The sequence below is a fragment of the Camellia sinensis genome, chromosome 11 (assembly GCF_055761805.1).
Source record: "Camellia sinensis isolate YWXY chromosome 11, ASM5576180v1, whole genome shotgun sequence".
NCBI classification, from domain to species: Eukaryota; Viridiplantae; Streptophyta; class Magnoliopsida; order Ericales; family Theaceae; genus Camellia; species Camellia sinensis.
The window spans coordinates 13,558,175-13,630,263 of record NC_138971.1 but is presented as its reverse complement, the minus strand read 5'-3'; the positions used below and the strand labels follow the sequence as shown (position 1 = coordinate 13,630,263).

At 36.3% G+C, this 72,089-nt stretch overlaps 3 protein-coding genes across 3 annotated transcripts; 2 read left to right on the top strand and 1 right to left on the bottom strand.

Moving 5' to 3' along the window:
* Window positions 1-41,327: 41,327 nt before the first annotated feature.
* On the bottom strand, window positions 41,328-64,124 carry LOC114258380 (uncharacterized). Its single transcript, XM_082893611.1, has 7 exons — window positions 63,880-64,124; window positions 49,934-49,964; window positions 48,200-48,218; window positions 47,594-47,691; window positions 46,722-46,820; window positions 41,836-42,008; window positions 41,328-41,681 (listed from the first exon to the last, which is right to left on the bottom strand). Exons 1-7 carry the CDS (start codon window positions 64,042-64,044, stop codon window positions 41,595-41,597), a joined length of 672 nt encoding a protein of 223 aa, XP_082749737.1. The 5' UTR covers window positions 64,045-64,124; the 3' UTR covers window positions 41,328-41,594.
* A 507-nt stretch (window positions 64,125-64,631) lies between these two features.
* Window positions 64,632-66,534, top strand: LOC114305105 (uncharacterized). The gene is made up of 2 exons (XM_028250222.2): window positions 64,632-64,679; window positions 66,124-66,534. Exons 1-2 carry the CDS (start codon window positions 64,632-64,634, stop codon window positions 66,532-66,534), a joined length of 459 nt encoding a protein of 152 aa, XP_028106023.2.
* A 155-nt stretch (window positions 66,535-66,689) lies between these two features.
* Window positions 66,690-67,667, top strand: LOC114305104 (uncharacterized). The gene is made up of 4 exons (XM_028250221.2): window positions 66,690-66,755; window positions 66,874-67,213; window positions 67,259-67,295; window positions 67,385-67,667. Exons 1-4 carry the CDS (start codon window positions 66,690-66,692, stop codon window positions 67,665-67,667), a joined length of 726 nt encoding a protein of 241 aa, XP_028106022.2.
* Window positions 67,668-72,089: the final 4,422 nt, after the last annotated feature.

Below are 72,089 nucleotides of genomic sequence, written 5' to 3'. Positions count from 1 at the left end.
CAATATGTCAAGTTTCTCCCATAACGCCTGTAGGTGTGATACCGTTGTACCAGCTTCCCGACGAGGAGTCCATCGATACACGTGAGGCAATTGTACAGTATATTCCATGTTTTGGTGAGGTCTAAATGACTAGAAATGCTCATAAATCCATGCCTCCAACAATGTCATGTAACCATCCATCTGTCGAACAGTTAATCTCATGGAAATCTCAACTGTCGGTATAAATATGCCAATGCAGTTGCACCCCAAGCATATGTATGAATATCAGTCAAATCGATCAACAATAACAAGTACACAACAGGAACTCTCGTTCCACTCTTGTCGCTGAACAGTGTACATCCCAATAAAAATAGCAAATACGCTTTGGCGGCACAAGCTATGGACTCCTCGGTGTCTGAATCTTTGCAACCACTGAATTTGCTTTGTAACCACTCCAGTTTTACTGATTATTCCCTAGCAGATAATAACTTCTCAGTTGCTTCGTAACCACAACTGCATGTGTCTATTAATCTGTCAAAGTTACAGTACTAACTAATCTACCTGTGATAGGGATCCCCAAGATGGTACCCACATCATCTAATGTCATTGTTATCTCACCAACTGTCAAATGGAAAGTATTTGTCTCTGGTTGCCATCGCTCAACAAATACAGATATGACAATCTTATTCACGAACCGATATGTACAATGGACCAAAAAGATAGGCCTGACTGTTGCACAATGTCTCTAAACCTTCTATTGTCGGTTCTTGACCACCACCGCCACTCAAGAATCTTGGACGCATGAGTATAACACCTTAATGGATTCCTCTTCTATAACGTAAGTAATAATTAACATAAATAATTTGGTTCAATAAATACTTAAATGAATGAAACATAGAAAAAATTATATATTACCTTTTGCTCCCATAAAGCTGCTGCAATATGTGCCTCGAAGCTCTTCAGTACTGATGGATCTGATGGCCTCCCAGGAAACAGACCAGTGAGTACCTCCTCGCCAACCTGATCAACATCAGCAGCATCATCATCATCTCCTGAACCATTATCAATCACATCATTTTGCAAGATTTGAGGTGCTTCCTCCAACACAATATCATCACCCCGACCCCACCCTCGACCTCAGCCACGAGCAGGATTTGTTAATGCACGACATCTTCTCTCTGAGGCAGTGAGTGGAATACGCGAAGGGTCATCCATTTTTGAAAATGAAACAGAAAACAATAAAGTTAACAGAAGTTAACAGTAGTGTATATATATATATATATACAAGATCAAAGATGCATAGGTATGTTAGAAACTTGCAATAATATATATCTTTTGGTGTTATTTTTTTATTTTATATATTGTTGTACAATACCAAACAATAAATGAAGCCAACTGTCATGAGATGAGTTGTTCAGAAAATCCATGTCATTCTTAAACGAATTTCTCAAATACGAGTTGTTAAAACTTATTTATCAATCTTGGGTCCAAAAAACAACCTATAAAATTTTTTGAAGTTGTTTTTTTACAAAACACGACTTCAAATCCTAGGGTCTAAAAAATTACACTGAGAACATATGTTTCAAAATAATACGGGTTTTGTAAAAAAATTAAACGCTAAATGAAGGTTGATGGCATAATGCACGTCTAGCTTGGTGCTAAGCTTGCTCTTCCAAACAATTTCAATGTGGAGAACCAAATTGATCCAACAGGTTTCTTTTCTTTTCTGGCATTTTCAAATTGATGATGACTCTGTGTGTGTGTGTGTGTGTGTAGAAACTGCTGCTTAACTTCTAGAATTATTAAATTCTATGATTTCCCTATTTTGACAAAATCATATTATGAATTTAGGTTGTCTCTCTACAACTTCTAAAAAAATAAATTTCTACATTCTTTGCCCAAAATATTGGATGATGCTTGCCTACCTACCATGAACTTCAAAGACACAATATTGACTCAACTAAGAATATCACCGAGTGAACTTAGAGTTTAACTCAAACTTAGATCATAAGTTGGGATAAATCATTTTTTATTGTCCCAAAATGGCTTTAAAAGATATACATATAGACATCTTGCCAGTGAAAGTAAATAATAATAACAACAGAATAGGTATGAAACAAAACAGATTTGAAACATTGCACTTTATCCCAGGACTATTATGTGTGTATCCTTATTTCTCGGGAATGTAATTTGTTTTTCTTTTGTTCAAAAATTTATGTCAAAATTGTGTAAGGAAAAGATGGAATAGACAGACACCTTTTAAGGAGCCATGAATCCTTCAAATCTTTCTTTTTTTTTCCTTTTTTTCTACCAGTTCAAACAAGTTCAACAAAACATATTCAGTTGGTAATTTAATCAAATAGTTGGCGTGCATAAACATGGAGAGAAATAAATCACAACAACAACACACACACCATTGATCTTGCAAATGTTCGACAATCTAGATCCGATATGTTAAGCTAGGTTCGACAATAAGATGTCGAACAAATGGTTAATGCTCGACATATAAAGTGTGGATAAATGGTTAATGTTCGATAGAAACTATCTGAACAAATAATTAAAGTTCAATCAAAACAGTCCGAACAAGTGATTAATGTTCGACAGAAACATTTCGAACAGATAATCAAGGTTTGAATGTCCAGTGTTGAACGGTTCACAAACTCAATCACTCAAATACGAATCTCATAGCAATGGAAAAAAAGTATATAAAATCCTAAAATCTAAGCCAAATGAGAATTCTCACCTATTATATCTACAATGTGGAGTTATTTCTAACTGTGACGGCAACGAGCACCACCGGCATCTTGAGGAGTCTTCACTGATGGTTTTGTTCACCACTAGTTTTGATGCAACACACTGGGACGACAATCAAACAGAGAATGGAGGGTGAGTAAGTGAGTGAGTGAGTCTTCACCAATGGTTTTGTTCACTACTGGTTTTGATGTAACACGCTAAAACGAAAATTAAACAGAGAATGGAGGGTGTGTGAGTGAGCAACTGAAGGTAAAGATGGAAGATTGTGGGGTGTCTGAGTAAGGGTAAAGACGGAAAGTTGTGGTGTGTATTGAGCAAATTGTTTATTTATCAATTTATTAAAGGTGTGCCTTGAATAGTGGTGTGCCTTGAGATGAAAAGTGGTGTGTAAATAGAGGCATCCAAGTGTTTGGGTTTGAAAGTTGAATCACTATTCTCTCTTTTCTCTCTCTCCTTGCCTCCTTACTTGCTGGGCCATTGAACCCACTTTTGGGCCCAATTTTAATGATCCGAACCGTTTACATTTTAAAATTTGTTAAGCATATCATACTTGTAAAAATCAAGTTGATCGAATATCAGAAACTACGTGTTCGGATTATCGAACTAAAAACCATTTTTTTAAAAAAAATTAATAAACAATTTTTCAAACACATACTTTCTGATATCTGATCAACTTAATTTTTTTACAGGTATGATACACTTAAAAAAAATTTAAATGTGAACGGTTTGGATCATCGAAATTGGGCCCAAAAGTTGACTCAATGGCCCAACAAGTAGGAAGGCAAGAAAAGAGAGTAAGGAGAGAATCCTGATTCTTGAAAGTCGGATACATATACACGTGGGTGCATAACTCATTGTAAATATATATATATATATATATGTATGTTATTTTATAAAATTATATAATTGTTTACAAATAGTGTTTGGGGTTGTTGCTATATGAGTGTTTGGAAAGTTTCTATTTTAGTAGGTTATTTTAGTTTTTGGCTATTTTAGTAGGTTAAAATTTTTGTGTTTGGGAAGATAATTGGATTTTTTATAGTTGGATATGATATTTGTGAGAGAAAAAGTGAAATGATTATGGATTTAATGTGACATTTTGTCTTATTGGCTATTTTAACCTATTTTGTCATTATGTGGATTTTAACCCAAAAAGTCAAAAAAAGCCTTTACCATATTGTGGGGACGTAATTTTTGAATGACGACACGTGGCCGAGGTGTCACCGAAGTGCCAATCAAGGTGCCACGTGTCATGGTCATGATGCGAGGTAATCTCGACTAGGCTGAGGTTATCTGTGAGAATACCAGAATCCGGGGTAAACAGATAAAAGACAAAAGTCCTAGATTGAGAGAGGACTTCAGTTTGGGTAAGGATAAGACTCTTAGAGAGTTTATGTCAATCCTACTGGGAGTCCAAGATTAGCAGTAATCCTAAGTCCATTGAAGCTAGGCTTCTATTGGAATTAGATAAGTGTTGGCTATAAAAGAGAGGCACCCACATGGGTCTAAGGTATGCTTTTTATGCTTTGAATAGTGAGTTAAGCCCTTTTGCTATCTTTGAGAGATAACTGACTTGATCGTCGGAGTGCCCCCGGGTGGACGAACCACCGCCGGAATCTCTTCTTTTTATGACAGGTCATTCGGGCTTAATCTATTTTGCCAGTGTTCTCTAGCTGAGTGCTTGATTGGCAGTGTGGTCAGAAATTGACACACACAATTTGGCGTCGTCTGTAGGAAAGAAAGGAGAATAGATGGCCAACGACGGACATAAAGAGAAAGTTGGGGACAACACCCCTACTGAGAGTGGGAAACATATTGACCTTTGACGTCGAAGAAGACAACTGCAACGAAGAGACTCGTGATAAGAATCACGAGGGAAAGGACGTCGGCTAGGAGGGCGGTGTACCGAAGAAATCGGACCGGAGCAGGTATTATAATGAGGACGACCTCAAAGTATGGAAAGATAGATGCCTGCGAAGGGATGACGAGATGAAGGGAATGGCGGACAAATTGGCGAACCTGCAAGCGGTCTTCAATTTCATGATGCAGAACAACGTCATGCAGTCACCGTTCCTGCTACAAGATACGTCGATTCTAGCAGCCAAGAAAGGTGCCCAGAAAGGGGGGCAGAAAACGGTTCCTATAGTTCCTCAGCATAGCGGGACCATGGGACATTCTCACTGACCTTCGCGAGAGGTCGGGCATGGAGAATCCCAGAAGACACGTCGAACAAAAGAAACCTGCACCAAAGAACATCGGGATGTTCAGGGGAAGGAACTCTGTTTCGACACGACTAATGGAATGAGGTCCAAAAGGACTTACAATGACACTGGAAGTAGTGCACCAAAGAGGCTGAAATTCGGAGATAGCCGAGCTCCTGGATGAACCAAAGAGGATTTGAGGAATTACCTCCAAAGAAAGCGACAAGATGCCGAGGTGACCTCTCCGGTCAAGCCGAGGACACCGTTCTTGATAGAGTTTGACAAATTTGAGGCCCCAAAAAGGTTCCACATGCCAAGATTCCAGATATACGATGGTAAGTCGGACCCGAACTTTCACGTTGGCTTGTACCTGAACTCGATGGCATTATACATCGGGAACGAGCCGTTGCTCTGCAAGGTGTTCCCCTCGTCCTTTGGGGAAATTGCATCAGACTGGTTTCACAAGTTGCTGAAAAGAACTGTGAAAACCTGGGAAGGCCTAGCCGAGATGTTCATGGCCAAGTTTGTGACAAACAAACTACAGCCATTAAGGGTGGACTCCCTAATGGCCCTGAGAATCAGTGAGAATAAAAGCCTTAGGGCTTATGCCAAGAGGTATTACGAGGTGTTCAACTGAATACCAGGATGCAACCAAGATGTGGCGGTCGTGTCCTTTAAGAACGGCCTGAAAGATGACTGTCCACTACAAAAATCACTGGCAAAGACACTGCCAAAGAGTATGGTGAAACTTATGGCCAGAATAGAGAAGTATACAAGGGCCGAGAAAGACACGCAAGGGACAAAGGCGTCAACACAAGAAAAGAGAAACGACTCGTTGAAGTGAGGCCAGGGTAACACTGGATATAGCAAGCAAGAGACAGGATTAAGGGCTGCACAGGTAGTCACAACTGATCCCTCCAACCTGAGTGAGCAGATCTAAGATTCCAAAAGACAAGATCTCAGCCTAGATGATTAGGTCCGAGAAGAGAAGAGCTTAACCTAAAGTGAGCAGATCCCAGATTCCAAAAGACAAGATCTCGGCCTAGATGATTAAGTCCGAGAAGAGAAAAACTCAGCCTAAGTTAAAGACTTTTTATATAAGGTCCACAAAGGAGTAGGTGGAAGCCATGCAGGGGGCAGATCCCTTGCCCATAGAGCAATATCGTAGGGATTCTTTTGGCCTTACATACAAAAGGAAACTGAAGCCTATGTAAAAAAACGTGAAAATGTTGTTGAAATCCACCTGCAACGTGCGAGAGAACAACAATTCGGCTGGGGGCATACCAGCAATAACTTGTTAGGGCCTACAACAAGAAGGTCAGCCCAAGAGAATTTAAGGTTAGGGACCTCATCCTGAGAAAGGTTGTCGGCAATAAGAAGGATAATAGGGAGGCCAAACTTGGCCCAAATAGAATCATCTCAGTTGTCGGCAATGGGGCATATCGGATGAAGTAATAATAAAGTGCTAGTTTGATTTTTGTGAATTTGAAATATGTGTGATAGGACCGACCAGTTCTATGACGATGTTTTTGATTGAAACATGATGAATAACTTAGACTTATTATATGGCAGAGTTCCTACTTGCATATAATAGAGTTGAACTAAGTTGGCGATGTTTCTGATTGAAACATGACGAATAACTTAGACTTATTATATGGCAGAGTTCCTACTTGCATATAATAGAGTTGAACTATGTTGGCGATGTTTCTGATTGAAACATGACGAATGACTTAGACCTATTATATGGCAGAGTTTTTACTTGTATATAATAGAGTTGAACTAAGTTGAATTAACCTAGACTTGCCATATCGGCAGAGTCAAACACAGATTGAAACTAAGTGCACTTAGGTAAGATTAACAGAAGAACCAAGGTTGAGAACATCGGCTAGTCTCTATTTAAATATAGACTTCGGTAGCGAGGTCAGAGCCACATGCTTAATGAAAACCCAAGTGGAACTTAAATTCACATTAGGGGGCAGAGGGTTGGAAAATGATGCTTGGGAGTTGGAATTTTCAAGCCAAGATCGGTTTAACACCTGTTGAAATTTAAGAAAAATTTACAAATTGAAGTTAAACGGAGGTCATGTTTAACACTTGTTGAAATTTTAAAGAAAAATTTACAAGTTGAAATTACATCGAGGTCATGTTTAACCCTTGTTGAAATTTTAAAGAAAGATTTACAAGTTGAAGTTAAACCGAGGTCATGTTTAACACTTGTTGAAATTTAAGAAAAAATTTACAAGTTGAAGTTAAACTGAGGTCATGTTTAACACTTGTTGAAATTTTATGAAAAATTTACAAGTTAAAGTGAATCCGAGGTTATGTTAAAGGAAGATTGGTTTAAACACTTATCGAAATTTTTAAGAAAAATTTACAAGTTAAGCCAAGGTTGTATTGAAAAGAAGTACCTATGTACTTGTCGAAATAAACCGATAGTGGTTTAACCGAGGTATTTCACCCCGAGGAGGTTGCACAGTTAAGGTGTACATTGAAGACATGCAAATTATTCTAAGTATAGAATCATGCAAAAGTAAAAAGAAGACAAACATTCAAAGCACTTGAAAGGGAAAAAAGTTGTATATGCATTCAGATAAGGAAAGAAGGCACCTCGGCCTGACATTGAAGAATGATTGTTCAGATTACAAAAATGGCACGTTGGCCAAATTAAAGCTTACATTGTTTCCAAAAGTAAGAAAAAAGTACAAGGTACAAAGAAAAACATAGACTGATAAAGGAGGAAATAGTGACTCACTAAAGAAAAATGAACCCGGTGTTGAGTACGCTGGAGTCAGATGATGGCAGCAAATGGAAAGGATCAGCAAAAAAACCTCGCCAGAGGAGGTGAACGGCGGTGATTGTAGACAGCTTTAGAGCTTGAAGCAATAGGATGATTAGAGAAAGTTAGAGAGAGAAAGCTTGCACGAAGACGAAGATGCAAAAGTGAAAAGACGGAGAGAAATAAGTAATTCTGACCAAACACACGAAATGGCAGCAAAATTACAATCAATGTGCCTAGGGCAACGTGCTTGTCAGACGACGCATGCACGAGTGATGCGACTTGATAGTGCGTGTCAGGTACAGTCTAGTAGGGGAAAGACGCGTGGCAAAAATGGTTGGGTTGCTGTGCGTGACAGCTCATACGTGTGAAGAAACTCTTAGAGTTCTTGATTTAATAAAGCAGGACCTCGGCTTGGAGGATGATCTCGGCTAAGAAAGTTGAACGAACTTAGTTAATGGTTCTAAAAGTATTGCTGAAAACAGATTATTTGTGGTCACATTGAGCCGACGAGTGATGACCTCGATAGTGACAGTCGAAACAAGTTTAGCCGACGTACTAAATAGAAGAAATGATATAGGTTCCATCACCTCAGGATGCTGAGATAATAGAACCTAGGGGGCAGTTGTGGGGATGTAATTTTTGAATGATGACACGTGGCCGAGGTGTCACCGGAGTGCCAGTCAAGGTGCCACGTGTCATGGTCATGATGCCGAGGTAATCTCGGCTAGGCCGAGGTTATCTACGAGAATACCGGAATCCAGGGTAAACGGACAAGAGACAAGAGTCCTAAATTGGGAGAGGATTTCAGTTTAGATAATGATAAGACTCTTAGAGAGTTTATCCCAATCCTACTGGGAGTCCAAGATTAGCAGTAATCCTAAGTCCATTGAAGTTAGGCTTCTATTGAGATTAGGTAAGTGTTGGCTATAAAAGAGAAGCAACCCCATGCGTCTAAGGTATGCTTTTTATGCTCTGAATAGTGAGTTAAGCACTTTTGCTATCTTTGAGAGATAACTGACTTGATCGTTGGAGTGCCCCCGAGTGGACGAACCATCGCCGGAATCTCTTTTTTTGGTGAAAGGTTGTTCGGGCTTAATCTATTCTTCCAGTGTTCTCCAGCTAAGTGCTTGATTGACAGTGTGGTCGGAAATTGACACACACACACATATCATCCGTAGCAATAACTGTTGTGATTTTATTGAGTCCATTTTAAGGTTTAATTTGATAATTTGAACGGTTCATATTTTAGAAGATATCGAGTAGAATATATTTGTAAAAAAATCACATCGATCAAAAATTGTTGTCTTTTTTATCAAATCATATTCACCTTGCTTGGTTTTCAGTTTTTCAAAACACTTTTCAGAAAATTCTACTTTCTTATTTTCTGTATTTTTTTATTTTTACTGAATTTTTTTAATATTTTAAGCAATTTTTTTACTTTTTAGACACACCTAACATAAATACACCTAAAAAGTAAAAAAATTGTAAAGTACAAAAAAAAACAAGAATTCAGTACATTTTTTGTATTTTTATGTATTTATTAATTTTTTAAAATATTTTTTCACAAATTTTTTACTTTTTAGATATATCTAAGTAAGGTGCATCTAAAAAAGTAAAAAAAAAATGTTTAAAATTTAAAAAATATTCACTAAAAACAAAAAAACACAAAAATCAAAAAAGTCAATTTTCAAAAAACTTAATCCAGAAAACTCAAACCAAACACAATGATTTATATTTAAAAATAATAATAATAAATGTAATTTGAAATATAAAACTCAATACAAATGTGATTTGATGAAAAAGATTACGATATTTGATCGACATGATTTTTTGTAAGTATGGTTTACTCAATATTTTTTAGGAAAATTTGGCTATAAACCCCCTTTACCTTCCTTTCATTATTAGAAAGACTAAGAAAAAAATTATACTTTCTAAACCCCCTCATAATTATAAAATCTTGCATAAAGGACAAATTTATTATTTAAATATTTTATCAGACTATTATACCATTACATATACACAATCCAGATACAAAATTTATCTTCTCTCTCATCTCTCACTTCTAACCCTAGCTTCCTCCATGGCCGGAGCTGTGTCATTCCTAAGCTCCGACGATCTCTCTCTGCATCTTCTCAACTCTCCTTTAACTGTTCATCTTCTATCTCGTCTCTCTCTTCCAATCTTAGCTTCCTCTATGGCCGGAACTGTGGAGAACTTGCAAATCGCGCTGATACATATATATGTGTGTGTGTGTGTGTGTGTGTGTGTGTGTTTTGAGATTTGAATTCGAATATATATGTGTTTTGAGATTTGAATTCGAATATACATATATCTACATATTCTGATCTGTAATATATATATATATATATATATATATGTGTGTGTGTGTGTGTGTGTGTTTGTGTGTTTTGAGATTTGAATTCGAATATATAGATTTTTGAAAGCTCAAAGTTTTAAAAATCTGTAAAATCTGAAAAATCTGAAGAACCGGGGTATGAAAAATTGAGATTTCTTTAAAATTTTCAGATTATAGGCCTGATTCAAAGATTATAGGCATGATTCAATATTTTTCAAAGTAAACATCGATTGATTCAAGGATTATAGGCCTGATTTAAAGCTCAAAGCTCAAAGCTCAAAGTTCCAAGTTCCATCGATTTTTCAGAGTAAACATCAAATTTCATTTGATAGAACCAGAGTAAAATTTTACTCTGGTTCTATTGCTCTGTTTTTTTCATTTAACAGAACCAGAGTAAAATTTTACTTTTAGCTTCAGAGTCTTACAGTTTACTTATTTTTCAGAGTAAAATTTTACTTTTATACAGAGTAAAATTTTACTTTAGTTTCAGAGTGTAAAATTTTACTCTCATTCAGAGTAAAATTTTACTTTCATACAGAGTAAAATTTTACTTTCATACAGAGTAAAATTTTACTTTTAGTTTCAGAGTGTAAAATTTTACTCTCATTCAGAGTAAAATTTTACTCTGAAATACATAGTGAAAATGTCTTAATAGGAGAGCTGATAGATATGAGGGTAATATAGTAAAAGAAACAAGTTTTAAAATATCAAGGGGTTTTGAAAGTACTTATATAATTCTTATCCTTTTGAAAGAGAAATTAGATAGTGAGGGGGCTATGACCAAATCCCCCTATTTTTTAAAATGTAAACGTTCAAATTATCAATTGAGTCCTGAAATGGGCCCAATAAGGTGTGCAGCAGCAACCCCAAACACTCACAAATATATGTAAGTTGTGATTTTTTAAATTATTTGTAAAAATTTACGTGATTTTATAAAATAACTTAGGCATATTTATGAGAATTTATGTAAGTACGTATGATTTACACTTGCATACTTAACAATTATCCCTTTTCAGATGAGTGATGCTAAGTGATTTATCAATATTTTTATCAAATGCTTATTTGGGGGTGTGATTCTTGTGAATCTCATAGAGATATTTATAGTAAAAATGTTTTGTAAATATCCTGGGGTTCAACATTTTTCTTTTCAAATTTCAATAGCCATGTAAAATGAAAATAATAAGGAAAATTTATTAGGAAATCTCAATTAATCCATAAAATATTTATGTATTGTAATAAGTCTTATTATTCTAAACATTTATTACCAAATCTTAATTTTAATATTTCAGGTATTTTAGAATAATTTTATCTTTAAAAATATTTTTTAAACCCTTAACAAGTTAGTAATGTGAACATTCATATTAAATAAATATGATGTTATGAATGTTCACATCATGGAACATTTACACTGTCAATGTGAATATTAATGCGCGCTTCACCCTATTATTATTAAGGGTATTTTGGTAACTATATCACCCACAGAACTTATTAGAATATAAAAAAATAATTTAAGTAAAGTAAAACATAATTAGGTAAAGAAAAATTTATGAATAAATACTCACAACAACAACAACAATAATAATAAATTATACTTTTCACCTTTATATTTTATTATTTAAAAAAATTTATCATTTGATCTTTCACGTTTTAAAACATTTTGGGACAATTAAATAAAAAAATTTTAAAAAAAACCTAGAGTTTGAAACTTGTAACAAAATAAATCTTAAATTTTTTATTTTGTCAATTTTAATCCCAATATTTTAATTTGTTTTCATTCCAAATTATTCGCCTATTTTTGTTAAGTAAAATTGATAGAAAATAAATATTTTAGTTATTAAATTCAATATAAATATACATAAATGTCTAAAATATCATTTTTTATTTAGTTTAATAAGTAAAATATTATTTTTTTCGTTGATTTTATTAACAAAAATAGGCAAATGGTTTAGATTGTAATCAAAATTTTGATGTTTAAATTGACAAAATTAAAAATTTAGGGTTGAGTTTGTTAAAAGGGTCAAATCCCTGGTCGCATTTGGTTGAGTTTTAGAATTATGATTTGAGAATAGAGTTGTATTTTGAGTTTGTGAGTTTCGGAATTATTATTTGAGTTTGAAAAATTTGTTTGGTTACGAGTTTTGAAAAGAGTTTTGAATTGAATTTGAAATTTTTGATGTGACATATAATATTTGATTCAAAAACTACAATTCATAACCAAACACACAACCTAAAATTCTATTTATAACTCATAAAAAAAATTTAAAAATTCTGAATATATTTTTTATTTAAAATATAAAAAATAACAGGTGTCAATTGCTCAAAAAAAAAAAAGAAGCAATGTTCTGGTCATTCGGCAGGTTGACCGGTCGGATGTCCGGAAGGACGACAAGGTAGGTCAAATTTCAAATTTTAAAATTTCGCGTGGAACGAGTTTTTAAAAGTAAGTGCGGAATTAATTTTTGAAAGTTATACCTAAACACCTTACTCAAATATGGGTGTGGAGTCGTAACTAAAACTCCAGACCAAACACAAGTTTTTTTTTTTTTTTTTTCAAATTTTTTTAATTTACTTGTAAAGTTAACTTTGATCAAAAATTAGGCAAAAAATACTACAATGATATAAAAAATAAAAAAAAAAATTATTATATTTGGATTGAATAATATATTCCATGCCATGTGATTGTCAATATGACATTTGTTGTTTAACTTTAAACGGACAATTACCATTAGTGTTATTTAAAAAAATAATAAATATTATAAATATTAATAATTAAAATCATAAACTATTTCCGTAATGTGCAATAATTTTTGAAAAGCTCCCCTGCATAGTAATTTTTCTAATTTTAAACAAAACTTAGCTTTATGAATAAATTAGAAAAAAAAAATTAAAACGCAAGTGGTCAAAGTATAAAAAAAAAATTAAATAAATAATAAAAAACATTAAAAGATGGTATAATTTTTCCAGACACAAACAAAATATCAAGATGTGGTATTTCTTTCGACTTGCCCCCATAAACAGAAACTCACATTGGCAACCACATGTTGTAGTCCAAACTTAAACTTACATATAATAATATAATAGTTAACGTAATATTTTTTTTTGTATAATTTTAAATAAAATTTAGTTTAAGAACAAATTTTTAAAAAAAATGAAACATGAAAAACTAAAGTGAGAAAAAACTTTAAAAATCAAAAAAAAAAAAAAAAAAAGGCAATGTAATTTTATTCTCTTAAAGGCCTAATCAAAGAGGGGTGACCTTTAAGATTAGACTCTAAGGAGCCGAGACCTCAGAGGTCACACTTAGGTGGTGCTACATAGTAAGACCACTTAACTATGTAACGGTAAGTCACGAATTCACACACTGGCAAGGATTCAAACCTAAACTCTTATGGTGTGTTTGGTTGAGAGATTTGGAGAGGGATTTGAAAAGGGAAAGGGAAAAAGTGTGTGAAACTATGTGAAATATATACATATTTTATTCACATTTCACCTACCTTTTCCATTTCTCTTTCCAAATCCCTCCTCAAATCCCCCAACCAAACACAACATTAATATTGGGTACGGTTCGCCCAGATCTGGATGATTCGTCCTACCAACCATATGTGTTTGTCGACGAGTTGGCTAGTCCAGGAAAGAGTGGAGCTTGAGACCTCAAAGTTTATACCTTAAGGCCTTACCAAGTTGTCACACCCCCTGAGATTAAATTTATCCTCAGTTCTTGTTCACTTTCTATAGTTATTCAATAGTTGTTCAAATTTTAAAGTGAGAATAACAAAAAAATGAAAAGTGAAAAAATAATTATAAAATGATAGAGGTACAAGTGATTTATGCAATCAGTTATGTAAATAAATCTTATACCTTCATTAGTTGGAGAAAAAAAATATCATTCCTCACTTTTTTCAAATTCTTCCAATGTTAAAAAGCCACCCACTGTTCCGTAATTCTTTTGCCACATATGTTGTGTGAGGGTGAGGGTAAAGGTGAGAGTGACACCAAGGTATGGTAATGTCTCTCACCAATCGCTAAACACTACATTTCTTATTATTTTGTTATGATCTAATATAAAATTATAAATTTCCCCCTTTCATTAATCTTAACACACCTAAACACCACATGATTACGAGGCAGAACCACCAAATAACTTCTGTTTGGCCGCCTCTTTTGAAAGGTTGAACCTAAGAACATTTTCAACCTTTTATCTTTGTTTTTTTAATTCATTTATTAAATTTATTAAACTTAATTTCTTATGTAATCTTACAATAATATTTTTATCAAATTTAATTAGAAGCTTGATTTGATAAAAAAAAAAAAATCAAATGCTTCAATTCTCACTTAACAATTTTATTAATTCTTTTTTAAAATTTGATATTTATTCTCAAAAGCATCTTTCAATAGCATAAAGGTTTTTGGAGCTAAAAGACTAAAATAGTCACAAAAAGATAAAATAGATTAAAAACCAATAAGACAAAATGTCTCATTCAAACTATAATCATTTCATTTTTTTCTCTCACAAAAATAAAAAAACACCCAAACAAGGCTTTTTTAGCCCTGGCTAAAAAAACTAAAAAGCTTACTCACTCCTCAAATGAAACCAAAATTTGGTATGTTAAATTTTTTTGAAGACTTAGGTGGCATATTGACATATGTCAATTTGGCATGGAAACTCTCCACCTCATATGTCAAATATATTATTCGATTATTTTTTTAATTTGAACTTTTTTTTTATTTTACATGAAAACTCCAAAAAAAAAAAAAAAGAGTATGAAGTACGAAGTAGGAATATGTTAAAATTAACATGAAAGGATGATGCCAAATGACACATCAACTTTTGGCACACCGGGTGGAGTTGATAGTTGATGTCAAAATACAGCTGTTAGAGTATCATGTGTTCTAAAGAGTCATTTGTTAACGTTTTTATTTCTTTTTTTTTCACTTTCATTTTATTTGAAAACTGAAAATGAAAACTTGTTTAATATATTGTTTTCATTTTCAAAATAATAAAATTGAACTAAAAGGTTTCAAAATTTTTGAAAATACAAAACAGTTGTTTTCACTTATTTTAAAACAAGTTTCATTTTCTTCTCTCACCCATCACCTTCAGCCATGACCCACCTCCACCACGTCTCCCTTGCCAGTGGGTGGCAAGCTCCGACGACTCTCCGACAATGCGAGGTCACTATTGTAACACCCTCAAAATAATACAATAATTATAACTCAAGCATAAATAACAACTGCATAAATTAGAGTAAATAATCCTTTCATTCTATGAAGTTAATGATACAAATGAATTTAACATAATAGATGCCCTATCGGCTACCTTCCCAAGCCTCGGCTTAGTTACAACAAAAGAGATACCACCTCTTACAAATAAGCCTTTGGCTATACAAAATATATAATCAAAACAGGAAGCTCGTGCTTCCAAAAGTCCCTCCCATGTCTTGGTGGAGGCATGCCCTCAATACCTGAAAATGTTATCCCCAAATAAGGTAAGCCACAGCCTAGTAGAAATCATTTAACACAGTATATGAAACTTAGCAAATGTATAAGTACACTATGCATATACAAAATCAGTGATAGAATATCCACATTTTATATAGTTGTAAGATACCAAATTCAATCTTTAATCCATTTCCATTCAATTCATTTCATTACATGAGCCAATTTCATCGTTTTTCAATAACCCAAATGAGACTACAACTTATTAGTTCTATAATCACATCATCAACGAATAAACACTTCAAACTTTCCTTTCACGAATATTTCGTCTGCGGGAAACCATCAATCTTTATACATGAAATAGCTCCTCAGATTTCTTAACAACATATATATATATATATATATATGTAGAAAACACATACACCTACCACCTCTCCATCGATGAATTAAATAATAATAGAATAAGGATAACTGTTGTGATTTTATTGAGTCCATTTTAAGGTTTAATTTGATAATTTGAACAGTTCATATTTTAGAAGATATCAAGTAAAATATATTTGTAAAAAATCACATCGATCAAAAATTGTTGTCTTTTTTATCAAATCATATTTATATTTAAAAATAATAATAATAAATGTAATTTGAAATATAAAACTCAATACAAATGTGATTTGATGAAAAAGATAACGATATTTGATCGACATGATTTTTTGTAAGTATGGTTTACTCAATATTTTTTAAAATGTAAACGTTCAAATTATCAATTAAGTCCTAAAATGGGCCCAATAAGGTGTGCAGCAGCAACCCCAAACACTCACAAATATATGTAAGTTGTGATTTTTTAAATTATTTATAAAAATTTACTTGTGATTTTGTAAAGTAACTTACGCATATTTATGAGAATTTATGTAAGTACATATGATATACACTTACACACTTAACAATTATCCCTTTTCAGACGAGTGATGCTAAGTGATTTATCAATATTTTTATCAAATACTTATTTGGGTGTGATTCGTGTGAATCTCATAGAGATATTTAGTAAAAATGTTTTGTAAATATCTTGTGGTTCAACATTTTTCTTTTCAAATTTCAATAGACATGTAGAATGAAAATAATAAGGAAAATTTATTAGGAAATCTCAATTAATTCATAAAATATTTATGTATTGTAATAAGTCTTATTATTCTAAACATTTATTACCAAATCTTAATTTAATATTTCAGGTATTTTAGAATAATTTTATCTTTAAAAATATTTTTTAAACCCTTAACAAGTTAGTGATGTGAACATTCATATTAAATAAATTTGATGTTATGAATGTTCACATCATGGAACATTTACACTGTCAATGTGAATATTAATGCGCGCTTCACCCTATTATTATTAAGGGTATTTTGGTAACTATGTCACCCACAGAACTTATTAGAATATAAAAAAATAATTTAAGTAAAGTAAAACATAATTAGGTAAAGAGAAATTTATGAATAAATACTCACAACAACAACAATAATAATAATAAATTATACTTTTCACCTTTATATTTTATTATTTAAAAAAATTTATCATTTGATCTTTCACGTTTTAAAACATTTTGGGACAATTAAATAAAAAATTTGAAAAAAAACCTAGAGTTTGAAACTTGTAACAAAATAAACCTTAAATTTTTTATTTTGTCAATTTTAATCCCAATATTTTAATTTGTTTTCATTCCAAATTATTCGCCTATTTTTGTTAAGTAAAATTGATAGAAAATAAATATTTTAGTTATTAAATTCAATATAAATATACATAAATGTCTAAAATATCATTTTTTATTTAGTTTAACGAGTAAAATATTATTTTTTTCGTTGATTTTATTAACAAAAATAGGCAAATGGTTTAGATTGTAATCAAAATTTTGATGTTCAAATTGACAAAATTAAAAATTTAGGGTTGAGTTTGTTAAAAGGGTCAAATCCCTGGTCGCATTTGGTTGAGTTTTAGAATTATGATTTGAGAATAGAGTTGTATTTTGAGTTTGTGAGTTTCAGAATTATTATTTGAGTGTGAAAAATTTGTTTGGTTACGAGTTTTGAAAAGAGTTTTGAATTGAATTTGAAATTTTTTATGTGACATATGATATTTGATTAAAAAAATTACAATTTATAACCAAACACGCAACCTAAAATTCTATTTATAACTCATAAAAAAATTTAAAAAATTCTGAATATATTTTTTATTTAAAATATAAAAAATAACATGTGTCAATTGCTCAAAAAAAAAAAACAATGTTCTGGTCATTCGGCAAGTTGACCGGTCGGATGTCTGGAAGGACGACAGGGTAGGTCAAATTGCAAAATTTAAAATTCTGCATGGAACGAGTTTTCAAAAGTGAGCGTGGAATTAATTTTTAAAAGTTATATCTAAGCACCATACTCAAATATGGGTGTGTCATAACTAAAACTCCAGACCAAACACAAGTTTTTTTTTTTTTTTTTTCAAATTTTTTTAATTTACTTGTAAAGTTAACTATGATAAAAAAATTAGGCAAAAAATACTACAATGATATAAAAAATAAAATAAAAAATTATTATATTTGGATTGAATAATATATTCCATGCCATGTGATTGTCAATATGACATTTGTTGTTTAATTTTAAACGGACAATTACCATTGGTGTTATTCAAAAAAATAATAAATATTATAAATATTAATAATTAACATCATAAACTATTTCAGTAATGTGCAATAATTTTTGAAAAGCTCCCCTGCATAGTAATTTTTCTAATTTTAAACAAAACTTAGCTTTATGAATAAATTAGAAAAAAAAATTTAAAACGTAAGTGGTCAAAGTATAAAAAAAAAAAATTAAATAAATAATAAAAAAACATTAAAAGATGGTATAATTTATCCAGACACAAACAAAATATCAAGATGTGGTATTTCTTTCGACTTGCCCCAATAAACAGAAACTCACATTGGCAACCACATGTTGTAATCCAAACTTAAACTTACATATAATAGTTAACGTAATATTTTTTTTGTACAATTTTAAATAAAATTTAGTTTAAGAACAAATTTTTTAAAAAATGAAACATGAAAAACTAAAGTGAGAAAAAACTTTAAAAATCAAAATAATAAAAAAAAAATACAAAAAAAAGACTGTGTAATTTTATTCTCTTAAAGGCCTAATCAGAGAGGGGTGACCTTTAGGATTAGACCCTAAGGAGCCGAGACCTCAGAGGTCACGCTTAGGTGGTGCTACATAGTAAGACCACTTAACCATGTAACGGTAAGTCATGAATTCACACACAGGCGAGGATTCGAACCTAAACTCTTAACATTGGGTACGGGTCGCCCAGATCTGGATGATTCGTCCTACCAACCATATGTGTTTGTCGACCAGTTGGCTAGTCCAGGAAAGAGTGGAACTTGAGACCTCAAAGTTTATACCTCAAGGCCTTACCAAGTTGTCACACCCCCTGAGATTAAATTTATCCTCAGTTCTTGTTCACTTTCTATAGTTATTCGATAGTTGTTCAAATTTTAAAGTGAGAATATCAAAAAAATGAAAAGTGAAAAAATAATTATAAAATGATAGAGATACAAGTAATTTATGCAATCAATTATGTAAATAAATATTATACCTTCATTAGTAGGAGAAAAAAATATATTATTCCTCACTTTTTTGAAATTCTTCCAATGTTAAAAAGCCACCCAGTGTTCCGTAATTCTTTTGCCACATATGTTGTGTGAGGGTGAGGGTAAAGGTGAGAGTGACACCAAGGTATGGTAATGTCTCTCAACAATCGCTAAACACTACATTTCTTATTATTTTGTTATGATGTAATATAAAATTATAAATTTCCCCCTTTCATTAATCGTAACACACCTAAACACTACTAGGAATGGCAATGGATAATCTACCTGTAGATATTCATAGAGACTCAACCAAAATATATGGGTTTTCTCCTTTTTTTTATCCATTGGGTAGGGTAAGTGGTATTCTTGAAATATCCATAAGGGATGGGTTGGGGATGGATACCCACTAATTTCTCTATTTTTTTTTAATTTTTTTTTTAAAGATCCACAACCAAACCTAAATATACATCCAATCTTTTTATTATTATTATTATTATTATTATTATTATTATTATTATTATTATTTTTTTTTTTTTTTTAAGATCCACAACTATTTTTTTTTTTAATTTTTAAGATTCACAACCAAAGCTAAATATACATTCAATTTTTTTTCTTTTTTTTTTAAATTTTTTTTAAGGTTCACAACCATTTTCTTTTTTTTTTAAGATTCACAACCAAAGCTAAATATACATTCAATCTTATTTTATTTTATTTGGCTCAACAATAAAATAAAATACACATTAATTAACATTGTCACATTATTCTTGTCAAATTTTATGCATATCTATAATTTTTTAAATTTATTTAAAAAAATTAAAGACGCTGTCTAGTGCAGGTTTCGGTTTGCTTTTCTATGTTATTTTTATTTTGTTATGTATTGTAATTTTCAGAATGGTTTGTGTGGGGATATATTTTCTGAGTACCAACACGCAGCTAAGGTGACGCCGACGTGTCAGCCGAGGTGCCACGTGTCCTGGTCATGACGCTAAGGTTATCTCAGCGAGGCCGAGGTTACCTCCAAAGATATCAGAATCCGAGATAAGCAGATAAGGCACAAGAGTCCTAGAAAGGGGGAAGACTACAAGAGTCCTAGAAAGGGGGAAGACTACAGTTGGGAAATGATAAAACTCTTAGAGAGTTTATCCCAATCCTACTGGGAGTCCAAGATTAATAGTAATCCTAAGTCCATTAGAGTTAGGCTCCTGTTGGGACAATGATTGAGTTAGCTATAAAAGAGAGGCACCCCTGTGGGTCTAAGGTACGCAATTTTATATTCTGAACAGTGAGATTTGCACTATTGATTATCTTTGAGAGATGTACTGACTTGATTGTCGGAATGCCCCCGGGTGGACGAACCACCGCCGAAATCTTCTCTTTCTGTTGCAGGTTAGCCAGGTGTCATCTATTCTGTCAGTGTTCTCCAGCTGAATACTGAGTTGGGCAGTGTGATCGGAAAATCACTCGCACAGTTTGCTTGTTCTCAAATTTCAAGTAACGAGTATGAATCCATTTGTTTTATGTTATCACACAATTTATACAACATATATATATATATATATATATATATATGAATGTATTTGAAAATAAGGAAATTGTAGAGAATCAAAACAAACATGAGTCGTGATTGGTTAGAAAGCATGGGTACAAAGATTTATTTGCTGGAAAAACAAAAAGGGGATACAAAGTCTTACTAAATAATTTTTTTTAAAATAAAATTTTTTTTCTTAGTTATGAACAGATTTAACTGAAATCAACTTGTTTCCCAATGTTATGCTTCATTTATTTAGATAGAAAATATTTTTTATAAAAAAAATTAAAAATATAATTTTTTATATTTGGTGGTGGTGGTGATGAAACGAAGGTGAAAGTAGAGATTGTGACATAGTGGTGGGGTGATGGCGGCAGTGATGATGGTAGTGGCTATGGTGATGGTAGTGTGATAGTGAAGGTGAGAATAGTGGTGATGGTGTTGTGAAATTAGTAAAAATTTAATTGAAAAAGCATTTTTTGTTTTTTAAAAGTAACAAACAACAAAATTCGTGGGGGACTAAAGGAAGAAGATGGGGGATGGATTGGGTGTGATAAGGCATAGATATCTTAAAATGAGTGGTTCAGATTTGTTAAAAGGTATAATTAGATTTTGGATAAATTAAAATGAATGGTTCAAATTTAAGAGAAAGATGGTTTAATGTCTAAAATGTCCATGGCTAAGAGATCAACAAACAATTCCTTATTTATGCCCTGATGCAATTTAATACGGGTCTTATAACACTTTCTTCATACAGGTTCTTTCACATTTTATTTCTTCAAACAGGCTCTTATAACATTGTAAACAGGTTCTTATAACATGTAGGGCAGAGAGTGAGAGTGAGAGTGAGAGTGAGAGAGAGAGATGGTTGTAATTTTTTTTTAATCTTCCACGTTCTTCCACATTTTTTTTTTCAATTACAAAAACTTATTTGATTGTCTCAAAATTATATATTTGATTATTATAAAACAAACTTTTTAATTAATTAATTAATGTGTATTTGATTTTGTTATTGAACCAAATAAAATAAAATAAGATTGAATGTATATTTAGCTTTTGTTGTGGACCTTAAAAAAAATAAAAAAATAAGTTGTTAACATTAAATATATTAAAAAAGAAAGAAAAAAGATTGAAGGTATATTTAGCTAAAACCTTAAAAAAAAAAAAAAAAAGTTGTTAACATTAAATATATTATAAAAGAAAGAAAAAATATTGAAGGTATATTTAGCTTTTGTTGTGAACCTTAAAAAAAAACAAAAAAATTGTTAACATTAAATATATTAAAAAAGAAAGAAAAAAGTTTGAAGGTATATTTAGCTTTTGTTGTGAACCTTAAAAAAATAAATAAATAAATAAATAAATAAATTAATTAATTAATTGTTAACATTAAAATATATTAAAAAAGAAAGAAAAAAAATTGAAGGTATATTTAGCTTTTGTTGTGAACCTTTAAAAAAAAAAAAAGTGATTGTTAACATTAAATATAAAAAATAAAAATAAAATAAAAATGGGAATTAAAGTGGGTCGGGGAAAATCCAAACCCATTAAGAAATGGGGAGGGTAGTACCCATAGGGAATGAAAAATGGGGAATGAAAAAAATTTATTATAGAGAAATGGGGATGGAGAATTAATATCTACCCCATTAACCCATCGCCGTCCCTAAACACCACATGATCATGAGGCAGAACCACCGAATAACTTCTGTTTGGCCGCCTCTTTTGAAAGGTTGAACCTAAGAGCATTTTCAACCTTTTATCTTTGTTTTATTTATTTATTTATTTATTAAATTTAAGTAAAAATTTATTAAACTTAATTTCTTATGTAATCTTCCAATAATATTTTTATCAAATTTAATTAGAAGCTTGATTTGATAAAAAAAATCAAATGCTTCAATTCTCACTTAACAATTTTATCAATTCTTTTTTAAAATTTGATATTTATTCTCAAAAGCATCTTTCATTAAATTAGTGAAATTTATTTTTGCCAAACTTTTAAAGCCCTTGTTTGGCATAAAGGTTTTTGGGGCTAAAAGGCTAAAATAGTCACAAAAAGATAAAATAGATTAAAAATCAATAAGACAAAAGGTCACATTCAAACTATAATCATTTCATTTTTTTCTCTCACAAAAATCATAAAACACCCAAACAAGGCTTTTTTAGCCCTGGCTAAAAAAGTTAAAAAGCTAACTCACTTCTCAAATGAAGCCAAAATTTGGTATGTTAAATTTTTTTGAAGGCTTAGGTGGCAAATTATGGAAACTCTCCACCTCATATATCAAATATATTATTCGATTATTTTTTTAATTTGAACTTTTTTTTTATTTTACATGAAAACTCCAAAAAAAAAAAAGTATGAAGTAGGAATATGTTAAAATTAACATGAAAGGAGGATGCCAAATGACACATCAACTTTTGGCACACCCGGTGGAGTTGATAGTTGATGTCAAAATATAGCTGTTAGAGTATCATGTGTTCTAAAGAGTCATTTGTTAACTGTCACGACCCAAACCCGGCCCTATGGGTTTAGCACCGTAACCGGCCAGTAATCCGAGATTACCGAAGGCCTGCTTAACAGTAGAACAGTAAAACAGAGTACAGGGCCTGGCGGAAGCCAAAACAGTAATTAAACAATGTCCAATGAGCTGTGACAGTCTGTATGAAAAAATGACTTTCCATACATATATACATAATCAGTACAGAGCAGTATGCACAATATATACAATCATTCAGACTAGGGACTCCATCCCTTACATGACAGTACAGTAAACATTCAGTCTATACAATCCATTCGATTATTACAAAACAGTAAGACAGTACAGAAGGGAGAATCCTAAAACACCCCTAAGCCTTAGCATGATAGGCTCGGAACCTCGCAGTGAGGCACAGTAGTTGGCTTGACAAAACTGGAGTAACCTTAACACTCCTAGCCGCGGTCTGGTGCCTGAACACCTACATATATATATGAGCAGTGAGCTAAAGCCCAGTGAATAACATAATGCGTAAAGAGATTAAGAATGAATGTCCTTACAGTATGAAAATAGTTCATTTAAACAGTATTCCAGTTGTTCAGTCAGTACAGTCATATGTGGTACACCCATTAGCATAACAGTACAGTAAACAGTAGGTCTTAAAGACCGAGCAGTAAATGATGGCCATCAGTCAGTAACAGTAGTGGTTCCAACAAGGGAACCGACAGAGATCTCTGTAACAGTAACAGTAAACAGTAGGTGCTAAGGATGCCACAATACAGTTCAGAATATAGGACATACATTCATTCAATTAACAGTAATCAGTTCAGAAAACAGTACAGTTCAGTTGTTCAGAAGATAATCATTTGTGAGCATATCTTTACACAATCGTTACTCACAGAGTTTGGGCTACAGTATGCTAGAGCGTGCCTCTCGTCGCCAACCCTACACAGTTAACAGATTGAACACACTAAGCTACACAGCTGGGAAAGATAATAACTTAATCCCTAATTTGTCTCGGTGTGTTCTACATCTATGCCCTCAATAAGATGTCTTAAACTAGGCCTAAGAATGCCTAGAATGGGATGAGGATGCAAAGATGTACTTTTAAAAGCATTTTCAGATTTTTCAGAAAACAGGGGTCACGCTCGAGCGTAGGTCACTCCGCTCGAGCGGACATGCAGACAAAGGTACTCGCTCGAGCGTTCTGCAAAAACAGTCAAAAGTGCTGGATGGGTGGAATCTCCGCTCGACGGACGCTCGACGCCCGCTAGAGCTTGAGACACATGATTCCGCTCGAGCGCCCAATCCTCCGCTCGAGCGGACTGTAAAACAGTGCAGAGATACAGGATGCTCGGATTCCACGCTCGAGCGGCACTTCCCCCGCTCGAGCGGAAGTGCAAAATCTGGAAATTCCAGATTGCACCTCCAAGCCAAAAACCAAGTTCAAAAGCTTCAAAACCGATCCTCTTGGGCTAATTTCTGGAAAAACACTTGTAAACACATGGAATAACATGCTTCAAAACTCAATTTGAGAAATCAAAGCCCAAGGGTGTTTAATTCAAATCCAATATCAAACCAATTTCATGAACATGAAGAACATGCAAACATGCATGAATTCAAATCAATTCAAAGCTTCAAAACATGCTCTAGAGAGCCAATTGTTTCCAAAACATGATGAAATCATGGACTTAAACATAATTGCAAACATGCATGTAACATTTGCCATGAAAACAACTCAACATCTACAATACAACCATGCATGCAAGGATTGAGCTTCAATTCAACAAGAATGAACCAAAACATGACTTAGTTCTACAATGAAGCATGAATCATGCAAGAACAAGATAAACAAGAGGGTAATTACTCTACCTTAGGTCTCCAATGCAAGACTAGGAGTTCAATTAAGCAACCTACACTTCAATTCTCCAAGCAATTCTACAAGTGAACTCAAGTCTCTCACTCCCTCTCTCTTTAAATTCGACTGAGTGCTCAAACAAGGCTGAGGAAATGTTTCGATTCAAGTGTGGGTAGCTCAATATGCCTAGGTAGTGGCCCACTAGATGGCTTAATGGTAAATAAGTCAAAACTTGCAATTAACTCATTTTAATCTAATTTAATCATACCTAATCAGTTTTCAGATAAATATACCATAAAATCACATTAATTATGAGGATCATGAAACATCAATCAATTCCCGGTTCGGCCGCCGATAAGGCCTTCAATTAGCAGTTTAAGCATAACACGTGAACAGATCAAATAAACAATCAAACAGATAGAATACAAATTAACACACATACTCAGTCAATTCAGTTCCAGTTTTTCAGTCAGTCAGTTCGGTACTTTAATCAGTTCAGTTTAACGGTAATCAGTGTTTATTGGTAAGCAGTGGTGAGGGTTATTACAGTCTCCCCTCCTTATAAAGAGTTTAGTCCTCTAAACTCGAGTTACCTTCATTCTGGAAAAAAACAGGATTCAGTGGAAATAGTTCAGGATATCTTTTAGCCATGTCCTCTTCCCTTTCCCAAGTGGCATACATACCACCATGGTTCTGCCAGTCAACTTTTACCAGCGGGATTTCTTTGTTCCTCAGTTTCTTGATCCGTCTGTTTACAATCTGTATAGGCCGTTCCTTATAAGTGTAGTCATCACTCAGTACTACACGAGTAGGCTTTATTACATGGAAAGGATCCCGGAGGTAGTCTCTCAACATAGAAATGTGGAAGATGTTATGCATATGCTCCATTTCAGGAGGAAGCGCAACTTGATACGCCACCGGATTGATTTTCTCAATAATCTCATATGGTCCGACGTATCTCGGTGTTAACTTGCCTTTGACTCCAAAACGAGTCTGGCCTTTCATCGGTGTCACTTTCACAAATACGTGATCACCCACTTCATACTCTCTGTCCCGTCTTCTGACATCAGCATAACTCTTCTGTCTGCTCTGTGCAGTTTTCAATCTCTATTGTATCAGTTTCACTTTCTCGGTTGTTTCATATATGATCTCGAGCCCAAGCAAAGGCCCATCTCCAACTTCTACCCAGCAAATCGGAGATCTACATTTTCTGCCATACAATGCCTCGAAAGGCACCATACAAATACTCGAATGGTAGCTGTTATTGTAGGCGAATTCAGCCAATGGTAAATGGTTTTCCTAGTTTCCCTGAAAATCAAGGACACACATTCTCAATAAGTCCTCCAAAGTCTGGATGGTCCTCTTTGATTGGCCATCTGTCTGAGGATGATAGGCACTACTCAGTCTCAGTTCAGTACCCAATGCAGTCTGTAGGCTTTGCCAAAATCTCGATGTAAACTTCAAATCCCTGTCAGAAACAATGGACACAGGTACTCCATGCAGTCTAACAATTTCGTCAATGTACAGTATAGCCAATTTGTCCGCATTATAAATTATCTTAACAGGTAAGAAGTGAGCAGATTTAGTCAGTCTATCAACAATAACCCAAATCGAGTCCATACCTTTACTAGAGCGAGGCAATCCCACAATAAAATCCATGGTAATATGCTCTCATTTCCACTCCGGTATCGGTAAGGGCTACAATAAGCCTGCGGGTCGTTGATGTTCAGCTTTAACTTGTTGGCAATGAAGACATTTCGATACAAAATCAGCAATTTCTTTCTTCATTCCCGGCCACCAGAAGTTCAGTTTCAGGTCTTGGTACATTTTCGTATTCCCCGGATGGATAGAAAATCTTGAGTTGTGGCCCTCTTGCAGAACTCTTCTTTTCAGTTCAGTATCGTTTGGTACGCATAGTCTTTCTTGAAATTTCAGTACATTATTCTCATATTTGAATCCCGGTCTCGGTTTATATTCTCTTTCATCGATGATCTTCTTCAAAAAGTCATCCAGTCGCTGTTTCTCTTTTATCTCTTCAATCAGTGCCGATTGAGCAGAAATAGCAGCTAAGGTTCCACCTTGTTCTCGTAAGACAATTTCAATTTCTGATTTTTCAAGGTCACAAAGCAACTCTCTCTGCCCGGTAAGTAAACATGCTAAGTTTCCAATCGATTTCCGGCTCAGTGCATTGGCAACGGTGTTGGCTTTTCCCGGGTGGTACAAGATCTGTAGGTCATAGTCTTTAATCAGTTCTAGCCATCTCCGCTATCTCATGTTCAGTTCTTTCTGTGTGAAGAAATATTTTAAACTCTTGTGGTCGGTATATACTTCACATGTCACCCCGTACAGATAGTGACGCCAGATTTTCAGTGCAAATACTACTGTAGCAAGTTCCAGATCATGGGTCGGGTAGTTCTTTTCATGCGGTCTTAGTTGTCGGGAAGCATAGGCAATTACTCTCCCATTCTGCATTAAAACACATTCCAAACCCTTATGAGAAGCATCACTAAATACAGTATAACCATCCGTACCTGAAGGTAAGGTAAGAACCGGTGCAGTCACAAGTCGAGTTTTCAACTCCTGGAAGACAGATTCCCTTTGGTCAGTCCAGTCAAATGATATCCTCTTCTGAGTCAGTTGAGTCAATGGTAAAGAAATTTTGGAGAAATCTTTGACAAATCTTCTGTAATATCCAGCCAAACCCAAAAAGCTTCGGACTTCAGTCACGTTGGTTGGTCTAGGCCAGTTCACTACAGCTTCGATTTTCTGCGGATCAACAGAAATTCCATCTTTGCTAACAACATGCCCCAAAAATATAACATGGTCAAGCCAAAATTCACATTTAGACAGTTTAGCATACAGTTTCTGTTCTCTTAAGGTTTGTAGGGCAAGTCTCAGATGATGTTCATGTTCTTCTATACTCTTGGAGTAAATCAATATGTCATCAATGAATACAACAATAAAATTGTCAAGGTCTGGTTTAAAGATTCTGTTCATGAGGTCCATAAATGCAGCTGGTGCGTTCGTGACTCCGAAAGGCATAACTAAAAATTCGTAATGTCCATACCTCGTTCTAAAAGCAGTTTTATCAATATCATCTGATTTAACTTTCAACTGATGGTATCCGGATCTGAGATCGATCTTCGAAAATACTTTAGCACCCTGTAACTGATCAAACAGGTCATCAATACGCGGTAATGGGTATTTATTCTTTACAGTTACCTTATTCAGTTCACGATAGTCAATGCACAGTCTCAGTGAGCCGTCTTTCTTCTTTACAAACAAAACAGGTGCGCCCTATGGTGAGGTACTAGATCTGATGAACTTTTTGTCTAATAGTTCTTGCAATTGCACCTTCAGTTCTTTCAGTTCAGTTGGAGCCATTCGGTAAGGAGCTTTAGATACTGGCTGTGTTCCGGGAACCACATCAACAGTAAATTCAATCTCCCTGTCAGTCAAATCTCCTGGAAGATTATCTGGAAAAACATCTGGGAATTCTCTAACTATAGGAATACAGTTCACATTAGCATTATCATCAGTAGACACAGCCAATACAGAACACAGATATCCCTTACAGCCCTTTCTAATCAATTTTACAGCTTTCACAGATGAAATCAGATACGGAGGAGGTACTACTCCAACCCCATTAAACACAAATTCAGGTAGACCAGGTGGATGGAAAACTACTTGTTTCGTTACACAGTCTATGGTGGCATGATATTTCGTTAACTAGTCCATCCCCAATATGACATCAAAATGATCAATGTTCAATGGCAGTAAATCGATAAACAGATGTGCATCTCCAACAATGATTTCACAAGCAGGGTACATGTATGCACAGGTCATAGATCCCCCAACGGGTGATGATACAGCTAACAGATAATTCATAGGTTCTAAGGGTCTATTCAGTTTACGCGAAAAAGCATGCGACACATAAGAATGCGTAGACCCCGAATCAATCAGTACATAAGCATTCTGAGTACAAATAGAGAGAATACCTGACACAACGGTCTCGGTATTCTAGACGTCTCCCGGTACTAGGGCGAACACTCTGCCCTGCCTTATAGGCTCTTTCCCGGTAGCTTTGGGGTTCGGTTTCGGTGTAACAGTTGATGCCGCTACGCTTGGTGTAGCTTTACTACTAGTTTGTGGAGCAGAGGGACAGTCTTTAACCATGTGACCCACCTTGCCACACCTATAACAGGCTCCTGATATCTTGTAACAGACTCCCTTGTGATTTTTACCACATTCAGAACAGGGCGGTATTGTACGGTTTCCTTGACTAGACGTAGTCGTTAACCCCGTATTCTGTTTCTTGTTCAATGGACTATGCTTGCTTTTCTTAAACTTAAAATTCTGCCTTTTACCCCGCCATTCAGACAACGGCGTTTCAGTTTTCAGTGCTTCAATGTTCGATTCAGCCATCAAGGCTCTGTCAAGAACATTTACATAATTCGGTAGTTTCAGAACATTTATTCGGTCAAGAATTGCAACATTAAGGCCGCCTTCAAATTTTCTGGCCTTCTTGTACTCAGTATCCACCATATGCGGTGCATATCTAGCAAGCTCGGTGAATTTCGTCTCATATTCAGCCACAGACATTGCCCCTTGTCTTAGCTGTTCAAACTCAGTTACTTTTCTGTCCCTAACACACTGAGGGAAGTACTTTTCAAAGAAGGCTCCTTTGAATTGAGCCCAAGTCAGAACAGTATTTTCATCACGGATGAGCATCAACAATTTTTCAGTCTCCAGAACCCACGCTTCAGCTTTCAACGGCTCTAGGCCTCCTTGAAAGGACGTCGGTTTCATTTTGCTGAACTTATGGGTCAGTGCAATTATGTCCCCATCATTAGCATTCATATTTTGTACATTCACATTCACATTTTGTTCCGGTACAGCCGGAGGAGGTAGGGGCTGTTGATTCAGTCTTACAGTTATCAGTTCCATCATTTGTTCCAGTCTGGCCATTCTGGCCTCAGAGGATGAGGATTCAGTTTCATTTGCAGTGTTTGCGTTATCCATTTCACTATAAGCAGTTATAACAGTTTTAAACATAAGCAGTCATTTGTTTAATAGTTTAACACGTTAGCATATATTCAGTCATAACATAACCACACACTTATTATGCTCATGAGATGCCCTAATTACCTTTCTAGGACACCCTATAACTCATTTGGACACGTGTGTGCGGTATAACTCATGGTAAGTATCGCTCTGATACCACTCTGTCACGACCCAAACCCGGCCCTATGGGTTTAGCACCTTAACCGGCCAGTAATCCGAGATTACCGAAGGCCTGCTTAACAGTAGAACAGTAAAACAGAGTACAGGGCCTGGCGGAAGCCAAAACAGTAATTAAACAATGCCCAATGAGCTGTGACAGTCTGTATGAAAAAATGACTTTCCATACATATATACATAATCAGTACAGAGCAGTATGCACAATATATACAATCATTCAGACTAGGGACTCCATCCCTTACATGACAGTACAGTAAACATTCAGTCTATACAATCCATTCGATTATTACAAAACAGTAAGACAGTACAGAAGGGAGAATCCTAAAACACCCCTAAGCCTTAGCATGATAGGCTCGGAACCTCGCAGTGAGGCACAGTAGTTGGCTTGACAAAACTGGAGTAACCCTGACGCTCCTAGCCGCGGTCTGGTGCCTGAACACCTACATATATATATATGAGCAGTGAGCTAAAGCCCAGTGAATAACATAATGCGTAAAGAGGTTAAGAATGAATGTCCTTACAGTATGAAAACAGTTCATTTAAACAGTATTCCAGTTGTTCAGTCAGTACAGTCATATGTGGTACACCCATTAGCATAGCAGTACAGTAAACAGTAGGTCTTAAAGACCGAGCAGTAAATGATGGCCATCAGTCAGTAACAGTAGTGGTTCCAACAAGGGAACCGACAGAGATCTCTGTAACAGTAACAGTAAACAGTAGGTGCTAAGGATGCCACAATACAGTTCAGAATATAGGACATACATTCATTCAATTAACAGTAATCAGTTCAGAAAACAGTACAGTTCAGTTGTTCAGAAGATAATCATTTGTGAACATATCTTTACACAATTGTTACTCACAGAGTTTGGGCTACAGTATGCTAGAGCGTGCCTCCCGTCGCCAACCCTACACAGTTAACAGATTGAACACACTAAGCTACATAGCTGGGAAAGATAATAACTTAATCCCCAATTTGCCTCGGTGTGTTCTACATCTATGCCCTCAATAAGATGTCTTAAACTAGGCCTAAGAATGCTTAGAATGGGATGAGGATGCAAAGATGTACTTTTAAAAGCATTTTCAGATTTTTCAGAAAACAGGGGTCACGCTCGAGCGTAGGTCAGTCCGCTCGAGCGGACATGCAGACAAAGGTACCCGCTCGAGCGTATAATTACCCGCTCGAGCGTTCTGCAAAAATAGTCAAAAGTGCTGGATGAGTGGAATCTCCGCTCGACGGACGCTCGACGCCCGCTCGAGCTTGAGACACATGATTCCGCTCGAGCGGACTGTAAAACAGTGCAGAGATACAGGATGCTCGGATTCCACGCTCGAGCAGCACTTCCCCCGCTCGAGCGGAAGTGCAAAATCTGGAAATTCCAGATTGCACCTCCAAGCCAAAAACCAAGTTCAAAAGCATCAAAACCGATCCTCTTGGGCTAATTTCTGGAAAAACACTTGTAAACACATGGAATAACATGCTTCAAAACTCAATTTGAGAAATCAAAGCCCAAGGGTGTTTAATTCAAATCCAATATCAAACCAATTTCATGAACATGAAGAACATGCAAACATGCATGAATTCAAATCAATTCAAAGCTTCAAAACATGCTCTAGAGAGCCAATTGTTTCCAAAACATGATGAAATCATGGACTTAAACATAATTGTGAACATGCATGTAACATTTGCCATGAAAACAACTCAACATCTACAATACAACCATGCATGCAAGGATTGAGCTTCAATTCAACAAGAATGAGCCAAAACATGACTTAGTTCTACAATGAAGCATGAATCATGCAAGAACAAGATAAACAAGAGGGTAATTACTCTACCTTAGGTCTCCAATGCAAGACTAGGAGTTCAATTAAGCAACCTACACTTCAATTCTCCAAGCAATTCTACAAGTGAACTCAAGTCTCTCACTCCCTCTCTCTCTAAATTCGGCTGAGTGCTCAAACAAGGCTGAGGAAATGTTTTGATTCAAGTGTGGGTAGCTCAATATGCCTAGGTAGTGGCCCACTAGATGGCTTAATGGTAAATAAGTCAAAACTTGCAATTAACTCATTTTAATCTAATTTAATCATACCTAATCAGTTTTCAGATAAATATACCATAAAATCACATTAATTATGAGGATCATGAAACATCAATCAATTCCCAGTTCGGCCGCCGATAAGGCCTTCAATTAGCAGTTTAAACATAACACGTGAACAGATCAAATAAACAATCAAACAGATAGAATACAAATTAACACAAATACTCAGTCAATTCAGTTCCAGTTTTTCAGTCAGTCAGTTCGGTACTTTAATCAGTTCAGTTATCAGTCATAATCAGTTCAGTTTAACGGTAATCAGTGTTTATCGGTAAGCAGTGGTGAGGGTTATTACATTAACGTTTTTATCTCTCTTTTTTTTCATTTTCATTTTATTTGAAAACTGAAAATGAAAACTTGTTTAATATATTGTTTTCATTTTCAAAAAAATAAAATTGAACTAAAAGGTTTCAAAATTTTTGAAAATACAAAACGGTTGTTTTCACTTATTATTAAAACAAGTTTCATTTTCTTCTCTCACCCATCACCTTCGGCCATGACCCACCTCTACCACGTCTCCCTTGCCTATGGGTGGCAAGCTCCGACGACTCTCCGACAATGCGAGGTCAATATTGTAACACCCTCAAAATAATACAATAATTATAACCCAAGCATAAATAACAACTGCATAAATCAGAGTAAATAATCCTTTCATTCCATGAAGTTAATGATACAAATGAATTTAACATAATAGATGCCCTATCGGCTACCTTTCCAAGCCTCGGCTTAGTTACAACAAAAGAGATACCAGCTCTTACAAATAAGCCTTTGCCTATACAAAATATAAAATCAAAACAGGAAGCTCGTGTTCCCAAAAGTCCCTCCCAATTATTGTCTTGGCGGAGACATGCCCTCAATACTATCCCCAAATAAGGTAAGCCACATCCTAGTAGAAATCATTTAACACAGTATATGAAACTTAGCAAAGGTATAAGTACGCTATGCATATACAAACTCAGTGATAAAACATTCACATTTTATATAGTTGTAAGATACCAAATTCAATCTTTAATCCATTTCCATTCAATTCATTTCATTACATGAGCCAATTTCATCGTTTTTCAATAACCCAAATGAGACTATCACTCGTTAGTTCTATAATCACATCATCAACGAATAAACACTTCAAACTTTCTTTTCACGAATATTTCGTCTGCGGGAAACCATCAAACTTTATACATGAAATAGCTCCTCAGATTTCTTAACAACATATATATATATATATGTAGAAAACACATACACCTGCCGCCTCTCCGTCAATGAATTAAATAATAATAGAATAAGAATAAAAAAAGCAAAAGCAAAAGGAAGACGAATGCTAGAGAACACACCCAAAAATTCCTTTGTTGCAACCTCTTTTATCTTTTCTCTCTTCTTCATGCTGCTGCTGCTGCTATCATATTGTTAGGAACACTAGGGTTGTTTTATATATCTAAACAAAAAGGCTCCAAATTATTATTTTTTATATTAATTTTTTTTTCTCTCCCCATCAACTTAAATAAAATACAACTATTATTAAATCAAAATATAATTACTAATTTGTCCCCTATTAGTTTTTATAAAAATATTGCCTCAAAATTAAAGACTTTTATCATAAATTTATTTTAATTTTAAAATTAATTAAAAGACCGTCCAGCAATATTTAATTTGCACTTTAAAATTCACAAACAAAATATTTGAGATTCGTAAAATTATTATTTATTTATTTATTTATTTTTATATTCAAGTTTTCACTGCAGCAGAGAGAGTTTGGTTAAAGTTTGCTGTGGTTTCAATATATATATACTTCGGGTAATTTGATCATTTTACATAATCACGTCTTTATGGACATACTATTTCTGTGTGTGGATTGTTAGGTAAAAAAAATTCAAATTTAAATTTTTACCTTGAGCGCCAAAAAAAAAAATCCATAAAAAAGCCAACCCCAAACAACTGCTTGGGTATGTACCACAAATAAATAATAATATGCATAACAATAATAATACTATGCGACAATATTACTCCATAAAAAATCTCATAATAATATGATAGTAAAGCTACGTGATTGAAGCAACTAGGCTTGTTTAGTTTAGTTTTTAAATCAAATTTTGAGAGTTCAAAACTCAAAATTTATTTAGTTTACAATTTTTTTAAAATTATTTTCAATTATTTTTTCTATCTCCTCTCTCCTTCTCTCATATCATTTGTATCAATTAATCACTTTTTTCTCTCCTCTCTGATTCTCTCACATCTTACACATCAATTAATCATTTTTTCTCACTCCATCTATTTAACTACAAAAAAACTAAAAATATTTTAAACTACAAAACTCTAAATACAAAATTACAAACTATTTTCAAAATACACAACGAAATAAATTTTTAAAGTTTAAAAATTCCTTTCAAAAATTTATCTTTCAGAATCATACTGATCAAAAATTTATCTTTCAGAATCATACTGAACGGAAGTCTTGAGTTGGAGCCTCCTTGGCTTTGCCTGATTGTGTGCTTGTGGAGTCACTGGCATACATCTGGGATTTTACCTTACAAAGGTGGATCCAAAAACAAAAAAAAAAAAACAATTGAATTAATGAGAAAAAAAATGAAGGGTAAATAGGTCTTAATAGTTGGACTTAATTCCCATCAAGTCTTATTGAAAATAAGTCTTGGTAAAATTATCGCTAAACATAATTTTTTTATGACAATTTTTTATATATGTTGTTAAAAATTGACAATTAGTGACTTTTTTTTGTCATGATTTTTATAAATTGTCGCTAAAACTTACAATTAGTGATATTTTTTTTATGACAAATTTTTCTCATAAGACCTATTAGTTAATAAGTCCACTTATTATGACCTACACGTAAGTACCTCAAAAAAAATGAATACCTATATATAATTTTATTTGCAAAACTCTATTGACTAATAATGTCATGTATAATAGTATTACCGTTACTCACAATATTTATTTATAAATCCCATGAACTTTTTAATTTATGTTATGATGAAATGGTGAACCAACTAAGTATAACTTAATTGGCCACCACAACTTTTCTAAGGACTTCCCTAAAGAAGGTTATCAATTCAACTCACCCTAAAAATAATTGAATTAAGGTTGGCAAATTGAATTAAGGGTGACTTTTGCCGATCAAAAAAAAATTACGACCAAGGGGTGCGTTAAGAATGGCGAAAACATCTTTTGACAAATAAATAAGGTTATCCAAAAGTGGGGTACAACATAACCCCATCTTATGTCAGACATTGATACAACAGAAAGAACATTGTTATCTCACGTTACTATTATTATTTTTTTCTTTTTGTCTTGTCTGTAATTTATCACGACACAACTTAGGCTTACGAAATAATTATTGGAGATTATGGACAATAATTAGTTTAACCCGTCTCACTATCAATGAGTACCTGGCAAATGTCTGTAACCAATTTTTGATGTATAGTGCACAAGTCAATCGCAAATAAGATTTATTTTACTTAATATAATATATATTATATATGTTTAAAATAAAATAGTATCAATTTTAAGTATATTATTATATAACTATAAGACGGGGCTTTCCAGCAATCTAAAGTCTATTTGTACTAGAGAGTCCAGTTTAGGCCATTATGAGTTTATTATTGTGTCTTTTGAATACATCATTCATACCAAAAAAAAAAAAAAAAAAAAAAAAAATATATATATATATATATATATATTTATTTGAATCACAATTATTTTAAAAACATGGATGGTCAATTTTTGAATTTATACTTAGGCCTCGTTTGGGAACATGTTAATTTAGTAATTTTTAGCTATTTTGCTAAAATATGAACTAAAAAAAACTATTGGGTTCGTTTGGTTTGTATTTCTGAAAAAATTTTAGAAAATTTTCTCTACAAATAAGTTTTTAAAAGTAATCAAACCAAACAAATTTTCTCAAAAAAATTTCTCAAAACTTGTAAATCAAACAAGTTTTCCAAACAAATCTCTCTCTCACACACATCAAATCAATCATTTTTTTCAAAACTCTCTCTCAAAATAATTTTCCAAAACATCTTTTGAAAAAAACTAAACCAAATAACTTTTTGTACTTTTTATCTCTAAAACACATCTCTCAAACACAAACCAAACATACCCATTATGTTTGAGATGATTTTTTGACTTTTTACGAAAAGATGTGCAAAAAGTAGAGAGAAAAGAGAATCTTTAACTTTTTAATATGAATTATTAACTTTTTAATTTTTTTAATAATTTTTTGAATTTTTAACTAAATAGAATACTTCCCAAACAAGACCTTAGTGTCTACTTTTTTTTTTTTTAAAACAAATGCAATCCAATAATATGACTTAATATCTGATTAACCTAAGTTTTCAAAGGACGATCTAAAAAGCAGAAAAGCAGTTTTTGGGTACCATACCTAAAAAAATTTCCAGCCGCTGGATTGTGCTATGCAATCTAGTCCATCCAATGTAAACAGGTCACAACAGGTAAAACAACAGGTAGCCGGTGAAAAGTCCTGTCAATCTGATGAACGAATCTCATTCTTTTCTCTCTCCTTTCCTCTCTTGTCTTAAGGCGGTGTTTCGCATTCCGACTAGGATTTTCTGCTTACTCTCGCCGGCAACGAAGGATCTGCTGAGGATTTCTTTCTGCTTATCATTGTAGTTTCATCTCTGTTTTTCATGAATATTTTTTTTTCAGTTGATGAGAAAGAAGGAGGAAATCAATCTATTTTATTTTTTCTTAATTTTCTCTCTTTTAGTGGATTGTCATTGTAATTTAAGGCTGTGTTTTCATAGAATCTGTGTGGGTTTTTTTTGGTTGTTTTATTTAGATTATTTGGGATAAGAATAAATAAATTAACTCTTTGGTTTAGTGGATTGTTGGGGTTTATGAGTTACAGTGATTTATTACCTTCTGCTTGTACTGATGATATATGGCAGTAGCCACTCGGAAACAAATAAGGGTTGCAAACCTGCAAAAATGGTGAGGAAGATGAATGCAAAAGGGGGCATTAAAAGCCTTCAACATCCATACATAATTTCAGTTTAAAAATATTTGTAGCAGATGGAAAACTGATTCTGTTGATATGTGTATCCTTTTTTCATATGATCGAATAAATTGAATTTCAAGCAATAATAATTAAAGTAAAATTTAAATCAGATTATAAAAATTAAAAATATATTAAATCCATTGTTTTTAAAGTGATTTGTATACATTAAGTGATAATTATAACAACAATGATTGATACTTTTTTTTGAAAATCTCACAATCTCTTTTGGATCTTAATTATTTGTGGTGTAAGTCTCACATATACATAAGTGAATTCCACACATACATCGATGGTTGAAATTTAAAGAGGACTGTGAGGGTTCCAAAAAAATAGAATCCCAAGCATTTTTCTAATTATAAATGATATACAACTTACTACTCTATCAAAATTGATTTACTATTCAATCAAACTACACTTACTCTTGAATGATATTTGATTTATTCCATTAAACTTGACTTATTACGAGACTTTACGTACTTCTCAATAAAACATTAGACTTGACTACCACTCAAATAAACGTCATTTATTATTACTCAAATAGATTTTATTTACTATTTCATTATTCCTTGCTTACTATTTTTATTAAATCATACTTATTTTATTTACTATTTCATTATTCTTTACTTACCATTTTATTAAATTATACTTACTAGACAACGAGATTTCACTTACTACTTTTTTAAATTTCATATTTACTAAAATACCAAAAAAATTATATTTTATTAATAAATAATGCAAAGAAAACTAGTCTATTGGGCTGGACAATAACTCTCCAGTTTGATGGAGGACTAGAGAGAAGCCAGTCTCTAAAGAAAATCTCTACGTACAAGTCTTCATATAGAGAGAAAAACAAACTTCTATCTAGCTAAGAGTCCAGACTTGACTTTAAATTAGACTTGACTTAATACTCAATTAAAACTCCACTTATTACTCAATTAAATTACACTTACTATTTAGGTAGACTTCAGTTACTATTTTATTAGACTAGACTTACTACTCAATTAAACTTTATTTATTATTCAATGAGAGACTCAACTTACTATTCAATCAAACTTCACTTACTACTTAATCAAAATGTCTTACTATTTAATAAGACACTACATAATGAGTTTCCATTACTTAATCAAAATGGTTTCCACTTACTATTTCACTAAACTTCATTTACTACTCAATGAGTTTGCACTTATTACTTCATTACACTTCACTCTTTTACTACTCAATTTTGGTTTCACTTAATACTAGGTGGTAAAATGGATGGTAAGTGGTAAGTTGAGTCACAAAGAGTTGCAAGGAGAATGAGAAGGAATAGTAAGTGTTGTGTTTTTGAATGGTAATTAAACTCATTTAAACCACACTTACTGCTCAATAAGATTGTACTTACTACTTTATCAAACTTAACTTACCACTCATTTGAATCACACTTACTACTCAATGAGACTCTACTTACTGCTTTATCAAACTTAACTTATCAGTCATTTAAACAACACTTACTATTCAATAAGACTTTACTTACTATTTTATCAGACTTGACTTAACACTCATTTAAACCACACTTACTGCTCAATGAGATTGTACTTACTGCTTTATTATAATCACATTTACTATTCAATGAGACTCTACTTACTACTTTATCAAATTTAACTTATCAGCCATTTAAACCATACTTACTAGTCAATGAGGTTGTACTAATTATTTTATCAGACTTGACTTAACACTCATTTAAACCACACTTACTACTCAATGAGACTCTACTTACTATTTTATCAAACTTGACTCATCAGCCATTTAAACCACACTTACTAGTCAATAAGGTTGTACTTACTATTTCATCAGAATTGACTTACCACTCATTTGAATCACACACTACTCAATGAAACTCTCATTACTACTTTATCAGATTTGACTTACAACTCATTTAAGCCACACTTATTACTCAATAAGACTGTACTTATTACTTTATCAAACTTGACTTATCACTCATTTAAATAATACTTACTACTCAATGAGACTGTATTTACTACTTCATTAGACTTGACTTATCAATCATTTAAACTAAACTTAAGATTACATTTACTATTTCATCAAACTTGATAATTTTTTCTTACCACTTGAATCTCATAAATTGTCTTTTAACTAGGTAAAATGCTGTTCCAACAAAACATAAAAATTTATAAATTCAAAATATAATAAAAGTGAAAGTAAAAAGAGAGCGACTTACCTAAGAAGTTCCAAATCAACAACAATTCTATCTTAAAATTTTCAAAATTTTTAGAAATGAACATCAAATTTTGTTTATGAAATCCTCAAATGAATTTGAAATTTTCCTATATTTTGTATCATATTTCTCATTAATTGCATTTATTGTGGTAGATGAAAAGGATACTAGGTTTTATTTATTGCCATCCATTGCCATTAAGTAGATACATAAAAAAAATCATATTCCATAAAATGTAAAAAATTATAATAAAATTTATAAATTTCATATTTATTTTGTACATTTTTTTTTTGTTTACATTCTATTTTATAAATTTTATATTTATTTTAGAGGTTAGGTGCATTTTATTAATGTTTGAATGGTAAGTGCAGTTATGTGGAATAGTAAGTACAATCATATCAAGTAGTAAGTGTGTTTAGTTGTTGTAGTAAGTTGAAAACTACTCATTTAAATCATAATTACTATTTTATTAGACTAACTTACCACTCATTTAAATCATACTTACTACTCAATGAGACTCTACTTATTACTTTATCATACTTGACTTACCACTCATTTAAATAACACTTACTACTCAATGAGGCTCTGCTTACTACTTTATCGAATTTGACTCGTCAATTAAACAATACTTACTACTTTATCAAATTTGACTCATCACTTAAACAATATTTTACTACTCAATAAGACTCTACTTACTATTTTAGTAAACTTGATTAATCAATCATTTAAACTAAACTTAAGACTGTATTTATTATTTCATCAAACTTTTTTTTTTTTACTTACTACTTAAATCTCATAATTTTTCTTTTAGGTAGGTGAAATGTTGTTCCAAAAAAAACATTAAAATTTATAAATTTAAAATATCATGAAAAACTAAAGTAAAAAAAGAGATAGAGACTATGGAGATAGATTCTTACTCAAGGTGTTCCAAATCAACAACAATCTTATTTTCAAATCTTCAAATATTCAAAATTTTTAAAAATAAACATAAAATTTTGTTCATGGAATCCTCAAATAAATTTTAAACTTTCCTATATTTTATTAATTATATTTCTTTATTAATTGCATTTATTATTTTCAAGTTTGGTAAATGAAAAGGAAACTAGAATTCATTTATTGCCATTAAGTAGATAAATAAATATAAAAAAAAAATCATATTTCATAAAATGTAATAAATTGTAATAAAATGTATAAAATTCACATTTATTTTGTATATTTCTTTCTTAAATTCTATATTATAAATTTTATATTTATTTTAGAGGTTTTAAAAATTTATTATAACTTAATTTTTTAAATTTACCTGTTACCTGAATAGCATGTTAAGTGTATTTTATTAATAATTGAATGGTAAGTATAGTTATTAAAAATAGTAAATATAATCATATCAAATAATAAGTGTACTTAGTTATTGTGGTAAGTTGAAAACTACTTTTTGATTTCAAAACCATTATAAACTACCTTATTTTTTACGAAATTACCTAGATTTCTTAACCTGGTTTTAATTATTACCAATCAATGGTTAGATTTATTTTATTTTTAGATCTAATGGTCCAAATTTATTTATGAATGATACATGAAAACCACTTTCATGTATCATAGAAAAATCCTATTGTTTATATGTATACATACAAATAAAACTATGTTTCTCAATATAACTAATTAACTTCTTTTATTTTATTTTTTTGAAAAAGAAGGCAAAAACATCACTTCATACATTATACATTATGCCAACAAAAACAAAAACATAACGGAATCGCATACATAGTAATAATTGCAAATTGAATCATATATTAACTCAAATTCTTATTCAACAACATAATTTGAATAATTTTGATTGAAATTCAAATCGAATCATATGAATCTCCCACAATTCTAACAACCATGCAAATGGGTTTCAAGCATCAGAGAATATATGATGTGTAAGATGTGTATCATTGTAAGAAAGTGCCCATTGTGCAAAGACAATTTTATTGAATTACATTAACATCATCAGAAATACCAAAGATAAAATCATTTGCAACAATACCTTATTCATTCAAGCCCTCCCATCCCATTCTTCATAGAACTCTTTCAGGAAGTCCTCCATGAACTTGTGCCTTTTCTCAGCCCTCCTCTGCCCAGCCTGACATTTCGACAATTATCCGACATCAAACTTTGCCATCTTGAAATACTCAATTAAAAGCATTACACTTGTACTACCAGAATCTAAGTCAAAATTGATGCACAGATGCAAGTTTTTCTATCAAAACACATGCATACAAGTGTAGAGATTTAACCTTTGTCTTCATTACATCCTTCAGCTTCAGAAGCTTCTCGTGAAAATGATTCACGGTAGTTTGCTTATCTTTCTTAGTGTATTGTTCCTTGGACAAATCTGATCGTGGCTGAATGCTCGGGTTATGGAGCACACTGCTCCTACTTCCGCCAAAAGTAAAACAACGAGCAATTCCTGAAACCAAAGGAAACGTTGAGGTATGTGAAGTTGGAGGGCACGTCACATGCAGAACCATTCTGCCTCCTAAAGCTGTTTAATATTTATGAAGTCCATCAAGAATTTGAGACTTCAAGGATAGCCAACAAAATTTAATAAATGAAAGCAATCTGCGGCAAAACATGTAAGGTACAGTTGTATTCATACATATTACATACATGCTGTTAATATATATAATATATCTACATAGATAATATATATAATCTATATACATAGATTAGATTAATGTATAGTTAGTGGCAGTAGTGGCATTGTGCTTTCGGCTGCTTTTCCTTTCTGTCCCTTTCCTATGATGGTGTCTGTATAGCATTAGCATCTTCCCATTTCCTATATATGAAGGAGTGGGTGTATCTATTGTAAGTGAGATTGAATAAACAGAGTTCTATTTCCCTCTTTCTCTACATCTATACATTAAATTTAATATGGTATCAGAGCTAGGTTAAGAACTTAATATTTTTCGCTTCACCGGCGGGCGGCAACCTCGCCTTGGCCGCCCACCGGACCTCAACCTAGTCCGCTTGTTTTTCTACACATACATTCTTCCATAATTGAGCTCTTCTCTGCCTTTACAATGGCTGCCAACGAAGACCAAGCTTTTCCAGACCTCACCATGGATTCATAGGCAGCAACAAAGAGTCAAACCCCGAATCGACCACCACCGCCGTCGCATGACCCCATTGATCACGCTCACACGCCACAGCCCATGCTAGGGTGTTTCCTGTTGTAGGTCTTGCAGTTACCAGAAGAACTAAGTCTGCGTCAGCAACTCCATCTTGTCCACATGCAGAATATCCACTCAACCGCAAGTTCCCTTTCACAGGATCAACAGCTAATGCTCTTCTGAACCAGTCTGCTGTCTGCCCTAGAGCCTTTCGAAGGCGATGTCTTTTGTCAGCCCCAGATATATCATCCAAAGTGCAGTTATACCAGCAGTCACCCAAAATTGGAGGATCAACATGAGGATTGCAAGATGGAACACCGCGATCAGGATTCAGAAGGGGCTCACCAAGCTTAACTATTTCCCCAACATTTTGACAGTCTCTATCTGGTGAGAGACCAACAGCATCATAATTTAAATAAATTCTAATAGGTTGCTTATCTCCATTTTGTTGCTCTGGAATTTCGGAAAGTCCAAGCAATGCTCTTCCTCTTCCTCACTGGAAACCTCATTATCTCTACCACATCCAACGGCTGGGAAACTGCCACGTCTGTGATGACAGCTTTCAGACATTCTTCCGGCCTTCACCGCCTTCTTGTCGGCTCCGGCCATCACGCCGACGGTTCTGCGAGTCAAACTCGGTCTGTCTGATCTCAACGGTGCTCTCTCCGACTGGAACGACCAAGCTGTTTTACATGTTGGAGATCATTTGTACAACCATCCTTGGTTACAAACACACCCTTTGCAATAATTTGTATGAGTTCAGGAAAGGGGAGAGAGACTCCTGCAGAGTTCAATTTCAAAGAGAGTTGAATTGCCTACAACAGAGGATCAATACCCTTTCCTGCCAATACCACCCAATCTGTCTCCACTCACTTTGACACATTATTTTTCTTTTTCTTTCTTTTATCATTTTCCTTTTCCTATATCTGTGATGGAGTGCACGGTGGTCATGAAACCCTTACCATACTCCACTCATTCTCTCCAAGTGGTCTAACTTTTTATTTTTATTATTATTATTATTATATCAAATAATCAATACACTCATGTTTTCCACTGACAGTGTCCACTTTTGAACCCATCCCCACTTCTTTATTTATTTTTAATCAATTTTTCTGTGCCTTTCACCACCACTTTTGACCCAAAACATTTTCAACCCATCATTTTTCCTTCAGCTTTTGCACCCCACTCACCGACTCTCTCTCCACAAAATAGAATACCTTTCTTTATTTTATCTTTTTTTTTTTTGTGTCCTGTGTATTTTGTGTGTGTGTCCAGCGTGTGTCTCTCCCCCATATCACCATACCCACCGTTTCTTCCTCTTGTATTTTATCCTATTTTATTTTCTTTTATCACAAGCACAACAGTATCCAATACTCAAAGTGCCAGCATACCATCATAGACTATTATTCACAAACCACCAAATTCAAATCCTACATTTCCATTGTAATACCAGAGCATTACCAATACATCACACACACACATAAAAAAAATAAAAAAAAATACAAACCAAAACAATCTCCACTCACAACCCGCAACCACCACCAAAACCGGCCTTACTTTTTCGCCTCTTCCGCTGTTCTCTTCTTCTTACTTTTATCTTGGATGTCGCATGATAGCCCGGTCTCAGTACTTCCTAATCCACCGAGCACGTTCACTCCCCCCTGCTCCTCCACTGCAGCATATGGCGGACCTCCAAATCGGAACATAACGGTGGCCTTCGGCTTCAGCTCCTTGTTTTCCGCTTTTAGCACACATATCTCTGCTCGCGCATCCTTATACATGCGCTGGAGCAGAGCCAGTTGGGCGTTTAACTGCTGCACCTCATTTGTCCTACTCTGCAGCCGGTGCGACAAGTTTGTGACCGCAGTCATGGTCTCCACACATGACTTCAATGTATACTGATTGGCCTCAATATCTGATTGTGCTGCCATTATTTGCTCCACAGACCGCATAGGAAAGGTCAACGGAGCAAAACCAGGGGCACTTGGTTGAGGTTCAAGGGCAACCGCACCGGTTATCTCTCTTGTGGACTCGTTGAGGTCTCGAAAGAGAGTGAGCAGACCACGGGAAGAAGAGGCCATGTTTTGGGTTGCTGAGTGTTTCAGAGTAGCAGCGATTTCAAACTGGTAATGTCAGAAAGGGTTGGTTACAGAGTGTTTCAGAACGAAGATGTTCAGAGGTTTCAGGCTAGTTTGGTTTGCACAGCCTCCGCCTCGATTTATATAGACAATGACGACGCGGACGACACGACACTTTGTCGATCACGTGCTTCGCTGCGTGTCCGGCGCAACTTTTGATGGCTCGCCGCTCGACGATTTCTGTCGGGCACGGCTTTTGCTGCAGTGGGCGCGCCTTTTGAGGGCGCGACTTTTGAGGGCTCGATATATATATACATGTATATCTTTTGGGCAGCCTATATACACAATTATACAGTGTCATCTACATCGGTCCGGCATGACCCCGTAAACTGTCCCGACATTGATTCCGGTCAGCTTTTACAACGGTTCGGCATGACCCCGTAAACTGTCCCGACATTGATTCCGGTTAGCATCCACATCGGTCCGGCATGACCCCGCAAACTGTCCCGACATTGATTCAGACATTATCTGCTACAACGGTCCGACACGACCATACAGTGTCTTCTTCAACGGTGTGACACGACCATACCGTGTCTTCAACAACAATTTGACACAACCATACAGTGTCTCCTATCCTATTTTATTTTATTTTATTTATCAGTTTACTTTCCTGTTTTGTTACTCTCTTCAAACTCAAGTTGGTTAGTACCTATCCTCCTTGAGTTTGAGGGGGGCTGTTAATATATATAATATATCTACATAGATAATATATATAATCTATATACATAGATTAGATTAATGTATAGTTAGTGGCAGTAGTGGCATTGTGCTTTCGGCTGCTTTTCCTTTCTGTCCCTTTCCTATGATGGTGTCTGTATAGCATTAGCATCTTCCCATTTCCTATATATGAAGGAGTGTGTGTATCTATTGTAAGTGAGATTGAATAAACAGAGTTCTATTTCCCTCTTTCTCTACATCTATACATTAAATTTAATACATGCTATGTTACCAGGTAAGTGGATCATCCTGGTATGAAGAACAAAAACAGGAGCATGAAATGTGGTACAATATGAAGAACGGGAACAGAAGAGTAAACGTGAACAGATCTTACATACATGCTATGCTACTTGGAACGCAGACCGTTCCAGTATGAAGAACAGGAGTGGGAACGGGAACGAGAACATGAACATGATATTACTTGCTCTAAAATGCAATACAATAAGAGTAAGAATGAATAGATCACACAACGGAAATTTAGGTACTTGCAACTATGAGAGCAATTTTCTTCTAATAATCATATATCCAATAAAATACAGTTTATATTCTTTTATTAGATCATGCACAACAAGATTTTAGGAGAACTTACTGCCAATTGTTTTTGCATTTTGTCATGCCAAAACTCCACTCTTTAGATTTTAATTTATTATATTGAGGGAAGGGACAGATCTAAATTGACATGGGTTAATGTAGCAAATAGATATATGAATCTCCTTAATCTGACTAGCCAAATGGCCATTCATAGAGTCAAGTGGAGAAGAAAGATTCATGTAACCGATCTCATTTGGTTTCGTTTGGTATATTTGAATTTTTTCCTCTTCAGGAATTTAAAAAAAGAAATACATAAGAAAAATATTAGGATCACTTTGGATTGCTAAATTAACCATTTTGAATGGAAGTGTAACCATGCTTGGAATCATGCATTCCAAAATATAAATTGTTAGGATATTAGTTTTTTTCTGGTAACAGTGACGCATGTTTCCATAAGAATGCAGGGGTGGATACAAACACATAACAGAACCAGTGCCCAGATGAGGCATTAAAGGTGATAAAAGTAGTGAAACTCCTCATTCTCAGTCAGCCAAGAATGAACAGAAAGTTTAGTGTATAGAAAATACTATTGGATATCAAGTACTAATAAAACACATATATTACCAATTGCACCAATTGCATCAAGACGATCAGCATCTTGCACAACCCCAAATTCTACGGAAGGTTTACTATCTACCTGTCCTCCAATTTCATCTTTGAAACCTGAAAATTTCCATGGGGAATTGTTGATCAAACATTGGAATGAACCATAATTTATTAAAATTTAGTTATATTAACCAATGGTATACACCTTTAAAAAATAGTATTATTTTAAGAGAAATGAGTAAAAAGAATTACACTGATAGTAGGTCACATTTAATTACTGACAGTATGATAATATAGAAAAACGTGTTGAAAAACTTTTTTGATCATGTGCTCTATTTTAATAGCCATCAAAACCATACAATCGGATAATAGAAGTAGAAATCAAACATAAAAAAGAAGGGAGTGGCAGGAGAAGAGACAAAGTCGATTTCTCATAAACATCTCACATCACATAACCAAAAAAATTTAAAATAAAAATAAAAATCAAGGACATGATCGAATTTGAACCAGATTGGACATATCCCGTCAAGGAAAATGACCAATTTGATAAACTGATGGATCATTGTAATTCCAATCTAAATCCAAATTCACTAACTACTGGACCTCCAATTCAACAATTTCATTCGATATGAGAAGTTTGAAACTGAGGTTTCATACTTGTTACCTGTAATTTCACCTTTAGTATAAAGTACGCACTGATAAACTGCTAAAAATCAATGGTGGACAAACAAACATGGATACCAATACAATATTTTTATTTGGTTCAAATTGTTTCAGTTTGAATCAAACATCTTCAAAAATGGATGACAATAAAAAATTTGGTTGAAAGAAAACTAATATCTCAAATAGCTCACATTATCCCAACGAAGAGCTTCCTAAGAGAAACTCACCCATTCCCTTTATAATGCTTAGAATCTTTATCTTTTTGCTCCCCTCTACGTTCTCAGCCTCCAGAAATTCCTCAACAATTTTCTCCTCTGATGGATCTCTATATGCCACAGTAGTAGGACAGCGAGACAGGGAGACGGGGAGAGATAAGCAAGGAGAAATTTAAGCATCAAAACAAATTTATTGATTTAATTTCATAACAAAATGAAAGACAAAGACAGTAGAAATAAAGAATGCACCACACTTGAAACAGATGAAAAACCACTGAGAGAAGCAATTGCAAAAATGCCGAAACCCAAGGCAGGGGATGTAGATGTAAATGCACTTGCATATTTTGTTAGAAACATGTATGTACATGTATTTTGTTTGCAGGTAATATACATAAAACAAAGCACATTCATACATATGTCATTGTCTTCAATATCCACGTATAATTCTCTGCAAAAATCAATGTTGGCAGCAAATACAGACACAATATTCGTTTGTTTTTGCATTTCAAATAAAAAAAAAAAAAGCGACACATGTGCAGAGAATAAAGAGGAGCCCGGACATGGTAAAGCAGAAACAAAAAGTAATTGTACATGTACACAAGAAAGTGTAGCACCGACCTCATGTATTTGTAGTCTCCTGCAATCAAGCATCCAATAAAGAATGCCATCAGTGACTGCAAAAATGAGATCAAGAAAGAGACGCAATCAGATGCTAAAAAAATGCAAAACGTTTATGATAAGAAATGTTTGCTACATTTCCTAGACTAGCACAAGTATATCATGCAAACAAAAAAATGGTAAAATCGATAAGTTTTACAAGATAATGAACCTCCCATGAATCATATTAGTCATTCTTGTTTTATAAATTAAAAAAACAAAAAGCAAAACAAACAAAAAAAACAATATAATAAAAAGAAGGTCCACCAAGATGCTAAACCAAACAATTTTATTTTTTTTATTATTATTTTAATTATAAAAAAAAATGCAGGCACACATGGAGACATAATTTGACATAACACTTGTTGATGTAGGACGAGTAAGGATTACTTTTCTACAAGTTGTGAGCCCAGTTAAGTATACTAGCAGTAGCAACAATAGACTTATAGGGCTGGATTTGGAGGGAGTTTGTGGCTGCAAAAGTATTTAAAAAATAGGAGTTTTAAGGGTTTATAAAAGGATAGTGTTTTTGGAATGAAAACACAAGTGTCTAAGGACTATTGGGTGTCTGTTCTAAACACTGTGAACAGTGACATGAACAGTAACCTTTCTGAATAGAAGAAGAAGAAGAAGAAGAAGAAAAAGAGGTGCGTCACCCTCACAAGGGATAGGCCACACAAACACAATCTCAAATTTTCATAATATTAACTCTTCTCTTGAATCATTAAGATTGCACATATATTTATAGGCTAATGACTCTCGTAATTCTACCGGACTATAACTCAAATTTAGAAACTAAAAATATTAGCAATTAATAGTATTCTAGATCAACTATGACTTCCAATTCTACTTTAATCATAATAGAAAACTTTAATGACTTCTAATTCTACTTCAACATCAAAATAGGAAACTGGACTTTTGACCACTAAAATTATTTTAGTCATAATAACTTGACCCAAAATAAAACCCATGGGTGACCCTTACAACCCATGTTCAACAATTATTGGAATTACCATTATACTCTTAATTACTAAAACCTACTATAATGACATGAAGACTCAAAATTATTCCAAATCTTTAATTCTTGATGCCTTAAATGTGCTTCATGTGAAATTCCAAATTTACTCTTTTTCTTCTTTCCATGATCTTCATCACTTACTCTACAACATGGACTCTTCTAAATTGTAAAGTACCCATGTCAAACCCTCAATACTTGAGTGACAATAAGGATATGAGCTATGTGTCCATTATGTTAAGTTGGATTAGACATGCACTCTTGAAGTATGCTTACGTAGTTGAGTTCATAAGACTCCTCTTTTATCCATAAAATGCTCTATTAGTTTGTAAACACGATTTTATCATAAAAAGATAAAAGTATTTAAGAAATATGCAATCTAGTTGTGTCCTAGGCTAGTGTCCTCAGCCATAAAAAAATTAGACAAATTTGACAATTAGACACATACTCGCACCCCGACGACACCCCACGTGAGTCCATGTAACACAGCATAATACTATTTTCTATGATGGAAAACTATTTTTCAACATATATGGGCATCCCTAGGGATAAGAGGTTCTTCTTAACAGGGGACATCATCAATGCACAAAAAACTTTCAGAACTGACAGGAAGAAAAAAGAAATTCTAGATACTTATTAGTGCAGATGTGTGTAAGAAGCAACAAGGAGATAGTGCATACCTATATCATGGAGAAGCGCAGCCAGCTCCACCTGCCAAGATATATAGATAAAAGGTTTGAAAGATGCACTGGCTTCAGAGAAGTCATAAAGAATGCGGGAAACAACAATAATCATAGAAAATAAAAGGGGCGGGGGGGGGGGGGGGGGGGGGGGGGGGAAGAAAAAAGACAAGGCAAGAGCATAAAGTCCTTCTCCAACTGCCTGTGATTATAAAGTTCAAAACATACGAAATTCATTCCTCTCTCGATGAACATAGCAAGCATATCAACTTATCAATTCATTTCATATATATATACATATACATATATGTGATTGTTTACATCATTTTTTATAGTTTGTACTGAATCTTAATGATTCTCAATTCTATTCAATCCATGATTCGTAAAATTAGGATTTCGATTCAAAATACAATTCTCAATACGATAACTATGCTAGCATGGTAGAGTCAAAAGTGCCAATTTTGTCACCAAACCTATGCAGCTTTAGTTGGGATGTATAAACCAAAAACTAAGGTGTCCAACAGCCTCATAGTAAAGCCTACCAGAAGTACAATCATAATCTCAGACAAAACCTACCATCAATAAGTTGTTTAAGAGGAGGAAGGGGGAAAATATATAAACATATATATAGAATATCAACTTCTTGCATCGTGGTGTTTAATCCTCAATAAGTAATTACATGATGTGTATCTCATATGGAAGACCACTTTGTTTCTCAAAATAGGATACATCATTAGAGATAGTATCTTGCAATCCAGAATCGTGATCAGGCTCTAAAGACAATTTCAAGGGAATATTATTAATTGCCTTAAAAATGTTAGCAAAAGTTATGTATAATGTGTCTCACCCGCTTTACCGAAAGCTTCACAATTAGCAGAAAATAGTACATTACTCCGAAATACAACTTGACAAATGATCAGTGAGTAATTCAAATAGCTCTCAAGAAATCCACCAAGGACATCTTACCCTTTCTCCACATCAAATTAAAATTACAGTAAAAAAAACCTCCCAAAACCCTCTTTAGTCCTTAACTCAAACTCATATCAAAATGCATTTCTCATTTTTTACTCAAATAATCAAATCAAGGAAGACTAAAATGTTTACTCAAATGTTTGAAGTCTATTTTGCAACTTTCAAATTTACCACTCTGCCACTAATGAATCTTTTACTCCGTTTGGATCGGAGGATGAGAAGAAAAAAAAAATTAGTGTGGTCTATCATCCAGGAAAGAAAATAAATTATTTGGATGAGTAAAAACAAAGCATGTGAGAGAGGGATATTAGTGAGATTTCATTTTGTTCCATTGTATTTTAATGGGCAATTTTTGTATTATAAATTCTTTACAACCAATCAACTTGTTTCTCACCAAATTTTACCATTTCGGTAAGAAATAGAATAGATTTACACACCGTTTGGATTGAGAAATGAGGAAGGAAAAAAATGATTGACTATAATTAAAAGAGTAATTTCAGTTTTTCTCCAACTCTCACCATTTTGGTGAGAAACAAAACTTAAGTTTGGTCTGATTGACCTGCTCACAATTTCTCTTCATTTCTCACCATTACTCACCTCATTAGTCATCCAAACAAGTGATAAGAAACCTCATTTCCCTCCATTTCTTTTCTCTTCTCACCAAAACCCTCAATCCAAACAGAGTGTTAGTAAACAAGTTATCTTTCTCACCATTTCTAACTATTTCTCACTCAGCTTACAAAAATCAACCATGAGAAAATTTTAGTTTCTCATCATTTCTCATTAAATCACCCCATCCAAACAGAGTGTCAAATTTGTGCTTAAATCTATGTTTTGTCCATTAGAATGCTACATAGCAAAGCTTTACTCAAATTTTTTACTGAAAAAGAAAAAGAAAGAAAATTAATCCAGCACTAAAGCTAATTAGTAATTGAATCGATATGAGCAATCTGTGGTATAATAATAGGATCAAGCTATACTAAAAGAGATTCAAATTGATACAAGTATATATAAATAGGGGCTGAGAAAGTGGTGGGTACTGAGAGGGTAATTTTGAGTGAAAATTGGGCCGAGCTATGAGACGGACTTTATGGCCCAAAGTATGACAGACTGAGTAAAAAGGGCCGAAAAGTTACTCAGGCCCAAGGGAGATAAAGTTACTCCGGCCAAAAGAGATGAAGTTACTTCGGCTCGTGAATTGTTAAGCTACTTCGGTCCGGGAGCAACTTGAAGTTAGATCGGTCTTGAAGGTACATCGTTCTTGAATTTATACCGGCTTTAGAGGTATACCGGTTTTGGAGTTATACCGGTCAAAGTCGTTGGTTCGGTCCAAGCACACCATGAGTTGAACAAGTGAGAACCGAGATAAGGAAATATAAGCGGAAGGGCTGAACTAAGGATAGTTCGGCTTACTTTGTGGCTCAGCATAGCCAGGTTTATCTCGGTCGGATGATAGTTCGGCCATGGTGAAGACCATCCTACTTGGTTTAAGCAGTGAGGGGGGGTGTAAAAAGATAAGCATTATCTTTTAGGAGCATGAATCCTAGGAGGACTCTGCATGGAGAAATAAAAGTCCTACTAGGATTATGCCACTCGAAACCTATAAAAGCTCACAAGCATCACCTTGGAGGAGGTAACATAATACAACACACAATTTTGCTTTATGAACACATTGAGCTTTGTCTATTTGTCAAGTTTTCTGACTTAGGCATCGGAGAGGTTTCCGGCACACACCCGCCGGCTAGCTCACGTTTATGTTTTCAGGTGACAAAGCGACATCGTACGGAGGAGCGTGGACTTAGTCAACAGGATTATACGAGGAGAATTATTTCTTCCCCGTACAATTGGCGCCGTCTGTGGGAAGAACAGACAGAACAAAACCTCTTGACTAAGCTTCTCCTTTTCACATTCAATGGCACACATTGAAGAATTGCCGCAGTCCGCCGTCGACGGACTAACTCCAGAAGGGGGCGCAAGGCGTGAAGGATTACCTTCTGTCCCTCCCATGGCGGACTTGGAGCCCCAAAGACATACCTCCAGGAGGGATGCTAGGGGGAGACGGACTCACAGCCCCCGTCGATCCCATTCTCAGAGTCCCGACAGACAAAGACGGAGAATTGACCCTCAAGCTCTGGAAGATCGCGTGAAAGAGCAAGATGAATTAATAAAGAAGATGGCGGCGGACATGGAAGAATTGAAGCGCCAGATGAAGAAAAAAGAAGTGGCGACAGGAGAGGGGCGCAAAAACAAGACGCCCCCTCGCCACTCAGAAAATCGTAGTAGGAATACTACACCCTCGCAAGGAGAGAGCAGAAGCCTCAGGACAGGCGACACTCAATCCTGGTCTTCCAAAACTCGTCATTCCAGGTCTGAGAGGACGAGATCTGAGAGATCATACACTGAAGGAAGCACATATTAGCCTTCACATTCGCACCAAACCAGATCTAGACAGACAGAATTACCTAGATCATCCGACTTACGAACCGTGCTCGAAGAGAAAGCACGATGCAAGGAGGATGCCAGGGCAAGGGATCCACATAGAGTTTCAGCCTTATAGCGGTTGGCTCCTCGAACGCATGGAAGCGTCGAGGTTGGAATGCCAATACTGCGACCGGCCTACGAACCAACAGACAAAGCATTGGCAAGACTACAGACTTCGCCGTTTGTTCCAGCAATCGAAAACGCGCCCCTACCGTCAGGCTTCCTTCAACCGAAATTCACTACATATGAAGGGAAGACGGACCCGTATTCACACTTGAGCCACTTTCGCCAAGTCATGGCCGTATACAGGCGAAACGAGGCCTTAATGTGCATACTCTTCCCATCAAGCCTTGGTTCGAAAAACTTCCAGAAGGCAGCATAGCCTCCTGGGCTCAATTGGCAGAAGCGTTCGTAACAAGGTTCCGAACAAACACAAAAACACCGGTGGAGATCGACCAGTTACTCTCCACCGACATGGGGGATAAAGAGACCCTTAGATCCTACAACAGTCGCTACTGGGAAACATTCAATCAGATTGGGGACTGCCCCACCAATCTCGCCATTGCACAATATAAAAGAGGCCTTCCAGTTGGGAACAGACTGAGGGACTCGATTACCATGACGCCACCCCTCACTATGGAAGCCCTGATGGAAAGAGTGCATCAGCACATCAGGGTAGAAGAGGATGGCGCACGTGCCAAAGCAAAATCTAGTACGACCGTAGTACCTGAAAAGAAGACCTCAGCAAAGGTCAATGCAGTAGATCGTCAGAGCAAAAACGGACGTGGCAGACGAGATAACGGAGAAGACCCTGATAAAAGATGGTTGAGAATCCGTACTGCCATAACCACGGTGTTCAAGAAACCGATATATCGGATTCTTAGCGAAATAAGAGATGAGCCTTACGTCAAGTGGCCAGCCAAGCTAGGAGAAGCCCAGAAGGATTATGACGAAAAATCGCGGTGCATCTTCCACAAAGAAAAAGGGCACCGCACTGAGAATTGCACACCATTGAGACAACACCTGGAAGAATTAGTGGCAGCAGGCCACTTGGATAAAATACATTGAAGGAGGGACGCAACCAGCCCCCCAGGATCACAATAACCCCAACGGAATGCCAATCGACGCCCCACCTCAAGGCATTATCAATGTAATACATGGAGTCTTTGAACCTGAGCGTGTATGCGAGCTCAGGGGATCAATCAAGAAGGCTGAGCACTTTAGAGAGGTGCTAAGTGCCCAACCAGCCATCAAGAAGGGGAAAACAGAGGCAACAAATGTTATGACTTTTTCGGATAAAGACTTGGATCGAATATACTGTCCTCACAATGATGCCCTAGTCGTCACTCTCCGAGTCAAGGATTTTGACGTCAAGCGGATTCTGATTGACCAGGGTAGTTCATGTGAAATCATGTACTACGACACATTCAAACAACTGAAGCTACAAGACAAAGACTTGGCGCCTGCAGTTTCTCCCCTAATTGGATTCAACTCCATGCCAGAATGGCCCGTCGGCAAAATAATTCTTCCGGTCAGAGCAGGAAGCGTAACAAAACAAGTGGAGTTCTGGGTATTGAAGGTCCCCTCCACTTACAACATCATCTTGGGCAGAACATGGCTGCACGCCATGCGTTCGGTGGCGTCATCATACCATCAGGTAATGTGGTTCCCCAATGACACCGGTATAATTGAAGAAGTCTATGGAGATCAGATCATGTCAAAACAATGTTTCGCCACAGTAAATGGCAGCCGCGCTGCCAAAGGATACGTTCATTCGGTGGAGGAACCTGAAAGTAATGAACTATTCGTGGACGTCGGTAAAGAGGCTGATCAGAAAGCGGTGGAGGACTTGGTGGAGGTAAAAATAGATGAGAAGAACCCGGATAAGTTCTTGCTTGGCTCATCGTTGTCCAGCGCTGAGAGATTAGAGGTCATGGAATTCTTGACCTCTAACATCGAAGTATTTGCCTGGACGCCCTACGACATGCCAGGCATTGATCCAAACTTCATCAGTCACCAACTCAATGTCCACCCATCTGCCAGACCAGTCATTCAACGCACACGCAGATTGGCACTCCACCACGCCGAAATAGTGGCAGAAGAAGTAGGCAACCTGCTGGAGGCATGAGCAATTAGAGAAGTGCACTACCCAAGATGGATCTCCAACACAGTCGTAGTGCCAAAAAAGAATGGTAAATGGTGTGTCTGCGTCGACTACAAAACTGTCAACAAGGCCTGCCCAAAAGATAGCTTTCCTCTACCAAGGATAGATCAACTGGTGGACCTGACGGCAGAGCACAACCGACTTAGCTTTCTGGATGCATACAGAGGCTACCACCAAATCGCCATGCATGAACCAGACCAGGAGGTCACATCCTTTACAACACCAAGGGCATTGTACTGCTACAAGGTCATGCCCTTTGGCCTAAAGAACGCAGGGGCGACATTCCAACGGATGGTCACCAAGATGTTTGAACCATTGTTAGGCAGAACAATGGAGGCTTACATCGACGACATGGTGGTCAAAAGCAAGGATGAGAATGACCATCTTAGGGACTTGGGAGAAATGTTTGAAGTCTTGAAGAAACACAAGTTGCGCCTCAATGCGTCCAAGTGCGCATTCGGAGTTGGATCTGGCAAATTCTTGGGCTTCCTTGTGACCAACCGGGGTATAGAAGCAGACCCCTCCCAGATCAAAGCAATCCAGAAGTTGGAGAGACCAAACTCAGTCAAACAAGTGCAGCATCTCACCGGCATGGCGGCTGCGCTCAATCGGTTCATAAGCAAGTCGTCAGACAGATTACGACCATTCTTTCAAGCTTTAAAAGCCAAGTTTGAGTGGGATGAAGAATGCGACCAAGCTCTAGAAAGCTTGAAAGAGTACATGTCTTCCCCACCACTGCTTGTTACTCCAGTACCTGGTGAAGAACTCTTTTTGTACCTGGCAGTCTCTCAGCACGCAGTTAGCGTAGTGTTGGTTCGTGCAGAAGGAATACAACACTTGCCCATCTTTTATGTCAGCAAGACATTGTTGGGAGCCGAAACAAGGTACTTGCCCTTGGAGAAACTAGCATTAGCATTAATGATGGCATCCAGAAAATTGGCACACTACTTTCATGCCCACATCATAGTCGTCCTCACAGCTTTTCCACTAAAAGCTTTGTTTGAGAGGGCGAACTTTTCTGGGCGAATCTTAAAGTGGGCAGTAGAGTTGGGACAATTCGACATCAAGTTCCAACCCAGAACCGCAGTAAAGGCCCAGTCTTTGGCAGACTTCGTCGCAGAATTCACTCCTGGTAGTCATCATATTTGTCCAGTCGACCTAACTGACACGACCGAACTAGGGATGGAAGTTGACGCCGGAATAGCGCAACCCCTAGCAATTAGCACTCAGTCAGACTCCAAGGCAGACCAGACCAAGGACAACAAGGAAGAAACAAACAAAGATTCACCAACAGTACAATCAGATGACGAAGGGCAGACAGCAAACATGGACCTTGAAGAAAACACCATCCTTGACCCTACGACATCATCTGACCCCTCCACTTGCTGGAAGTTATTCGTTGGAGAGATGTGGAAGCTCTTTGTGGATGGAGCATCCAACCGGCGTGGTGCAGGGCTTGGCATAGTCCTCATCTCCCCAGACGGCCTGGTTGTAGAGCAAGCAATCAACCTTGGTTTCCCAGCATCAAACAACGAAGCGAAGTATGAAGCGCTTCTCGCAGGACTCAAATCAGCATACTACATGAAGGCCACCGAACTAATGGTTTACAGCGACTCATAACTGGTGGTAAATCAAATTTCTGGCGACTATGAAGCGAAGGATGACAGGATGGCCAAGTACCAAGAGTTGGTCAGAACAGAGATCAAGAAATTTGAAGTAGTAAGGATAGAGCAAATCGGCAGGAAGGAAAACAGCAGAGCAGACGAACTAGCAGGCTTCGCCTCAATGGCAGATTCCTCCATACCTCATCCACTACTGATCGACTATTTACCAAGACCAAGCATAGAAGATCCCGAAGCAGAAGAAGTATGTTGCGCAGAATTAGGCCCCTCTTGGATGGATCCCATCATCCTGTTTCTAAAAGACGGCATCCTACCAGAAGAAAAAAAAGAAGCCAACAGAATAAGGGCGAAATCACAACGATTTTGGCTATCTTCATCTCTGGCATTATACAAGAAGTCATTCTCAGGGCCTTACCTAAAGTGCGTTCATCCCAACAAAGTAGAAGCATTCTTGTTCGAAATACACGAAGGGGTGTGAGGAAGCCATCAAGGAGGAAGGTCACTAGCCTACAGGGCCATTTCGCAAGGTTATTGGTGGCCATACATGCAGGCAGACTCAGAGAAATATGTGAAGAAGTGCGAAAAATGCCAGAAATTCGCACATCAAATACATCAACCAGCTAGAGAACTCCTACCATTGACTAGCCCATGGCCTTTCGCAATGTGGGGCTTAGACATAGTAGGACCACTTCCAATAGCACCCGGCGGCAGGAAGTTCTTTCTCGCAGCAACAGACTACTTCACAAAGTGGGTTGAAGCAGAAGCATTGGCATCAATCAAAGAAAAAGATATGAAGAAGTTTGTTTGGCAAAACATCATCACTCGATTTGGCATACCAAAAGCCCTAATCTCAGACAATGGCACACAATTCGACGGCAGAATCTTCAGAAGCTTTTGTGAAGAATACAAGATAGAGTTCTACAATTCTACACCGGCATATCCTCAAGCGAATGGCCAAGCAGAAGCATCAAATAAAGTCGTCTTGGATGGACTAAAGAAAAGGCTAGAAAAGGCAAAAGGAAAGTGGGCGGATGAACTTCCTCATGTTTTATGGGCTTACCGCACCACACCTTGGCGATCAACAGGAGAAACACCATTTTCCTTAGCCTACGGAATGGAAGCAGTAATCCCACTGGAAGTTGGCCTCTCCACAATTTGAAGCGAAAATTTTGATCCAGACTTGAATGGAGAGTCCATAACATTGGAACTCGACCTTGCAGAAGAAAGAAGAGAAAGAGCACTGGTTCACATCGCTGCATACCAACGAGAGTTAATCAGAAAATACAACAAAAAGGTGCATCCAAGACAATTCAAGATCGGGGATTGGGTACTGCGCAAAGTAATGGGAAACACCTTGGTTCCAGGAGACGGCAAGTTAGGGCCAAACTGGGAAGGTCCTTACAAGGTGGTTGAGTTAGCAGGCAAAGGGGCATACCACCTAGAAGACAAGGATGGCAAAGCAATTCCTAGGCCATGGAACACGGCCAATCTCAAGTTATTTTACTTTTAGCTTTTCTTTTTCAAACACGTAATTTTTTCTTTCTTCAATAAAACAAGCAATTCTTTTTCAGCACAAGTTGTTCTTTGTCAAAATTAGCTTTAGTAAAGGTTAGGTACGCTACGAGCATTTTATTCTAAGTTAGATGGAAAAACTGACTTAGAGGTTGGCTAGAATAAACCAACACCCTTCCTAAGCCCAGGATAAGGATCCAGGCTGCAGGACATTTGGTCGGAATAACCAAATATTATTTTAAGTTAGCTGGAAAAACTAACTTAGAGGTTGGCTGGAATAAACCAACACCCTTCCTAAGCCCAGGATAAGGATCCAGGCTGCAGGACATTTGGTCGGAATAACCAAATATTATTCTAAGTTAGCTGGAAAAACTAACTTAGAGGTTGGCTGGAATAAACCAACACCCTCCCTAAGCCCAGGATAAGGACCCAGGCTGCAGGACATTTGGTCGGAATAACCAAATATTATTCTAAGTTAGCTGGAAAAACAAACTTAGAGGTTGGCTGGAATAAACCAACTCTTGTTACTCTTCAGCCGAAGTAAGGGTATGGCTAAAGAGTGGTTGGCTGGAATAAACCAACTCTTGTACTCTTCAGCCGAAGTAAGGGAATGACTGAGGAGTGGTTGGTTGGAATGAACCAACTCTTTTTACTCTTCAGCCGAAGTAAGGGAATGGCTGAAGAGTGGTTGGCTGGAATGAACCAACTCTTTTTACTCTTCAGCCGAAGTAAGGGAATGGCTGAAGAGTGGTTGGCTGGAATGAACCAACTCCTGTTACTCTTCAGCCGAAGTAAGGGCATGGCTGAAGAAATGGTTAGCTAGATAAACCAACTCCGTATACTCCTCAGCCGAAGTGATTATATCGGCTAAGGAGTGGTTGGCTAGTGAGCATAGGTTAACCACCTAAAATCGAAATAGCAGTTGAAATAATAGAGAGCATTACAAATACAAGCATACGAATCAAAACCAGAATAACAGTTCAAGCAAAATTTTTCATTCATTGAAAAGCCATTACAAAGAAGGGGCACAGTTCGGTTACAAAGATAAAAAAGCAACAGAAAAAGAAAAAGTACATAATCAAGAGAAAAGTTCTTCAATATCGGCATCAAAAGCAGCATCAGCATCAGCATGAAGACCGACTTCAGAAAGGAGCTCACTCACGGTTGGAAGAGTGGTTTCGGCTGGAACCACGGTTTCACTTGGAAGATCAATAGTCAGGTCTTCCACCGGGGGCTCCAACCGAACTGTCTGGTCCACACTAGCAACCGGAGTATCCTCAGAAGAAGAGTCTTCATCAGAATCTGAGCCTTCAAGGAACTGCTGCTGCATGGCATTTGCATACTCCGCAAGGGAATTCGGTATGAAGTAGGCTGGAGGGTTGAAGATCTCGGTCTGTTGATCATGACCGAGCTTCTCAACAGCCGCCCTCCAGCCACACTTGAAGAATAGCTCCTTGGCAGCATTGCATTGCTTGGCATAAGCATCCTCTACCTTCTTGAAGCCTTGTTTGCCGGCTTCCTTCGCGCTCTCTTTTATCTCGGCATCTTTATTTCTTTCGAGCTTTACCAGCTCGCGCAGGTATTTGTCCTTCAGAGCTATTGCAGCCTTCTGCCTTTCTGCCTCGGCCGAACTAACTAGTCCGGTCAGTCTGCTGTTCTCGGCTTGTAGTTCGGCCATTTGCTTCTTGATATCTTCTACCTCGGCCGACTTCATTTCGGCTTCTGCCACAACTTCCCTTGTAGTTTTTCTGAGTTCCAGCACTTTCTTGTGAGTATTGTAATTTTTCTGAATTGCTTGGAAAAACAAGGACTTCTCATGAGCCGAAGTAAAAGTTTAAAAAACTAGACAGAAAAGCGGACAGAGCTACCTACCAGGATCATGGACTTCGTTGCAGACCGAATGGACTTTAATTCGGTGTTTAGCTGCTTTTGGTGGTGCTCCATATCCTTGGGGAGGCATACACTCTTGGCCAGACTAAAGGCCAGCTGGTGATCTTTTTCAGCGACAACCGAATCAGCATTTAGGATGTCTCGGTTGTTAAAAATAAGTTTCGGTGCCCAGCTGGTGGTAGTTCGGTTAGTGGGCTCCGGTTGGGGGCTCGGTGGCAGGATCGGTGGAATAGCAGTCTCATCTTCGTCAACCAAACTTGGTTCAGACTCAGTGGTTCGAGCACGCTTGGTTCGGCGCGATGAAGACAGTTGTTGAGAGGGGAGGGCCACAACGGCAGACTGCGTTTGGCTTGGTAACGGTACTTCGGGCCGGCTTGTCTCGGTCAGAAGTGCCCTTAGTCTGTTCTTCTTGGCCATTTCGTCTTCAGCTGTTAATGGAATTAATCTTATTTGCGGCAAGTTTGGGTCCGGCTCTGGGGCGTCTTCGAGAAGAAAGTCAGTTACTCTGGCTTTTCGGCGACTGCTGTACCGGTAGGTCGGCTCAAAGTTTAGAAGCTTAGCCCAACTCCTTTCTTTAAGCCGTAGTGCAGCTCGCAAAATCGCAAGGTTGTGATAGCTGTATAAGGAGTGGAGGTGGGCGGAATCTGCGAAAGAAGAACTGTTAGTTCGGTTGATAGACTAACAAGCCGAAATAAAAAAATATATATATGCAAGAAAGATAACCGAAGTTAAATTACCGGGCTCTCCTTTCTTCCAATTTATAGGTCGGCCAGGAATTTGGGCTTGAAAATCCTCAAACTTCCCAAAGACCCAGAAAAAATCATCGTCGTTTAAATCTTTGTCCGGTGTATATTTAATTATCTTCTCTCGGCGGCGACGTATTCTAAGATAATAAACCCACCCATCTTCTTTTGAGCCGATGGAATATTGGTGGAAGATTTCGGCCAGGCCAAGATTTAGTCCGGCTTGGTGGTTCAGTGCGGCTATTCCCATAATGATGCGATATGAATTGGTGGACAGTTGGGTAGGGCATAATCTGGTCTGCTTGAGAAATTCACAGATCAATGGTTGGACTGGAAACCGTAGTCCGGTTTCTATAATAGATAAAAGGGTGAAGGGGACAAAACCTTCATTATCCCATGGGATGACATCTTTTTTGGCTAAGGTCAAGTGGACATCATCAGGTATGTTATAGTCCTTCCTGAATTCGGCTAAACCGCCCGGAGTATCTACTAGATACCTATACTTACCCATTTCTGGTATAAATTAAGGATAAGTTAGATCGGTGCAAAAGTTGTGCTCAGTAGCTCGGTTGAGCGCACGCGGGAGTGCCTGGGCAGCCTAAGTCTGCAAAGTAGAAAACAAAGGGGTTAAGCACAGATCATTGGACCGTGCTACAAATTAAAAGCAAGGTACAAGAGCCTTACTTCGGCCTTAAAAACTGGTTCTGCCTCGGTTTGTCAAAAGGTTTGGTAGCTCGGTTTGAGCAGGTTGCTTGTTAGACCGGTTCATCGTCTAGGGGCAGCTTTCTGAGTTCGGTCTAAAAAACTAAGAAAGCTGGTTTAGCCCCAAAGGCCTAAATCGGTTGAAGTATGAATAAAGTTACTTCGGTTGAGCCTCTAGGGGCATCTTTTTGGGTTCGGTTTAGAAACTAAGAAAGCTGGCTTAGCCCCAAAAGCTTAGTTCGATTGAGAACCGAGGTTCCTAGCTTAATATGTTCAAACCTCGGTGATCTTATTTCGGCTAAAGTGAATCGGGAGTTGGTGACTCATTGAAACTTTTGTTATTTATTCAAGTTCTAGTTCGGTTATTGACTACAATGATCTACCTATATAGGACAAACAGTATCCTAGTTCGGTTGCTACCTAATTTTGGATCTAAGACTAGTTGTCTACAGAAGTTCATACACGCATGGGTTCTGCTAATATTTTTTCATAAAAGTACAGAAGCGAAGCAAAAATGGAAGAAAATGTTTTGCAAAAAATACGGTAAACAAAATACATAGAACAGATACGAAAGCAAAACAAAGGAAGCAAAATGAGTTTACTTACCAGGTTGAAGAAGAGGGATCTAGAGATGGGAAAGTGGCAGCAAAATCAGTCTTCAGAAGCAACGGAAGAACAGCAAGAGCACAGAGAGAGAAGATGAAGAATGGAAGGTGAATGATTCAAGAATAGAAAGGTTGTTTTGTGAAAGAGTAGAGAGAAAAAGCGGCAAAAAGGGGCGGGACTGTTCAAAAATTTCGAAGTACGAGGGCGGCGTGATAACAGCTCACAGCCTATCAGAACCTGCCACGTGTCATTGGAAAGTGAAGCGTTACAGTCAGTGATTGAAGAGACGTTTTGACCGAACAATTAGGGCCGGAGTGAAAATAAGTTCGGCTGGAGAGGCTAAAACGATGTTTTAGTTCGGCTGGAAAGGCTTGAAAACGTTTAGCTCGGCTGGACACTTGGTAATCCCAATCATGCTGTGCAGATGGAATTAAGGGGCAATTGAGAGGGTAATTTTGAGTGAAAATTAGGCCGACCTATGAGACGGACTTTATGGCCCAAAGTATGACAGACTGAGTAAAAAGGGCCGAAAAGTTACTCAGGCCCAAGGGAGATAAAGTTACTCTGGCCAAAAGAGATGAAGTTACTTCGGCTCGTGAATTGTTAAGCTACTTCGGTCCGGGAGCAACTTGAAGTTAGATCGGTCTTGAAGGTACATCGTTCTTGAATTTATACCGGCTTTAGAGGTATACCGGTTTTGGAGTTATACCGGTCAAAGTCGTTGGTTCGGTCCAAGCACACCATGAGTTGAACAAGTGAGAACCGAGATAAGGAAATATAAGCGGAAGGGCCGAACTAAGGATAGTTCGGCTTACTTTGTGGCTCAGCATAGCCAGGTTTATCTCGGTCGGATGATAGTTCGGCCATGGTGAAGACCATCCCACTTGGTTTAAGCAGTGGGGGGGGGTGTAAAAAGATAAGCATTATCTTTTAGGAGCATGAATCCTAGGAGGACTCTGCATGGAGAAATAAAAGTCCTACTAGGATTATGCCACTCGAAACCTATAAAAGCTCACAAGCATCACCTTGGAGGAGGTAACATAATACAACACACAATTTTGCTTTCTGAACACATTGAGCTTTGTCTATTTGTCAAGTTTTCTGACTTAGGCATCGGAGAGGTTTCCGGCACACACCCGCCGGCTAGCTCACGTTTGTGTTTTCAGGTGACAAAGCGACATCGTACGGAGGAGCGTGGACTTAGTCAACAGGATTATACGAGGAGAATTATTTCTTCCCCGTACAGATACAAACAATTTCCATGGAATCAGGAGAAGAAGAGAGGCCTTCCTCAAGGGCAAGAGAGAGAGCGAGGTCTCGAACTCTGAAGACATGAGAAGCATCGTGAGATGCATCGTTTGCTTTCATAGCCGATACCATAAGCTTCTCTGCCTTCTTCACTGTCTCACACTTCCCCATTTTTCGCCTCTCTCCTCCCTCTTTCTCTCTCTCACAAATCAAAGCCAAATAGGAATTGGTGACTCTCTGGGGACCTTTCTGGTAGGGAGAATTATGAATAGTAGGCCTCTTTTTGTACGTGTTTGGAAGAAAAATGATGCATAGCACTAATTAGTGGGTGTACTCATTGCTACATGTGTTTTGTGTCTTAATTTTTATTTTTTTATTTTATTTTTACTTGTTACATCATTAGTGGTGATGTTAATAGTAGAAATTTAATGATCTATAGTATTGTTGGTGTTTGGAATAGTAGGTGTCTCTATTTACATAATATCTTTTTTCTCAAAGCCCACCGTCAATTATTTTATTTTTTATTATAATTTTGACCTTAGGTTAATGATCGCGAAGGATAGAAGGTTATGATACACACCATTTATATAATTATTATAAAAGACAATAGTGAATATTATACACATCAAAAATTTTAAACATTACTTACGTATCTTGTCTGTCAAGAATTTAAAAATCTTAAAACAAAAACCAAAAACCCTTAAAGAAATAATCAAAAATATAAGTATTATTATTGAAAATTTTGATTGGATTCAATGATGGATTCATCTGGTAATATTGGTTCGGAACAATGGAGTAAGGAAAAGGTTTTTTTTTTCGTTTTCGTGTACTTGTTGAGTAGTAAACTGTTTGTATTAGTTCGGTTATCCAAAGTCGAATAAGATATCTATGTTCGACTAACTATAACCGAACAAAATGTATATGTTCGGTTTCTTGTGTCGAACATTTTGCAATTATTCAGTTTGTAAGTATTGAGCAAACACCAATTGTTCGATTATAAACAGCTGAACAATTCCACTTAGTTCAACTTTGTACTTCCGAACACTTATAATATTTTATTTTATATTTTGCTTTTTCCAGAACTATGTGTTAGGTTTTTATTATTGGCAATCCCGTTTGACAAAACTCCTTTGAGTTGTAATTTTGTTCGCATTTTTATTTCAGTGAGGCTATGAGTTTTTAGATGCGAATCCAATCCGAATTGTGCCTTGTAGAGAAGTTTGTGATGTTAATGCTTTTAAGATTGCCACTTCGCTGATTATGACAGGGATCGAGCTGCCCGGTCAGCTCGCGGGTCCAGGGGGCAGCGCCCCTTGGAGGGTCCGAAGTAGCGCCACGGCGGGGTTGAGAGGCAGCGCCCCCGAAGCAAAATGCAAAATTGCATTCGAAGTTGTATGTCCACCCTTGCTCGCTCAAGCGAAGGAGTGCTCGCTCGAGCGAAGGCTGCGTCTGTGTAAAAACCTGAAAGAGATGAATGTACGCTCGAGCGAAGGGTGCGTGGCTCGAGTGAAGCCACTTATGGAAAACACGCATTTTTGGTTCCTCGCTCGAGCGAGAGAGTCTTCGCTCGAGTGAGCTTCGCAGTCCCAGATTTCTATAAGTACGGGTTTCTGTCAGATTTTAGGATTACTTCTCCAGATCTTCTTCTTGGGTTCTAGGATTTATATCTGGGGATATTTCGCTAGTATACATCAAAGGTTTGTTTGTTTATTCTATACAAAAAAGAGAGTTGTTCTTCGGTGGATTCTAAAGAATTCGAGCCTGAAGCTTTGGTGGATTTCGGAGTGGCTCATCGTCAAGACAATTCCGGGGTGAAAACGGGGTTGGAAGAGACACATAGAGGTTGGTTCAATTCAGGCGTGGATTCGTTAGGTAATTGAGAGTATATCTGTGTAATTCCTTTATATCTTTTTAGTGGATTGTTTTGTGGCTGTTGCCCGTGGTTTTTTTTATCACAATTGGAGATGTCCAATTGTGATTTTTCCACGTAAAATCGTTGTGTCGATTTGTCTTGATTGTTTGATTGAGATTGTTATATACTGCTTAAAATTGATACATAATCACAAATCAACATCTAGGAGATTTCTAGATTTTTCACTGTGTATCCATGGAATGCAGTAATGTTGGATCTGGGGGTCTTGTTGACTGCACAAGTTAATTTAGTACTAATGAGGTAGTCTCATATCGAAAATAAGTACTTTTTCTTTTTATTTTCACATGTTTAATGACTTTGGTGAATTTGACATGTAGGTTTTCAAGAGCAAAGAAGAATTGTTCAGCTGGGTTCGGGTTGTTGGAAGGAAAAATGATTTTGTGATTGTCATGAAGACATCGGACTATGGTGGCGATCATAGGACACCAAGGATATATATTGTCTGTGAGAGAAGTGGTCAATTAAAAAGAGATGATTCAAACAAAAAAATTGTGAAGATAACAAGTACAAAGAAATACGAGTGTCCCTTTGAGTTGAGGGCTCATAAGTTGATGACTAATGATGCTTGGATGCTAGATGTAGCATGTGGAATGCATAATCATGCTCCTGCTAAACATTTTGAAGGACATTCATTTGCAGGAAGATTATATGAGGAGAAAACATCATTATTAGTGGATATATCCAAAAGCATGGTCAGACCAAAAGAGATTTTGGTTACCTTGAGATAAAAGGATGCTTTGAATGTAACCACTATGAAAACCATTTACAATGTACGTAACAGGAATAATGTTATTGAGAAAGCTGAGAGATCACAGATGCAACATTGTTAGGTGAATTAGAAAAACATAATTACATTGAGCGGCATAGGTGTGACAATAACACGATGACTGTCACAGACTTGTTTTGGGCACATCCTGTCAGTTTAGATTTGCTTCGTTCATTTCTAAAGGTACTGATCATGGACTGCACATATAAGACAAATTGATATCGTCTTCCTCTTCTTGAGATAGTTGGTGTGACATCCATAATATGTCATTCTCCGTAGCATTTGCATATCCTAATTTGAGCTGATTGATAACTATGTTTGGGTGTTAACTACATTGCGTAGTCTCTTGGATGACATTGCTATTCCTGAGGTGATTATCACGGACAAGAAGCTTGCTTTGATGAATGCTATTGACAAGGTGTTTTCTACATCTCGACATTTATTATGCCGATGGCATATTAGTAGAACTGTACTGGCAAAATGCAAGAAAATGTTTGAGAGTAAGAAGAAATGGGACAAGTTTATCTCTTCATGGAATTTCTTAGTACTCTCCTCGACTGAGCTTGAATATAATAAATGCCTTGCCATGCTACTTGCGGATTTTGATACATATCCTGAGGCAGTGCAATACGTGTCACAAAGTTAGTTAATTCTATATAAGGATAAGTTTGTTGCCATATGGGCAGATAGTTGTATGCACTTCGGGAATGTTACAACCAATAGGTAATATATATTTGTCTACCTTGCACTATTAATCGTTATGATCTTGATTATTTAAACTTAATTATGTTAATTGTTTCCATTGTACACAGGGCTGAAAGTGCACATGCAAAACTTAAACAACTACTTGGTTCTAACCAAGTCAATTTTGAGTGTTCTTGGACCAAGATCCATAGTTCGCTTGAGTTGCAGCACGTTGATATTAAGGCATCGTTTGAGAAGAGTTTAACCGTTGTACAACAGCAGTTCAAACTATCCCATTTTAGAGAGCTCCGAGACAATATCTCTATTACTGCATTAGATCATGTCTTAGCAGAGAGTAAGCAAGTGGATGATGTTGGCATTGATGCTTCTATGTGTGGATGTGTTGTTTGACGAACACTCGGGTTACCTTGTGCCTATAAGATTGCGGATTACATCTAACACCCGCACTGGAGGACTCTTGAGATAGTACAAAAGTTGAAAAATGATAAAGTGGAATTGAGTTATGAACCAAAGTTTGATCTCATACTTAAGCGATTCAATGCATCTGATTATACTATGAAGTTGGAAATTCTGTATAAGTAAGGAAAGATTGCAAATCCGCAAAGTACTTTTCTCATTGAGCTGGATGTGAAGCCCAACCCTCGAGGTAAGGAACATAAAAAGATAAATGTATTTATGCGTCGAGACCCGTGTGCATTTGAATTGGTTTAGTATGGACATGATAGCCACTCACCTATGGGCCCCACATAGGATTCTGTCAAAGTACATAAAAAACGGTCTGCCAATGAGAAGTTACATGTAATTATTTTTTAATTACATTTTTGTTGATGATAAATTATGCGTTTTGTTGTTCATGTGTTGATGCTTTCCCTGTTGAATAAGTATATCGGACTCGTACAGCTATGACTTATTGATACGTTGATGCCCTCCCAGTTGGATTGAAACCATACGTACGTCTTATTAAGGATGTAGATGCCGATGACAACTGTGGTTTTAGGGCCATTGCTGGCTTGATGGGGCTTACAGAGGCTGAATGGGGTCAAGTCAGGTGTGATCTCCTACAGGAATTGCACACACACAAAAACCATTATTGTGACAACCCTCGCCACTGTTTACTGATATACTACTAATTAGTGCTAAACTGTGGTTAAGTATGTTAAGTAACTGATCTGACTAAAATTCGGAATTGGTTAATTAAGTGTATTAGTTTAAATGCAAGTCTATCTGTTTGACTGCTAAATGATCTGTTCATATTTTATGTTTTAAACTGCAAATTGAAGGCCTTATCGGCGGCCGAATCAGAAATTGATTAGTGTTATGTGCTGATTAGGATTTATGTGATTTTATGGTAAATTTAATTAAAAGTTGATTAGGAATGATTGATATTGTTGAATTACATTAGTTGCATTATTTACCTTTTTGCCACATTAGTGGGCCACTTCATTAGACCTCTTGAGACTTGAATTTGTATCATTTTGTTGTATCATTCTCCATCTTCTTGGCCATAGCCATGGGAGAGAGAGTGAGAGAGTAGGAGAAAACTTAGCTTATCAAGAACTTGGCTTGGAGACTTAGAAGATTTGAGGAATTCATTGCATATTTGAGCTTCTAGACTTGAAATTGAAGACCTAAGGTAGGAGAATCATCTTCTTGAACTTGAATTGTAGTTGTATCTTGCATGGTCCATGAACCATTAGTGATCTAAGTCTAGAATTGGTTTTAAATTGTTGAATTGAAGCTTGAATCATGCATGCATGTACACATTGTTGAGTTTGAGGTTGATTTCATAGAAATCCTCACATGCATGTTTATATTCTAGCTATGGTCCATGAATTCATCATGTTTTTGAGTGAATTGACTCATTTGATCAACTATTTGAAGCTTTGATTTCAATTGAACACTTGCATGTTACATATACATTATGTTTATGAAGTTTTGTTTGGATTTGTGTTTAATTGAACTACCTTTGGGCTTTGATTTTGCAAATTGATCTTTGAAACATGTCATATTATGAGTTTTAAAGTGTTTTCCAGAAAATTGGCCCAAAAAAATCGAATTTAATGCTTTAAATGTTGAATTTGAGCTTGGAGGTTCAATTAGGAAATTCTAGATTTTGGACCCACGCTCGAGCGTAAGACTTCACGCTCAAGCGTACACTCTGAGTACATGCATCCCGCTCGAGCGGGGAAAGTAACGCTCGAGCGTAAAATGCGTGTATCCAGTACTTTTCATATGTTTATAGTCCACTCGAGCGAGGAAATGCACACTCGAGCGGAGGTCGAGCGCCAATCGAGCGTGAATTGTATGTATCCAGTACTTTTCATGAGTTTACAGTCCGCTCGAGCAAAGGCAGTCACGCTCGAGCGGAGCTCCTTTGACTGCATGTCCGCTCGAGCATAGAAAGCCACACTCGAGCGAGACCCCTATTTTTTGAAAATCTTGAAAAGTGTTTAAAAGTGCATCTTTGCATCCTCATTCCATCCTAGGCATTCCTAGGCCATGGTTAAGGCATCTTAATGAGGATATTGATGTAGAACCACACCGAGTCAAGATAGGGACTAAGTCATTGATTCCCAAGTGTGTAACTTAGTGTGTGTTCATTCTGTAACTGTAAGGGTTGGCATCTGAAGACGCTCACTAGCCTCTTTGTAGCCCAGTGCTCTGTGAGTAACAATGTTGTAAAGATATATGCAATTATGAATATTTTTCGAATGATCAACTGTTATGTTTACTGAAACGTTATTGTTTAATGAATGAATGTTTGTCCTATTTGTAAACTGTATTCATGGTATCCATAGCAATTTACTGTTACTGTACTGTTACTGCTACTGTCACAGAGATCTCTGTCAGTTCCCATGTTTGGAACCACTACTGTTTACTGTTATGATAGCCATCAACTGACTGTTCGGTCTGTTAAGACTTACTGTACTGTTTGCTATTGGATATGCCATATATACCTACTATGGTTTCTAAATGACTGATATGACTGCTTAATGACTGAAAGGACATTCATGCTTAACCCCTTTACGCATTTGTTATTCACTGGGCTTTAGCTTAGTGTTTATATTTATATGTAGGTGTTCAGGCACTGGATCAAAGCTAGGGGCGTTAGGTTAAACTCCCTTTTTGTCTAGCCAACCAATGTGCCTCACTGCGAGGTTCCAAGTGTGTCAAGCTAAGGCTGCTTTGGGGTGTTTTAGATTCCCTCTTTCTGCTTCTGTTTTGTATAGAATGTTAAGACTTGTACTGTACTATCATGGTAGGGATTTGATCCCTAACCTGAATATCTGTATATGTTGTATATATGTTTTGCTTATGAATGTGAATATGTTTGAAAAAGTCTTTTTGCATACAAACAGTCACAGCTTATTGGACACCTTTTATTACTATTTTGGCTTCCACTAGCCCCTGTACTCTGTATTACTGTGTTTACTGTTAAGTAGGCCTTTGGTAATTACGGATTACTGGCCGGTTACGGTGCTAAACCCATAGGGGCAGGTTTGGGTCATGACAGAGTGGTATCAGAGCGATATCAAACCACGAGTTATACCGCACACACGTGTCCAAATGAGCTATAGGATGTCCTAGGAAAGTGAATAGGGCATTGCATGAGCATTGAAAAGTGTGTGTAGCCGTGACATGAATATATGTGCTAGTGTGCTAATGTGTTTATGTAAGCAATTCCTATGTTTATTATTACTGTATTGCATATAGTGAAATGGACAATGCAAGAAATGTCGATGAAACAGAATCATCTGATGCCAGAATGGCAAGATTAGAAAGAACAGTTAAACTGTTGACTGAGGCCTTGAGGCTACAACAGAACCAACAGCCCCCACCTCCTCCAGTTCAACCCGAACAGAATGTTAATGAGGATATAATTGCTCTAACACAGAAGTTCAGCAAAATGAAACCACCATCCTTCCAAGGAGGCCTGGAACCATTAAAGGCCGAAGCATGGGTGCTAGAAACGGAGAAATTATTTGAAGTGTTTCCGTGTTCTGAGGCACACAAGGTATTGCTGGCTACCTTTACTTTACAAGAAAAGGCCAGACGGTGGTGGATGCTCGTCCGTGATGCGAATACTGTCATGACTTGGGCTCAGTTTAAAGAGTCCTTCTTCGAGAAGTACTTCCCTCAGTGTGTCAGGGATCGAAAAGTAACTTAATTTGAGCAGTTAAAGCAGGGTACCATGTCAGTAGCAGAGTATAAATCAAAGTTTACTGAACTCGCCAGATATGCGCCACACATGGTGGACACTGATTACAAAAAGGCTAGGAAGTTTAAAGGTGGCCTTAATGTTGAAATACTTGACAGAATCAATGTTCTGAAACTACTGAAATACGTAGATGTTCTTGACCGAGTGATAATAGCCGAGTCGAATATTGAGGCACTGAAATAGACTGAAACACCGGGAACTGAATAGCGCGGTAAGAGATGAGGCTTTAAGTTCAAGAAAGGCCGAAATAATTCATCGAACAAAAAGCATAATACAGGGTCAACAACCAGTTCCAGTCAGGGAAACAATTCCATACCGCCCTGTTCAGAATGTGGTAAGAGGCATAAAAGGGTTTGTTATAAAATTTCTGGTGCTTGTTACAGGTGTGGCAAGGTGGGCCACATGGTCAAAGATTGCCCTTCTGCTCCTCAGGGCAATAGTAAAGCTGCACCAAGCGTAGCAGCATCAACTGCTCCACCGAAACCCAACCCCAAAGCTATTGGAAAAGAGCCTATGAAGCAAGGCCGAGTGTTCGCACTTGTACTGGGAGATGTGCAGAATACCGAGACTGTTGTGTCAGGTATACTCTCAAT

What these genes read in the sequence shown, in the direction of transcription:
- LOC114258380 (XM_082893611.1), bottom strand. Translation starts at nt 64,044, where the DNA reads ATGGGGAAGTGTGAGACAGTGAAGAAGGCAGAGAAGCTTATGGTATCG. An exon ending in AAGCATTATAAAGGGAATGG is followed by an intron (nt 46,821 to 47,593) that starts GTGAGTTTCTCT and finishes GGAAATTTTCAG; the next exon opens with GTTTCAAAGATGAAATTGGA. An exon ending in AGGATGTAATGAAGACAAAG is followed by an intron (nt 41,682 to 41,835) that starts GTTAAATCTCTA and finishes TCGAAATGTCAG; the next exon opens with GCTGGGCAGAGGAGGGCTGA.
- LOC114305105 (XM_028250222.2), top strand. Translation starts at nt 64,632, where the DNA reads ATGGATTCATCTGGTAATATTGGTTCGGAACAATGGAGTAAGGAAAAG. An exon ending in AACAATGGAGTAAGGAAAAG is followed by an intron (nt 64,680 to 66,123) that starts GTTTTTTTTTTC and finishes TTTGACATGTAG; the next exon opens with GTTTTCAAGAGCAAAGAAGA.
- LOC114305104 (XM_028250221.2), top strand. Translation starts at nt 66,690, where the DNA reads ATGACTGTCACAGACTTGTTTTGGGCACATCCTGTCAGTTTAGATTTG. An exon ending in TGCTTCGTTCATTTCTAAAG is followed by an intron (nt 66,756 to 66,873) that starts GTACTGATCATG and finishes TCCTAATTTGAG; the next exon opens with CTGATTGATAACTATGTTTG. An exon ending in AGTGCAATACGTGTCACAAA is followed by an intron (nt 67,214 to 67,258) that starts GTTAGTTAATTC and finishes CCATATGGGCAG; the next exon opens with ATAGTTGTATGCACTTCGGG.